The 71,382-nt window shown below is 48.3% G+C and overlaps 3 protein-coding genes and 2 pseudogenes across 3 annotated transcripts; 1 reads left to right on the top strand and 4 right to left on the bottom strand.

Moving 5' to 3' along the window:
* Positions 1–13,826: 13,826 nt before the first annotated feature.
* Positions 13,827–23,872, bottom strand: LOC144274107 (von Willebrand factor A domain-containing protein 5A-like; annotated as a pseudogene).
* A 272-nt stretch (positions 23,873–24,144) lies between these two features.
* On the bottom strand, positions 24,145–35,094 carry LOC144274106 (olfactory receptor 287-like; annotated as a pseudogene).
* A 15,428-nt stretch (positions 35,095–50,522) lies between these two features.
* LOC144274105 (olfactory receptor 6F1-like) lies at positions 50,523–51,095 on the top strand. The gene has a single exon (XM_077832769.1). The coding sequence runs from the start codon at positions 50,523–50,525 to the stop codon at positions 51,093–51,095; it is 573 nt and encodes a 190-aa protein (XP_077688895.1).
* Positions 51,096–54,530: 3,435 nt separating this feature from the next.
* On the bottom strand, positions 54,531–55,460 carry LOC144275069 (olfactory receptor 14A16-like). The gene has a single exon (XM_077834178.1). It carries the CDS (start codon positions 55,458–55,460, stop codon positions 54,531–54,533), a length of 930 nt encoding a protein of 309 aa, XP_077690304.1.
* A 10,021-nt stretch (positions 55,461–65,481) lies between these two features.
* On the bottom strand, positions 65,482–66,444 carry LOC144274233 (olfactory receptor 14I1-like). Its single transcript, XM_077832884.1, has one exon. It carries the CDS (start codon positions 66,442–66,444, stop codon positions 65,482–65,484), a length of 963 nt encoding a protein of 320 aa, XP_077689010.1.
* Between the last annotated feature and the right edge of the window lie 4,938 nt (positions 66,445–71,382).

Here is a 71,382-nt window from a genome sequence, read left to right as displayed (position 1 = left end):
GAGTCTTTCACTGTAAGGTTGCTTTTCCAGATCCCCAAATCGTTCTTGGAGCACAGGTCAGCACTACCATGTTGTGCGACGGACACTTGACAAAATTACTGGACTTAGTGACAGACATTGCAGGAAGGATTATGTCTTTCAGTCATTCAACCCAGATTCCAATTGCTATGGACATCACAACTCTGAACCATTTACCAAGGGATGTGGTGGAGTTGCCATCATCTGGAGACTTTACAGGAAGGCTGGAGTCTCCTTCTAAAAGCTACACTCCAAGTAGGGTCATAATTGATTGACTTTAAATAATGAACACGCCTTTAGAGCAGGGATGTCCTTGGGGAGTGCTGTAACCCCTGAGGCTCAGAGTTATGGGGCAGCTGTGTCTGATTCAAAGAGAGGGGCTGAGAGCCCCAGTCAGAAGGATGCACCTCCCTCCAGCCCAGGATTTAGGTGCTGAACTTTTTGAGGGGGCAGGTTTGGGACACACTCCTCTTAGCATCTCCCAGGGGCTACCTTAGGTGCCTGCCTGCAGAGCACGCTGGCTTTTGTGACTCCCAGTCTTAGTCCTGTTGCTCCCCATTCATTGTCCATGGAGCCTGAGTATCTGTCTCAGGCATTGTGAACCCCAAGGGTGTTTTCCTTGCTGCTGACAAGCTTGGAGTTGCTTCACTCTACGTTCCTGTGTGAATCACAGAAATGCAGGGTGGGAAGGAACCTTGAGAGGTCCTCACTGCCCAGCGCAAGATGACCCCAGTGCCCTGCTATTGACACAACCTAAATCAGTGGTTTTCAACCTGGGATCCGCACACTATGTCTAAGGTTTCCTAAGGGGTTTGCACCTGCATTCAAAATTTTTTAGAGGTCCGCAAATGAAAAAAAGCTTGAAAACTACTGACCTAAATTATTCTGTATTGGAATGGGTACTGACAGCAGTGAGATAGGATGTGAGAGTGGTCTGCGGCTTTAATGACGGGTAGGGAAAGCATAGAGTTAGTTGGTATCATGCATGCAACAGCGAAGGGATTGTTGTGACACAGGGGCCCCTTGGTGCCAACTGGCAAAGAGTTTGCTGTTTACAAGCAACTCCTGTCTCAGAACTGACAAACTCACTACAACTAATACATCTTTTTCAACGTGTTTATCCATAAAGGGTAGCATCCAAGGTGTCTACTGAAAGCTTGTAATGTACTGCTACTCAATTATTGCGAGGTGTACATATAGGGAATAATGTAGCTGTACTAAAAGTTTTGCCCTTATGGTCTTGGAGTAAGAGTTAGTCAGCAAGGAATCGTGTCTTGGTGATGGCCCATTTAACTGGGAGGGAGTTGTCATCCCTCCCTGGCTCATCTATTATGTAACGTTTCGCTCAATTGTCTACCAACCCAGAACAATCAACGGAAAGCCAAAGACACTATAAACATCAAAACCCCGTGGAAGCAAAAAAGACGAAATGACAGGGAGGGGACGGCCCTGTCTGGGAATAAAGACAAAAGACTGATTCCGTACATGACAGGAGAAAGAGACTGCACTCGTTCACTGAGGAGGTACCTGGCTGAGCAGGGGTACTTTATGAAAGACCAGGTCCTAGCTCCGTGGGGCCTGCAATCCCTGTGACAGACTGAACTTTGGGGTGAGAATCTACTTTATTAGATAGGAAAGGTGACCATGAGTAAGCTTAGGCCCTAGTTTGTGCTTTATGATTTTGTTTTGTATGTAGCCATTTGCTTCTGTCACTCACTCTTGTTTCTGTGCGAATCTCTGTTCTTTATTAAATAAATTCCCTTTTGTTTTACTGTGACTGAACTCAAGTGCTGTGTGACAGAGGACCGGGGGCGGGGGCGGTAAGGTGAAACTAAGGAACCCAGTGATCGCGGTGGATGCCAGAAGGGGACACTTTGAAGGACTCAGGAGCTGGGGTGCATCGACTGTGAGGCTGCAGGGCTGCTGGAGACCAAAGGAGAGCGTTTGAGCGGCCAGTTGTGTCCGGAACTCTCACTCAGCCAGCACAGGCAGGACTCCCTCGTGCTGGAGGCAGGGGGTAACAAGGTGACTCCCAGCCCTGGGCACCCCGAGAAGCATCATAGTTGTAAAAGTCTGGTTACATTTTACAGGGCCTGACTCAGCACTGAGGGCCAGGCAGCTGTAGATATACCCGTCCGTTGCCGTGACAAGGCAGAGAGGCAGCGTGTGTATTATGGTCATGGGGGAGGGGCAGCACGCACTGAGGGCAGAGTTAAGGTGACTTGGGCTTTTACCTTACCTGAAGTTTGAGTTTTGCTGAACGCAATGGTATGGAAGGGCACAAACTTTCCCCTTAGCCACACGGTTGCTCTGTGATTCCGCAGTGTTCCTCCCCATACTTTGGTTATAGTGAAGTGGCTTTCAACCTTTATTCATTGCAGACCCCTAAACAATTTCCAAGGAAGGTATGCACCCCTGTGGAAATCTTACGCAGACTACGGACCCCAAAGCGGTCTGTGAACCACAGGCTGAAAACCACTGGTTTAGTGCAATAGCAATGCCTTGCAATGTTTGTAGTTGCTACCAGGACTGCCATGGCAAGTTTTAACACAATCTGCATAAGCATGTGAATTTTAGAGCACTTGGAGTCATCCACTTAACAAGAAGGGCTTCCCAACCTTGGCTAGGGCAGAGCTACCCTGGCACTCCATTACTGTATGAAGCAGGGGGAGAATGAAGGAGAGAGGATCCACCCATCTATCTGCAGCAGATTGGGCTCAGAGAGGTGGGAAGTGGCCCACTCATCTCCCTGAGAGGTTCTCAGCTGAAAGAGAACACCCAGGAGGGCTCAATACAGCCTGAAAGCACAGCTCTGAGGCACGTGAACTGCCCCTGTTCACTTTACTGGGGGTTCCCCTCCCCCACCCCAGGGCTGGAGAGTTTCTGGTGTGTCAAGCACCCCCCTTCTCAGCAGTGTGTCCTTGGTACATGCCCCAAACCTGCCTGTTCTCAGCTCCCCCATCCAGAGGGGCAAGGGCTCCCTGATCCTGGCCCACAGAAAGGCTAGCTCCACCTGAACCTGATTCAGGTAGGAGGAGACTAGAAGAAGGGGTCAGACCCCCATAGGCAGGCAGGCAGGGCCCAAAAAATACTGCAGAGCTGTGTGGGGACCATAAATTGGAGTGACCAGGACATCTCTGTAAATGCGCATGAGCGAGCCCTGACCTTAGTACAGACACACACAGACTTTCACTGCCATTCAGCTGGTTGTGGACATCCAAATCCCCTCAGCACTTTTGAAATCTCAGCCTGATCTCCCTGGGAAGGGAGTGACTCAACACAGGCACACCTCCTCCTAGCTGGTCTGGGAATCAGTTCTCTCCCCATCTGGTGCCCTCTTCCATGAGTTGCTCACATTGTTACCCCTCCCTATAACTCAGGGTGCTCCCTTCTTGTGACTCAGCCCTCCGGCCAGGTCACTATGTGGCATCCCAGGGTAACGCAGTCCCAGCCGACAAGCTATCCATCTGCCTTCTCAGGCAGCTTCTGTCCCAACGCCAGGTCCTGGGCCACTTTGCCGGTGGGGGGACCCAGGCACCCTCTGACTTGCAAGCTAGGCCTGCTCAGTCTCAGAGCGCTGGGCTGCAGCAACCAGGTCTATCTCCTTGCCTTCCCCTGGGTTCACCCCTGGAGCTTCCTCCATGCCCCTTTGCTACTTCACTCCTCTAGATCTCTTGTCAGACTCCCTGGCTCAGGGCACAACTCCAGGGCTTCTTTATCCCCCTGGATCTCCTCCCTGTCCCAGGCCAACTCCCTTTCTCTCCAAGGAACAACTGCAGACATCCTGCCTCCCAGCAGCTCATTCCTGCATGGGCTTCCTGGCTTGATAATGCTCGCCCAGCTCCTCCCACAGCTGGGCTTCACCTGCCATTAGGCCCTATCAAGCCCTGGTTTCCCTCCAGGTGCAGCATCAAAGGTTAATTGCCCCTCCCAGCCCACATTAACCCACTCAGGGCTTGTGTGGGGTGGACACCCCATCACACCCACATACCCAGTGCAATTTTCTTGAGCTCAAAGTCCTTACAAGAAAGAGAAGCATGGCTAACCCCCTTTTGCAGATGGGGAAACTGAGGCACGGAGGAGTCATGTGATTTGCTCAGGGTCACCCAGCTGGTTAGTGGTAGGCATGGAAATAGACAGCAGGCTCCCAGCTCCCCAGCCACTGCCTCCCAGGATATAAACACCAAGTTAGTGAAGAAAATGATAGAGCCCAGGATTGTCAAAGGGCCTCACGGGGGCCAGCTGAAATTCCAGGGGAGCTGGGCCTCTATATCGCTCTCAAAGCCCTTTGAAAATCCAACCCTAAGAGAGGGGATATTATGTCAATGTTTGGTTTTGGTTTTTTTTTTTTTTTGCATGTGTTTATTCTCCTTGACATGAGACAGGAGAGATTCTCTTGCCGTGAGCACCCTGACAGTGCTATGAACTAAGGTGAATGGAGCATTAACTAACAGAGATACATGTGTGATTAATTCAAAAGTTGACATGGGAACATGGAGGTTTTTGGGGGGGTTTCCCCAAGGTCAGACTGGCAGAGAGCCTGGGGGGTTTTCGCCTTCCTCTGCAGTGCAGGGCAGGGGTCACTTGCTGGCTTGAACTAGTGTAAATGGTGGATTGTCTGTCACTTGAGGTCTTTAAATCAAGATTTGAGGACTTCAGTAACTCAGCCAGAGGTTGGGGGTCTATTCCAGGAGTGGGTGGGGTGAGGTTCTGTGGCCTGCGATGTGCAGGAGGGCAGACCAGATGATCATGATGGTCCCTACTAGCCTTAAAGTTAACGTGATCGCCGGGGGGAAGACAGAAGCAGCATCCAGCAGAGCCCCTCTCAGCTGCAAGGGGTGCTGCAGGAGGCGATGGTGACCTGCTGTACAGCCTGGATCCATTTCATTTGAAACACATTAATTTCACTGACGCTCTGCTTAGGACAAAAATATTTAAAAAAACAAACAGAAAAACAAACCAACCCAAAAGGCTGCTTCATTCTGTGCTCATTAAAACCATTCCTGTTAGCAAAGCTCCTTCTAAAAAGAACTCTCTCCAATGAGCCTTGCAGTGTCTGTGAGTGTACCGAGACCGACAGGAGGACACACTGGTCATTACAACTTCGCATGTCTTAATGAGCACTCAGAGAAGGGCTCAGCCCAACACAGGGCTGGGCCCAGCCTGGCAAGCTGACAACTCTCTCGAGGAATTACGGGCCAGCAGCAGAAACAAAGTTACTCGTTGCTTTAATGGGTCCCGCCACGGGCCATTAGAATGGCAACGCTGCTGGGAAATGCCAGTCTCGGTGGCAGTCTCGTGGGGGCTGATTAGAACAGAAAGTCAGAGGCATTGATTAAAGTTAGACAAAGGAAGGGACGGGTCTGTTCCTATGCAGATAGCCCCGATGGGTAAATCCAAAGCAGTCAAGCCGTTCATTCCCAGTGCCTGTGACAGGTGATCCCCCTCTTCGTAAATTCCATCAGACCCTCAGGTAGTTAGGGAATGTGAGGGGCTGGGGGATGGGGTGGGGGTGCAGTGAAACAGACATGTAAACAAACCTCAGTTTCCCACGAGGTTAGCAAAGGCGTCACGGCCCAGGGGCACTGAGCAAATGGCAATTCCGGGTTTCTAGGCCTCAGTGACTGACGGGCATTGCTGTCCTGCCCGCAACCCCTAACTCTGCAGATGTCCTCAGTCCTAACCCACAGCCCCCTTTTCCCCCACCCCGTTCCATCTCTGGGCTCACACACACACAGCTGTGCTGCTGCCCCTCCATCCCGACCCGCAGCCCCCTGCGGTCCCAGCCCTGACTCCCTGACAGCTCTGCTGAGGGATCTCAGCCCTGACTGACAATACCCCTGTTGTGCCCGTCCTAACGCTGCCCACACATCACAGCAAGGAGCTGTCATTGCTGCCCTGCCCCAAACACACAGCACTGACAGTTCCCATCCGTCCTGACCCTCTGCGATCCAAGTCCACCCCCCACCAGAGCTCTGTCAATGCACCACAGTTGTGACCGGCAGCTCTCCTCCTGCCATGCTCCTGCCCTGTCTGCAGCACGCAGGCGAAGGAGCCTGGCCCAGGCCCTGCGTCCTCAGAGCTCTGGTATTTCTGTGGAGTTCTGAGCTCCGGCAGCCCCTGCCAGGCCAGGCCCAGGCCAGAACTGAGCTGTCTCCAGGCATCACAAAGCAGCTTGCACTTCTCCCTCCTCACCCACCCACTCTCAGAGAACAAGTGTCCTTCCTTCCGAGAGGGCGCAGAAGGGAAATACGCATCCCGCCTCCCACACCCGAGCGAGAGAAGAGGACAGCAGGGATGCATGCACCTGCACCCACACACTGAGCAGGCCTCATTCCCTCCAGCAGGGGACAACAACAAAACACACACACACAAATACACAGCAGATCCCACAGCCTCACACACACATACTGTCCCAGATCCACAGGATCTGTGGTGCGCCCCCCAGCTTTGGAACAGTCCCTTGGTGGATCCCCTTCGATGGGCCAGACCCCCAAAGGGTCTCACTCTCCCTTCAGGGGAGGCCACGTGGCCTCACCACCTCCTGGACTGACCCTCTGGGGCTCCAGCCCCCCTGCTTCATCCCGTGAACTCTGTCCAGCGGAGCCAGACTCCTGAGACAGATGTGTCCACTGTGCAGGGTCCCGGGCGCCTCCCCCAGGATTCGCGGTGACATTCGGGCAGCGTGTGCAAAACAGCTGGGTTTATCAGTCACGTGGACACAGCCTAGGAAGCTCTTAGGTTAGCACAGAGAAATGAAGGTGAAAACATCGTCTGTTCTGGTCAGCCCGGGGCCCCGCCCAGCCGCAGTGAACCCAATGTCCAGGCTGTGTCTGTCGAACCTCTGTAGTCAGTTCCCAGGAGAGAGAGCATCTGGAAGCCACCTCTGACCCCCCAGCTCACCCCTTCCCAGTCCTCCGTTCTCCAGCTGGCAAGGTGGGTGTCTTGGCTCAGCTACCCTGCGAGAAGGGGGGAAATCCAGGCAGCGCTGGCATTGTCTCGCTGGCCCCCTTGTTCATCTGGGTCAGTTTCAACCAGTTCCTTAATGACTCTTCATGCCACCCAGACAGGGAGCTGACACACACACTCCTCTGTCTTTTAGCCTTTCCTGAAAACACACTGAGTCCTTTTCCCCGCACTGGGTAACCACGTGCCATAGAGGGGAAACCGAAGCACATAGTGAGGTCGTAAAAATATTACCAAAAATTCCCCCTTCCTCACATATACACATACAATATATCACCAAAAATGTTAAACTTCTGTTACAGTTCTGGGTCTTCAGAGTGTGAATCAGAATTCACCTTCCGTGACTTAAGTGGGGCTAATGCATTGGGGCACCTGAGACCCTGATTTGTCTCCAGAGGTCAGTTTCTAACCTTGGTCTCACTGGTGTAAGTTTGGAGAAGAAGAAGAATTCATAAGAATAGTTTTCAGAGTAACAGCAGTGTTAGAACGCCACTAGCTGTCACCTTCAGCCCCCAACTAAAACCCCTCCAACGCATTATTAAGGATCTACAACCTATCCTGAAGGATGACCCAACACTCTCACAAATCTTGGGAGACAGGCCAGTCCTTGCCTACGGACAGCCCCCCAACCTGAAGCAAATACTCACCAACAACCACATACCACACAACAGAACCACCAACCCAGGAACCTATCCTTGCAACAAAGCCAGTTGCCAACTGTTCCCACATATCTATTCACGGGACACCATCAAAGGGCCTAATAACATCAGCCACACTATCAGAGGCTCGTTCACCTGCACATCCACCAACGTGATATATGCCATCATGTGCCAGCAATGACCCTCTGCCATGTACATTGGTCAAACTGGACAATCTCTACGTAAAAGAATAAATGGACACAAATCAGATGTCAAGAATTATAACATTCATAAACCAGTTGGAGAACACTTCAATCTCTCTGGTCACGCAATCACAGACATGAAGGTCGCTATCTTACAACAAAAAAACTTCAAATCCAGACTCCAGTGAGAAACTGCTGAATTGGAATTCATTTGCAAATTGGATACTATTAATTTAGGCTTAAATAGAGACTGGGAGTGGCTAAGTCATTATGCAAGGTAGCCTATTTCCCCTTGTTTTTTTCTACCTCCCCCCGCCCCCCGACGTTCTGGTTAAACTTGGATTTATGCTGGAAATGGCCCACCTTGATTTTCATACACATTGTAAAGAGAGTGGTCACTTTGGATGGGCTATTACCAGCAGGAGAGTGAGTTGGGGGGGGGGGGGCGGAGGGTGAGAAAACCTGGATTTGTGCTGGAAATGGCCCAACTTGATGATCACTTTAGATAAGCTATAACCAGCAGGAGAGTGGGGTGGGAGGAGGTATTGTTTCATGGTCTCTGTGTATATATAATGTCTTCTGCAGTTTCCACAGTATGCATCCGATGAAGTGAGCTGTAGCTCACGAAAGCTCATGCTCAAATAAATTGGTTAGTCTCTAAGGTGCCACAAGTACTCCTTTTCTTTTTAAGAATAGTTTGAAGCACGTGATGGGGATCCAGAGACCTTAGCTTTAATATAGGAGCTGGCCCTGACTTTCTTTGCGACCTCAGCCAAATCACTTAGGCAAAAGTTTTCAAACTCAGGTGCCTAAAGTTAGCCAGCAAAAATCCCTACTAATCAAGGTGGCCAGACTTGTAGGTGTGTTGGGCACCTGCATTTCTCAGTGACCTGTCTGGGAGCCAGGGCTGCCCAGCAATCCTGAAAAACACACCCAGACTAAAACAGAGACGTAAAGACTAAGATTTTCAAACTGCTGAAGGGATTTGGATGCCCAATTTCTCTTCATTTCTAGGGGAGTTAGGCATCTAACTTCTTTAAGCACTTGTGAAAATTCCACAAAGCACCTAAATACCTTTAAAAACCTGTCCCTCTGGATACTAGGATTAGATGCTTTGGAAAGTGTGACCCATCTCCTCTCTGTGCTTCAGTTTCGCCAGATGGGGCTGAGGTCTACGGTTGTGCAAGATGAGAGCGAAGTTTGGCACTTTGAAAGCAGCTTTATAGAAGCTAGATGTCCAAATCCCATTGAAATTCAGTCGGATTTAGGTGCCTAATTCCAGCCTAATTATTATTATTAATTTTAGGTCCCCCCATTTGAAAATGTTGGCCACAAATCAATCTTTCTAAAGCTGTTCATTTGGGAAAAGTAGAGGTTGCAATTTTCATTGAGGAGCAGGACGCTCAATGCTAAACAATTCTTTTGAACAGCCATGGATCAGTTTCACTAGGAGACTCATAGGTTCCCAGCTGTTCCAAGGCCGGAAGGGACCCCTGGGATATAGTCTGTTCTGGGCATAGCACAGGCCAGAGACCCTCACCCACTGACCCCAGCGTGGTGGTGACGCCTGATCGTGTGTTGGAGGCATTGGACTGGCCCCCGGAACTTCCAGCTCAGTTCCTGGCTTTGCCCCAGACTCCCTGTGTGGCACTGAGCGCGATGCTTAGGTTGATGTTTTCAAACTAAATGTGATGGGAATTGTGTGCCCAAATCACCTGGTCAGGATTGGAAAATATCAACCTTAAACTCTGGCTCCAGCTGAGGATCTGGCCCACAATCAGTCGTCGCTCCATTGGAGTCGCTGGGCAGATCCCCAGGTGGTGTGACCCGGACGTAGCTCCACTGGTCTCATCTCATCCCTGCGTGTCCTCAGACACGACCGTGCTCAGAGGCATTTACCTACCTAGATAGACAGTGGGGGCAAAACCTGTCCCCACTGAGATCAAAGGCCAACCTCCCACTGGCCCTGTCTCACCAGCATTGGGGCCTACGTGTGTTCCCTGCTGGTGACTCAATACAAAGGCAAATCTCAGCGAGTGCCTGGGGCGCTGCGATCCCATCCACAGTCCAAGCGCCCCAACCAGCCCTTGTTGCTCAGGAGTTTTGACTGACAAATGGGAAGCATTTGGAAGCGAACTGGTAAAGAGAAAAGATGGAGAATACAGCAGATCTCCATGAAATTCTGGCTGCTTCATGCGGTCGCCAGAGGGCAGCAAAGGATAAGGAATGAGAGGGAAGCAGCATTATAGGGACTGGACAGGAGGAGATGACTCCCTGGTCTCTTCTGGCCTTGGAAACTATGGGACCATCTCATCTTCCCTCGTGTGTAACACAGGCCCTAGCACTGGTTGCATTCTGGGCTGTACTAACAGGAGGGTCGTGTGTAAGACGCGGGAGGTAACCGTCCTGCTCTACTCGGCCCTGGCGAGGTCACAGCTGGGGTACTGTGTCCGGTTCTTGGCACTACACTTAAGGAAAGATGTGGACACATTGGAGAGAGTCTAGAGGAGAGCAGCAAAAATGACCAAAGACTTAGAAAACCTGACCTGTGAGGAAAGGTTAAAATACTGGGCATGTTTCACCTTGAGACCAGAAGACTGAGGGGGACCTGCCAACAGGCTTCCAATAAGCGAAGGGCTGTTCTGAAGAGGACGGTGATCCATTTTTCTCCATTGCCACTGAAGGGAGGAGAAGCAGCAATGGGCTTAATCTGCAGCAAGGGAGATTCAGGTTAGATATTAGGAAAAACTCTCTTTCAGGGTAATCGAGCTCTGGACCAGGCTTCCAAGGGAGGTTGTGGAATCCCCATCATTGGAGGTTTTTAAAACCAGGTTGGACAAACACCTGTCAGGGATAGTCTAGGTTTACTCTCGCTGACTCAAAGATTAAAGGATTTATTCCAAGAGGAGGTGTGAAATATACATTTGATAAGTGAAGTTTCTTGCTCAAAACTATTTCTGCTGCAGTAACTGACCAAGATGTTACCCATCATGTATCTGCCCGAGGTATTATACCGCACCCAGCACTGTCATGTCTGACTCCCAAGTATTTTTCGAGTTATCCTCATAGCACAACTGGAAGTGGGAATATCATCATCATCCTCATCCCTATTTTTCAAAGGGGAAACTGAGGCACAAAGCAATGAAGAGACTTACCCAAGATCACGCTATGATTCAGTGACAGAGCTGAGAATCGAACTCAGCACCCATGTTCCCCAATCCAGGGCATCACTGGGATGCTCTCTGCAGGCCAGTCTTAGATATCGCACCCCATCAATATTTCGAGGACCACACTGTATTAAGTTTATGTATCATTGTGGGCCAGGAATTTTACATAAATCCATGGGAAAGGGCTATACCAGCTCCTCCAGGAACCAAAAATACCAGGGGAGGGGTGAGTAAAGCAAAGCAGCTCACCATCTATGTCTACGCTGCACCCTACGCCCGGACTCTGACTCGTGTCTGAGCCCAAGGCCCCCTTCTGCGTGCACACAGGTCAGTCTGACTCAGCGCAGGAAGCACTCGGGGTCCCAGGATGCTGCTCGGAGGATGGGTCAGAGCCCAACTCCCACTGAGACTCGGGTCCAAGCCCTGTCATTGTGCAGTGTGGACGCGGGTCAAGCCGCAGACCCGAGTCAGAAGGTCTGCACAGTGCAGTACGGACATGTTAGCACAGCTAACCCAGACCCAGCATTGTAAACCCAGGCTTCCAATGCAGCGTGGACACTCAAGCACGGGCTTGGAAACACCGAGTCCACAAGCCTGGGTTTACAATGCAGCGTAGACACCCCACCGCAGACTGATCTGCTCCCCAGAAGTTCCACGCCCTCATGGGGGTTCGCACACATTGGGTCAAGCTGGCTTTTCCAGAAACGAGGAAACAAAGAAAGGACTTTTGCTCTGAAAGGATGAGCTTGAACTGACTCGGACCCATCGACGGACAGGACCTTCTGGGCTGGCGGAAGCGTTGGAAAGACTCTGACCTGCTGGGGCCCCATAAGACTGACGGGTGACTCCTGCTATGCTCAGCGTGTTTACATCGGTTTCTCTGTGATGCTTTTACCACAGTAGAAGCCAGAAGTCCTGAGTCCCAGTCCCCACTACTCAACCCACCAGGCCACATTTGCCTCCAGGAACCAAAACAGAACCCGGGAACGCCATGGGCCAGTCCCCTGCTCTAGTCGCTAGCATGCCAAGCCCAGCCAGAGCCAAGGAGAGGACCTAGGAGCTAGGACCAGACGGGAACGGATGGGGCATTACAGGCTGGAGGGTTCATACATTAATGGGTGTGCTACAGTACGTGAGGCTGTTTATGGTCACATACGTGTGAGTACAGATGGTTATATGATTTTATTTTGTTATTGTGTGTGTGGATTTTCTATCTATCTATCTATCGGCTCAGAAATACAGACTGGGATTGCTTCAAAGTCCACTGGAGTCAGCTGGAAGCTGGGATATCCAAAGGCGCCGAAGGGAGCTAGGTAATCAGCTTCTACCAACGGAGTTTATCTAAAGACCACTGGAAAGACTCACTCTGGCTGGAGTTTTCAATGGGAGCTGGTTCCCCAGCTCTCTCTGAAAGAGCCTTTCCTCTGACTTCAGTGGGTTTGGAACAGGATAGTAGGTTGGGATTTTCAATTTGCAAAAGCCTCGTAATATGGGCTGAAATACTGTGCCCGTTGAAGTCAAAGACAAAACTGCCTTTGATTTCAATGGACCAGGGTGTCACTGCTGGTATTGAAGTTCCACTATTCATAGCGGGAAGTGAGAATTAAGATCTCTGAATTCCGTCTGGCCTTTGGGGAAATCTCCGTCCCAGGGCAGCATTCCTTCAGGCCTTAAGGCGATTAATCCATTTCCTGGTATCTTAATCCTTCCCTGGAGTCGCTGCGCAATGTGGCTGTAAATTGAATTTGCTGAGTTGCCTTCTCAGACACGGAAAGGCTGAAATAAGGACACCACCCAGCACAGAGTCATATGCTGAAAGCTGTTCAAAGGAGGTCAGTGCTGGCTAACATGAAGTGGGAAAACTGTTTGCTTCTTCTGTATGTTCCTGCAGTTTCTTGATAAAAATAGCACTTTCTTTCCAGGGAATTAACCAGCTGAGGTCTTTCATTGTTTGCTTGAGTCCCAGGATGTCCTGAGAAGGGCCCGGTGCTGCCCAGGATGGACACAGCGCGAGCATTAACCATCAAGATGGACGGTCAGGTTTTGAAGCATTTCTTCCTGTGGTAGAGAATTCAGCAGCTGGTGAATGGGGAGGGATTCACAACACGCAGCACGGGGCAAGCTTCCTCCATCTGCTGCCTGATTCCACCTTTCAGCCTTCACCACAGAATTGCACTTGCCAACACAGCACTGTTCAGCTGGAAAATGACTGACCAGCTCTAGTCTGGACCTAGACAGAGAGGAAATGAAGAATTAAGCCAATCACTGTGCTCATGTTTGCGTTCAGGATTGTCCAGCGAAGAGAAAACTGCCATTACGACAAAGTGAGGTTGTGTTTGGACAAGGAAAGATCCTGTTGGTCTGGCTGGCTGTCCAGTAGCTGAACTCCGTGCAGATGGGACTAGGTTGACATTGGATGGCTCATGCAGGGCGAGGTCAGTGCAGCCACCTCTGGGGTGGGGGCCGGGGGCTGTTTATAGAGGGACCCCTCAATCATTTGTAAAAAGTGAAGAGATGTGCGACATTGATGCAGGCGATCCCGAGGACTCCCCCACAATGCAGAGAGGAGACGGCGGCTGTGAGCAGCGTGGGGGTTACTCAAGAGTGGGTCAGAGTGGGGTGGAGCTGCGGGGCAGCCATCGCTCCTCTTCAGCCAGTGGGAGGCAGATGCATCCGAACTGGTGGCAGAGATGGGATCCCAGCTGGGGGTTTGCTCCGGGCTGGGCACAGGCCGCCCAGGTGGGTCTGCACCCAGTGTCCCCTGCTGGCCCTCGGGCTCCCAGTTGGACGCCCAGGGTAGATTGGGGAGTGGGTGCGGGGATCCTGGAGGGGGCTCAGAGCCCGAAGATGGCAGGGCCAACGCTGCAGCCCAGCAGGGCGTTGGCGGCTTCCAGGCACTCGCTCAGCCAGGCCCCTGAAATGAGAGGGGAGCACTGGAGAGACACCAGCCCGGGGAACGAGGGGAGGGCCTGGGGGCAAAAGGAACAGAGCTCACAGCACGTGGGGGACTGGTGTGGGGGTTGGGAAGCTGGGAAGTAAAGGTGCTGGGGGGCAGGGCATGGAAACCCCGGAAGGGTGCTGGGATTGGGATGGGGAGAGGCTGGGGATGGGGGGTCTCGAGGGCTGGGCTGTGGGGCCCTGGGGGGCAGGAATCTCAGGAATGGGGACCCATGGGGCATAGGCTCTCAGGGCCCTGAAGGGGGCTGGGCTATAGGACATGGGGGGAAGGCTCATGGCTCTGGGCCGTGAGGATGGAGGTTCCTGGGGCCCAGGCTCAGGGGCCCCATGGGGCAGGGACTCTCAGGGTCGAGACCTTGGACACTGTCCCTGCCCCCCACCCACCAGGCCCCCTCTCACCTGCTCAGTCCTGCACCCAGACCACAGCCTTGGCCTCCAGCAGCTCGACTCGTCACGCTACCCCACGGCCCAGTCGTGCAGCCAGACCATGGCCAGCACCGTGGCCCAGATGCTGGGGGTCACGTCCTGTGGGGGGCAGGATAGAGACAGCCTGAGTCAGCACCCAGCCTGGCCCCCTCCCCTGACCTCCATCCCTCACCCAGCCCTCCCCCTTCTCTAGGGACCCCCTACTCCATCCCCCCACCCCGACTCGGAGGGTTCCTATAGCCCCCGCTCCAGCACCATGGACCCTCTACCCAGATGCCCAGTGCCATGTCCAGGGAGTAGAGAGATGGCCTGAGACAGGGCCCAACTTGGGCGTCTCCATCTGGCCCTGGGCCCCCTCGATCCAATGCTCCGACCCCATTAGGGGGTTCCCAGCCCCCCGATCTGGGCCCGTCTCGCCCACTGTGCTCCAGGTTCAGGGGTCCTTTAATCCAATCACCCTCAGACCCCCGCCCCGAATGGGTCGCCCCCAATCTCATCTGGGAGCAGAGAACAGGCCCAATCAATGGCACCTGCCCCAGATCTCTCCCCTCTCCTCTGCACCCCCGTTCACCTCACTGGGTATCCTCCCCCTGGCGTCGGTCTCACTCACCCCCAGCACAGCAGCCAGCCAGGGGTCCAGGTTCCACAAGACGTTGGTATTTTGCAGAGACACCAGCCTCAGCAAGGGAGACTCCTCCGGTGCCCGCTCTGGGGAGAGACACAGGGAGATGGGGCTGGCACAGGGTTGTGGGTACAGAACAGCGACATGGCCTGTCCAGGCTGGGGGACAGCCAACAGCCTTAACGGTCACCCTCTGTGTGGCCTTAACTCTGTCCCTCTATGGGTGTCCTTAACCTGCTCTTCTGCACCCTTAACCCCACCACAGTCATCCTTAACTCCGCCCCTTCTTGCACCCATGGGATGACAATTAACTTTCAATCCGAGATGGGCACCCAACTCCCTGTGACTGTTCCTGCCCAGGCATTAATTCCACAACCCCACGGTGTTTCTCAAACACAGTCTGTCCCCGGGACTATCCCCCACTACAACCTGCGATACAGACCTATGGCCGGAGAGAGACACAAGAGTCTAAAGGGGTAGCGGGGGATGGGATGTTACAGAGTTTATATGATATTATAGCCATGCATGGGCCAGGGTTACGGGGCAGAGTTAAAGTTATCTGGGCTACAGTCACTTTGTATTTCCAGACTCTCCAAATGCAGGTTTTAAGGCAACTTTAAAATTTCTGCCTTTCGTGGTTTCTTCGTTTATAAACCAGAAGGTGCCAATAAAGACTTTTGCCCTGAACTCGCCTGTACAAACCTCCAAGCTCAGACCCAGCTTCACAAGGTTTTTTTGCCTGGGAATTTCCCTCTGCCTTTATTTCAGAGAAAACTGCTCAGAGACATTCCTGTTACGAAAAACTATTGATCCCTGCCCCACACACACACCCTTAGCTCACTGACACAAACTCACACCCCAAATTCCACCTTCACAGAGTTTTTTGCCTGTGGGTTTCCTTATTTTTTTAGTCATTTTCTTTCGAGATAATTTGCTTCACAACACTAAAAAAAACAGCCAAGAATTCCCCCTCCCTCAGCGACACAAAGGTTTTTCACCCAGGAATTTCCTTCGTTTTCTATGTCGTTTTTAAAGACTTGCACAGCTCCGTGACCTTCAGGGCACATGGGTCTCTAACCTGATGAAGCGTCACCCTGGCGTTGGCCCACCCCCGGAGTCCTGACTCCCAGCCCCCTTCACCGTTCTGGGGTGCCGTCTCCGGTGGGGCCCCCTGATTGCAGGACTGTCTGCCCTTGTGTTGGGCCCCCCCGGGCTGAGCTTTGGGAGGCCACGGAGCCAGGACAGGCGCTTGCGAGGGAGGAGATGGCCGGCGCTGGACTTTGGGAGCTGCAGGCATGCGGGGCAGAGGTACTCACGTGCCGCAGCCAAGTCACGGGACTAGCGCCCGAAGACGCTGCGCTGGTTCGGTTCGTCCAGGCGCACTCCGCTCGCCGGCCGCTCGCAGATGGGGTCTATGAGACCCAGTCTATCACCTCCATATAGTCCATGATGAAATCGAAATTTAGCGAGTAGATGGACAGACACAGAGACAGACGGACACGAAAACAGACCCAGAGAAGCAAAGGGAGGGAAGAGAATTCCGTCCCCCCCCAGGCACTTAGAGCCAACGCACCGCTGGGACCCCTCCTCCATACCCCCCAGCCCCTTTCCCCGAGCTGGGACCCCCCCACACCCAGCCCCATCCTCCTCTCCCCGCAGCTCCATCACAGCCAGGATCTCCCAGCTCTTGCCCCTTCCCCCCTGGCTGTGACCCCCAGATCCAGTCCCCACAGCCCCATTCTTCTCCCCCCAGCCAGGACCCCTCCTCCAGCCCCAGGGGATGCAGGGGTGGGTGCTGCACTCCATGGATGAGGGCAGGATGCTGGGGGGCAAGAGGCCCCTACTAGCCAGGTCTGCTCATGACAGCAATGCGCCCGCCCCTCCTGTCCCTGCATCTGCCCGGGTCGGTCTGTCTGTCTGAGTCTGTTTCTCTCTCTGCGTCTCTCCGTCCTGTCCCCGTCTGGGTCTGTCGGCTGATTCTCGGTCTCTGTCCCTGTCTGACTCTGGGTCTCCGCATGCCTGTCTACTTCTGTCCGTCTGTCTGGCACAGACCCCTCTCTTCCGGCTGGGGGGGGGGGGGGGCGGTGCTACTCCCCGTCTCACGATGCTAGTGCCCCTGCTCTCCCCATGCCCCGGAGGTATGGGGATTGGGGTCGCCGTCACCCTGGAGCAGGGAGGGGGCAGCACAGCCCCCGGGAGTCAGGGGGGCAGGGAGAGGGGCAAAGGGACATTACCCCATAAACATGATGCCCTCCTGCATGCCCCTTCTGGGTCCCCCCCTCTTACACTGGGATCCCCCTGTGCTGGGATCCCTCCCTGGCGCCAGGTTCCCCCCACCTCTCCGTACCACCCCCAATGCCAGGTTCCCCCTCCCACCCGAGTTCCCCCCACATGCTGAGTCCCCCCCTGGTGCCAGGAGCCCCAGCCGCTTTGGGGGTTACCTGCCAGCGGGACATCCCACCTCACCAGCTGCCCCCGCTCCACGTCCACCCCCACGTAGGCCGTGAGGGAGCAGACGACCCCGAGCTCAAGCTAGCCTCCAGTGCCCGGCGCCCGTCCCCCTCCGACCCCGCGCCCACGGCCCCCTCCAGCTCCAGCAGCAGTGACTTGGCGGCCAGCCGGTGAACGGGCAGCCTGTGCCAGGGAGAGAGATTCACGGGGTCAGCCCTGGACGCCTGGGTTCCAGCCGCTACGGAGAGGGGAGCAGGGTCTAGCTGGATGGGGGTGGGTGGGTGCCAGGACTCCTGGGTTCTATCCTGGCCCCGGGAAGGGAGTGGGGTCTAGTGGTCACAGAAGGGGGGCTGGTCCCATCCTGTCTCTGTTCTGCTGGGGTGAGGACGTTGGGGAAGGGAGGCAGGACCCAGCTGCCTGGGGTGGGGGATGGGAGCCAGGGGGGCATTGCTGTCACCTGTCTCCATCCTGTGGCTGCAGGGAGAACTGCAGCGTCTCCTTGTAGGTCTGGTCCTGGATGTGATACTGCAGGGTGATGCCCCCCATGGGAATGTCTGGGGGCTGTGGGGAAAGAAAGGTGGTCAGAGGTAGAATGCAAGGGGGGAGAAGATGCCCTGGGACCCCTCAGATCCAGCTAACAGAACAAAGGGGGCAAATACACCCAATGAACACAGTTGGGAGGCTGGCTTAGTAAGCCCAATGGCCGTCATTAGGGTCCAGAGATAACAATCCCCACTGAGCTCAATGGGGCTGGGGCAGCTCAGAGACTTCCAGCCCAGTGGCTATCATTAGAGATCAGAGTTATCGATCCCCACTGAGGTCTCGTCTACACTACATACCTTGGTAGAACTACATCGCTCAGGGGCATGAAAAATCCACACCCATGAGTGGCGTAGTTACACGGACCTTAGCCCCCCGTGCAGACGGTGCTACGTGGGCAAGAAAGCTTCTCCCGTCGGCTTAGAGCGTCTTCACCAGACGTGCTACAGCGGTGCAGCTGCACCGATGAAAACTTATAGTGTAGACCTGCCCTGAGATCAATGCAGCCAGGCTGGTACAGAGACCTGCCGCCCAATGGCCATCATTAGGGGTCAGATTTATCAATTCCAACACAGATCAATGGGGCTGGGGTAACACAGAGATCCCTGGCCCAATGGCCATCATTAGGGGTCAGAGTTAACAATCCCAACTGAAATCAATGAGGCTAGGGTAGCACAGAGACCTGCAGCCCAATGGCCATCATTAGGGGTCGGAGTGAACTCTCCCCATTCAGAACAATGGGGCTGGGGTAGCACAGGGACCTCCAGCCAATGGCTATCGTTAGGGGCCAGAGTTATCGCCCAGGAGGGGACTGTGGGGCTCCTGCCTCAGTCACTGACCCCGAGCCCTGGGGGCACCCCAGTTCGGGGGACCTCGCTCTCCCACCTGGGGCTGCCCGCGGAGCTGGGCATAGACAAGGCACCGCTGCCCAGCAAAGATCACCTCGGGGTCCCAGTGCAGCAGCTCCGCCTGGATCCCAGGGGGCAGATCCCAGCTCAGTGAGATCCCGGTCACCGACAGCTGCAGGGCCCTCTTCAGAGACTGCGGCACCTGGCAGGGGACCGGCACACACATGGTGGGCCAGGACTCCTGGGTCCTGTCACCAGCTCTGGAAGGGAGTGGGGTCTAGTAGGCTAGAGTGGGGGAGCTGGGAGCCAGGATTGCTGGGTTCTCACCTTGGGCTGCACACGGTCCTAGCCGGTGATGAACTCGGCGCTGCCCCCCACTGCCCGGGCAAAGCCTTTGATCAGAGCCGTGGAGGCCCCGTCCACAATGCCGAAGGAGAAGCACCTGTGGCGGGGGGGTGGAAGAAACCGGAGGGGGAGGGGCAGAGCTGGTGGGGCCCATCTAGTGCTGGGTGGGGGCAGGGCAGTTGGAGAGGGGCCAGTAGGGCTGGCTGGACTTGGGGGGCTCCCCATGCTGGCGGGGCTGGGAGGCAGGGTGAGGCAAAGGGTTGGGCAGATGTTGGGCACTATGGTGGTGGGGGTCCACATGATGGCAATGCTAATGGGGGCAGAGCTGGGGGGGGGGTTAGGCACCCCCAGTTACCTGTGGGTCCTCTGCGATTATGTCCTGGGTGTTCTCTACCTCCCCGTCCGTAAACACGAACAGCTGAGGGGGGGAGAGACGCTGTCAGAGCCAGGGACCCCATCCCCCTTGGAGACACCCCCTCCCTGTTGGGAACGGGAGCAGCCCCCTGGAGAGTCTGCCCCACTGACCTTCCCAGAGACCCCCAGCCCCATCCCTCCCCTCCCAGAGATCTCCCCTGAGGGGCTGACAGACGGGGACTGCTGACCTCCCCCATCTCTGTGACCCCCAACCCCGAGGCATGACCCCAAACCATCACCTGTTCACCGGCCCCTGGAGACAAGAACCCACCGACTGCTGTGGGCACTTTTCCAGGAGCTCCCTCCTGACCCCCCACCAGTGACCTCCCTGCCCCTCCCGGCTGCAGGGCACCCCCCAGAGCTGGGCACAGCACAAAGCGCTGCCCCTCCCAGCTCTATACAGAGGTACCTCCCCCCCCGGGTTGCTACGTGCCACGCCCTGCTCACACTCCCAGGGGCAGTGGCCCCCATCTGGCCCAGAGCCCCAGGCCCACTCCGAGCAACCCCTTGGCCCCGCACGGCTGCCCCCCAGGGCCCCCAGCCCCTCTCCAATCCCCTCTCCCAGGATCTCCCCCTTGAACAGCCTCTGAGGGGAGTGTTGCGGGGGGGGGGAAGCTGGGCAAAGAGGGGTCTGTAATGGCGTATGGCCCACAGCGACAGCTGGGAGCAAACACCCCATGGGCGGCAGCGGGGCACTGGGAGTGGGGGGGGGGGCACTCAGAGTTATTGCAGAGAATCCTTCCCAGGGGGCTGGCAGGGGGGGGTCTTGCACCCATCCTCCAGGCAAGCTGACCCCCACGTTTGGGGTGGGGAAGGGTTTTCCCCTGGCTCAGACTGGCAGAGACCCGAGGGGGTTGGTCTCCCTCAGCAGCCTGGGGCACTCAGGAGCAACTGGGGGGAGTCGCTGTGATCTGACGCCTGTAACTCAGGGTTTGGGGGTGCCGGTGACTCAGCCTCAGGGGTGGGGCTGTCCCCGGGGGGAGCGAGGAGCTGGGGCCTGATGAGATGATCAGGACGGTCCCTTCTGTCCTGAAAGTCTGTGAGTCTGTCCCCGCAGGCCCGCATCCCTCTCTGAGACCCCCCACATCACCCCTCGGCCCCACAATCACTCTCCAGGCCCGCCCCAGGATGCCCCTCCGGCTGGCCCCACGGCTCCGGCACCTGGCGTGGGTGCCCGTCCCGGCAGGGGCTGCGGTAAACGGCTCGTAGCGGCTCCAAGATCTCGGTGCCCCCCAGGTTAGCCTGGAGCAGCTGGAGGCGCTGCAGGGACTCGGCCTTGGTCTGCTGGGTATTCTCCACGCTCTGCCTGCGGGGGGCGCCGACAGGTCTGGGGCTGGGACAGCCGGAGCCAGGGACACCCTGCCCCCAGCCAGCCCTGCCCCCTCACCTACCGACACCCCTGTCCCCTAACCAGCCCTGCCCCCTCACCCACCGACACCCCTGTCCCCCAACCAGCCCTGCCCCCAACCCACCGACACCCCTGTCCCCCAACCAGCCCTGCCCCCAACCCACCGACACCCCTGTCCCCCAACCAGCCCTGCCCCCTCACCCACCGACACCCCTGTCCCCTAACCAGCCCTGCCCCCTCACCCACCGACACCCCTGTCCCCCAACCAGCCCTGCCCCCAACAGACATGCCCTGACCCGCAACCCACTGACACCCCCTAACCAGCCCTGCCCCAAGCCCCAGACACCCCCTGCCCCCTAACCAGCCCTTCCCCCAACAGACAGACATGCCCTGCCCCCTAACCAGCCCTGTCCCCAACAGACATGCCCTGACCCCCAACCCACTGACACCCCCTAACCAGCCCTGCCCCAAGCCCCAGACACCCCCTGCCCCCTAACCAGCCCTTCCCCCAACAAACAGACATGTCCTGCCCCCTAACCAGCCCTGTCCCCAACCCACCGACACCCCCTGCCCCCAACAAACAGACATGCCCTGACCCCAACCTACAGACACACCCTGACCCCTGACCAAGAGACACCCTCTGTCAGCTAACCAGCCTTGCCCCCTAACCCAGACAGCCCCCTCCCTGCTCTTCGGACTCACGGGTAGAAGGACTCGAATTCAGACCCAAAGCCATAGATGTTGAAATAACAGCCCAGGGGCAAACTCTTCAACAGGAGGACCAGGGTCTCCTGGGGACAGACAGACGGATGGAGAGTCAGCCCCACGGGCCCAGCCAGCCTGGGCTGCTCCCCCGGCACGGCCCCATCTAGCGCAGCCTCCCGCCTGGCCGTCCCTTGGTGCTGCTGATGCCCTGGCGGGACAGGTCTCTGCGTCCATGGGGCAGGCCGTGCTGCCGGAGCGGCCCAGCAGGAGGACAAACTCCCCGGCTGGCTCTGGGCCGGCACCACCTCGGGCACTCTGGGCAGCAGGGTCATCATCACGGCCAGGTCGCCCATCAGGGAGCCTGCGGGGAGATGGGGGCCAGCCCCCTAATAGGGTGGGCATAGGGTCGAGCCCATGAGCCACCCCCTCAGAGCCCCATGACTGTCCCCAGAGACCCACCCCCACTGCTCTGTCCCTCCCCCACCCCCTCTCCCCTTAAATCCCCCCCACCCCCGTACCCAGCCCCCCAGTGCCTGCTCTCCCATCCCCAGTTCTCCCCCATGCCTCCCAAACCTGCAGTGCTCCCCAGTGCCCGCCTGCTCCCAGACACCTCGCCCTGCCAACACCAGCTCTGCCAAGACCCCCTGTTCCTGTCCCCCCACCCTCGCCTGCCTCCCGATTCCCCCAGCACCCACCCACAGCAGCCCTAGGACTCCCCATTCCCCCATCATCCCCCTCATTGCACCATGCCCCCCCCGATCCTATGTCACCGCTCAGCACCTACCTCACCCTCCCCAGATTCCCACCCTATGGATCCCCCTCTGCGCCCCTGCCCAGGGGTAGTAGGGTTCAGGATCCCCTCCCGCACCTGGCTCGGCTCCGGGCAGCTCGGCCTCCAGCACCGCGCCGGGTTTGGGTGGCTCCGTGTAATACACCAGCAGCTCCAACTCCCTGTCCCACGGGGGGGCCTGGGCCAGTGACACCTGGGGGGCGACAGACACACAGTCACCTCCACACGATTCCGGGGGGGGGGGGGCAGGGTCCCGCTGGATCTCGCGCCCGGCTCGGCACCCCCCAATGGAGACGGGGTGAGGGGCAGACCCTGGGAACGCTGGCTGGGCCCCCCGGGTTAGGTGGAGGGGAAATTTCTGGGAAATTCCCCAGATCCGTTGCTGTCACTCGATCCCCCACCCCCTCAATCACCCAAAGAGTCTGGCCCATGCTCCCCCTTTCGGGACCCACCCCGCGCCCTACACCACATCTCTCACCCCCGGGACCTTCCCCCCACCCACAGCCCCGTTCCCTGGAACCCACCCCTCAGCCCAGAACCCTACCCCACCCCCAGCACCCTCCTCCCAGCAGGGATGGCTGGGACCCAGGTGTCCAGGTGAGCCCTTACCTGGGCAGTGGTTAGGTTCCCGGCTGTATAGCTCAGGGGGGTGAGGGGGCAGTTGGAGAGCACGTGGTCGATGCCGTGGGGCGACTGCAGCATGGCGCTTCGGCTCAGGGTGTAGGGCAGCTCCCCCTGGAGGACCCGTGGGACCTCCTGGGTGATGTTCTCCCCATCCCACCCTGCAGAGAGAGACACAGGGGTGAGGGCCAGGGGGCTGGGAGAGTGGGGGGAAGATGGGGGGTTTGAGTTATTGGGGGGGTATTGGGCTTGGATATCAGGGGATTTCGAGATGGCTAGGGTGGGTCATATACCCTGGGACGGGGACTGCAGACCCTGGGGGGGTGGGGCACACTTACCTCAGGGAAGACAGTAGTGGCCTATGGGGCATTATGGGGGCTATATGGGTCTTTCACTGTGGGGTATGTAGAAGGGGCTATGGAGGTTTCAGGGGGTACAGGCTGCGGGGTCACTCACAGTGGGGTGTGTAGCTGGGGTTCTGGGGGCTATGTGGTACAGGGAGCTATGCGGGATCTAGGGCACCTAAAGGTCTGGTCTCAACATGGGGCATGTAAAAGGGGTGCAGCATGGCTGGAAGCACACAGCTGGGGTACAGGGGAGTATGGGGGGATCTGTGGGTCTCACCATGGGGCATGTGCGGGGGGGGGTGGGGGTCTGTTGGTGTCACTGTGATGGGGGTAGGGGATCTGTGGGTCTCACCGGAGGGCGCGGAGTGGGGACAGGGGGATATGTGGGTCTCACAGTGGGGCATGTAGCAGAGGCGCAGGGGGATCTGTGGGTCTCACTGTGGGGCATGTAGCGAGGGTGTAGCATGGTCGGCAGCACGTAGCGGGTGGCTCCGTCCCCGTACAGCTCCTGTGCCTGCCGGGAGAGACAGGGTCACCCTGAGATCCCTGTCCCCCAAGATCCCCTGCCCCCCCTGACCAGCACATCCCTGTACAGCTCATGCACCTGCTGGGAGAGATGGGGTTACCCCGAGATCCCCCCAGCCCGGTCCCCTCCTCTCTCTCCCCCAGGACCCCCGCCCCCAGCACCTGTCTCTTCTCCTGGAGCTGGGCCTAGATCCAGGCCCCCTGCAGCCGGGCCTAGAAGGCATCGACAGCCGCCTCGGCGTCCACGGGGAATTTGAACACAGACTCCACGGGCCCCGACTCCTCGTTCCTGCAGAGCAACTGGCAGCCCATGTCCGCCACAAAGCCTCGGATCAACACCGACACTGAGCTGTGGTGTAGGGGCACTGGGGGGAGGGGGACATCAGCCACAGGCCCCCCACGGGCACCGGGGGGAGGAGCCACGTCAGCCATGGGGCAACCCTCCCCCTCACGGCACCGTCCCCCGCAGCCCTGACTCACCCGGCTCCTTGGAGCTGGTCAGGAGGCTGCAACTCATCATCTCGGCTCCGGGGTCGGGGATCTGTGTGAGGGGAAGGGCGGGGGGTGAGATACGGGGTTCCCATGGAAACTGATGAGCACAGGGTGCCTTGACACTCCCCCCCACACACACACACTCGGCGATGGCTCTGAGACCCCAGCCCCACCCCTCTGCTCAGCCAGGTCCTGTGGCAGGGAGTCCCACAGGCCCAAGCTCCTGAGATCAGAGTCACGGCTCTGCCCCAACTGCGCCAGCCCCCCGCAGGAAGGGGCAGGCAGGGACTGGGGTACAGCTGGCAGTTGGGGGATGGAGAGAGAAACATAGGGGGGTGTATGGGGATGGATGGACAGATGGAAGGAAGGAGAGGTGCAGGGGTCAGACGGACAGACGGAATGAAGGGGGATGGGGGACTCGTGCGTTAGAATGAGGGAGCTGGGAGCCAGGACTGCTGGGTTTTATCCCCAGCCCCTGGGGGGGCCCCTGGAACAGCGACAGGGGTTGCAGGGGACTCGGCTCGGTCACTGGGGGGTTGTTAACCCGGCTAGGCCCTTCTCCCCACTGTCGCCCTGCAGAGAAGCAGAGGTTTGTGGAGCAGGCTCCAGCTCCTGGCCATTCTTGGCAGGGACACGGCCCTGCTATTTACTCAGCTTTCACCCCAGGCTGGAGCAGTTGCCATAGACCCTCCGCCCCAACGGGGGTGAAATCCAGCCCTTGGCCGTGCCCAGGGGCTCCCGGCGTTCTTGCTCCACGCCCCGGAGCCGTTCGGCCTGGGCCTTGGATTTGCTGCCTTTCGACGGGGTAAAAGGGCGGCAGCCGGTTGATTTCTCCCGCAGCAGAAATCTGGCTCTGAGTTGAGCAGGGAGTCTCTGCGGAGGAGCGGGAGCTGAGGGTGGGATGGGGGCTAGGAACGCCAGAGCTGCCGTGAGCGAGAGGGGCTCCCAACCCCACTCTCCGAGCCTCGTTTCTGCTCGCCACCACTCCAGCCCCCTGGAGAATTCCCAGCTGGAAGGTGGGACGGGGAGACTGGGATCACCTGGGGGGTCGGGGGGGGGGGGGAAGTAGGCAGATTTCTAGACAAACCTCCCGCCCGGCTTCACACATGGCCCAGGATGGAGAATCCACCCAAGCCCCCAGGGGGTTGGGCCAGCAGCTAATTCCCCCCCCTCCCCGCCAGACAGGTGAGCCTCCCTCCTCGCCTGAATTCATCTGCCTGCAACTCCCAGCCACAGGACAGGCCACGTTCCCCCCGCAGGTATTTACCGCCTCTCTGGGCTGCGCTCCCTAGGCTGGGAAAGGGCTGAGGCCAGGGCAGGGCTCCAGCGGGGCGCGGGGGCGGGTCGGTTGGTCCCGGCACTGAACTCTGATGCCTAATTCCCCGCCCGGAGGAAGGGAGTCGGCGTGAAACTTCGGCCGATTCACAGGCGGCGGCTCCTGCTGCAGCAGCTGCTTCTTGGGGTGCGGCGGAGCCGCAGGGCGGGGTGGGCGGGGGTGGGGAGCTCCGACCCCTCATGGGACCCAGCGGACCCCAGGAGCCTGTGGGGAGCAGGTCAGGGCCGGTGCCCCCCGGTGCAAAAGGGGAGGGCTGAGATTTGTGTCGTCACACCGGCCGGGCGCCACGGGGATGGCCCCTGGGAAACCCACGCAGGGAGAAGCGCGGAAAGGGAGGGTGGATGGGGGGGGGGGCGGAGCAGAAACGTTTCGGGGTCACCTCCCTCCAAACACCCCCAAACCCGCCCCGGCACGCAGGGCCCTACACCCCGGGCGGGGAGACTCTGCAGGGGCGAAGCCCTGAGTCGGGGGATGGGCCCAGACCAGGAGGTGGGGGGCCCTGGACACGGAGGGGAAGGGGGGGCTGGGGCCAGGCCCCCCAGGGGAGGGGGCTCGACTGGAGCCCGATCTGCACCCCCAGTACCTTCTCGCTCGGTCCATGAGCAGCGAGGCCCTGAGCCAGGCTGGGAGGGAGAGTGTCCCCGCGAGCCCCGCCCCCCGCCAGGGAGCGTCTGCAAACACCTCACCCCCCACCCAACCCAGCCAGGGAGCGTCTGCAAACGCCTCACCCCCCCACCCAACCCAGCCAGGGAGCGTCTGCAAACGCCTCACCCCCCCACCCAACCCAGCCAGGGAGCGTCTGCCAGCTCCCCGTCCCCAGCTTCTAGAACCCAGGGACCGTCTGCACAGTTCAACGCCCCCCCAGCCGGGAGCCAGGGACTGTCTGCAAACTCTTCGCTCCACACATCCTGCTATGTCCCCGCATTGAACTGGGGCTGGGGAGAGGGGGTCTCCAAACTGCCCCTTGCTCCTTCCTGCCTCTTTATGGTGCAAAAAGCGGGGAGGATTGTGGATGCAAATGTTTCAACTCCAAGATACCCCTTTCCCATCAGGGTATTCACCCCACACTCTCCATCCAGGGGGCAGTGGTGGAAACGGGGGAGAACCCATCAGTCGACCCTCACACCGGTCTCTCAGTAGTGAGAAGGCATCCAAGAGCATGAGGAAGCTCTGCGGCATGTGGGGAAGGGAGTGGGGAGTTTTTCCACCCACTGCGTTTCCTCTGGGGTCTCTGCAGAGCCTTCTTTTAATGTCCCGCTGGATGGTGCTGGATCTGCGCCCCCAGCCCTGAGTCCTCTGTGGGTGGGAGCCCAGAGCTGGGGCAGAGAGAGCCCCCCCCTCCACACACAGCCCCATACCCATGGGTCTCTGGCCTGGGGGGACTCATTGTAATGGGGAGGTAGGAGGTCAGTCTCCATGGCCCCTCCAGACCTCGCTCTCTCTGCTGAGGCTGCCAATGAGGTAGTGCCCAGGGGGATGGGGGCATCTTCTCCCCTACGGCCTGAGCTGGGACCCACCAAATGGACCCCACAAGCAGGCATCAGCTGGGGTCGCTCTTTCACCCCCACGGAAGTGGCTCTGGACCGTAGCTGCTTCTGGGGTAGGTTCATAGGAGGCACCTGTGAACGGGGCAGCCTGACCCACCCAGGGGATGACACAGGGGGCACCCAGGGATCCCCCCTTCCTTGCAGTTCCAAACATCACAGTGTGAGAGGAGGGGGATCCCCACCCCCCACTCCCTGATACCCCCTCACCCTCGCTGCGAGTCTCTCAGCAAGGAGAGAAGAGGTTGTTACCTGCGGGGGACTCCGGCCTGGGGAGAATCTGGAGAGAGAAGGGAAGAGAAGAGAAGGGGTGAGAGCTCCAGGGAGGGGATGGGGGTGCAGAGGGATGGAGGGATGCTGGACGGGGGGATCTCCAGACAGACAGACAGAGGGATGCGGGCCGAGGGAGGTCACTTACCCAGCACAAGCAGAAGGAGAGTTCGTGCCATCCTGAGCTGGTTGCTCTGGGGTGGGAGCTGGGTTCTCAGCTCAGCCACCGCCCCGTCTGGATGCAGGGAGGGGGACGGGCCCTTCCCCTCTGATGGAGGCAGAGGAAGTCACAGCCTTAGGCGCAGTCACCGCTCAGCTCAGAGGGCCATTGCACTGTAACTGCAGTCCTCTTACTTTAAAGTGTAATGTGTATCCCTCTTTTGTATTTACATAGGGCTCATGTTGAAGGAGATTTTTGTCCACCACTCTGTTCCTGTGAGACACTAGGGCAAATTCTCCAAAGTCAAGTGAGTTACACCAGATGTGAATTTGGTCCAATGTCCCTTTGTAACATCAGTACCCAAGCTTGTATCCCAACTTGATAATAACTCCATAGGAAGGATAAATAAGTCTTTAATTTAAATACTCAGATCCTCAAACCATGAGCCTGGGATTTATACTGCATATTAGACAAAAAGCTCACAATAAAAATCATATCGTATGAGGTGATCAGGTCCCTCATTCACATTAATTGCTGTGTTTCTGTGTCTTGCTATCACTGTACACTGAGTTGAGTATGTTGTGAAATCAGTAACTTGAATTATTCTTTTATCCTTGTGAACCATCAAAGGATATTTCCTGAATTGTTTCAGGTGCTCCGATGGTCCAGTGAAGCACAATCTAGAAATTCCATTTGAAACATCCATGTTTGCCAAGAGAAACCAAAGCTACCAGTAAAATTCTATTCAAGTATCAGGGGAAATGAAGGTGTATTAACTGTATGGAGATCACAGTTAACAAAAAATATCTCTCTCTGTGTCCCCAGACACATCTATCTATCTAATCTAATTTATCGTACTACCTAGGTATTCCAACAATAAATATATTCAGACTAATCAAGTGCATAGTGTCTCACAAAAGTAGAATTCACAGAATAAACTAAATTGGTTGAGAATGATTTGGGGACATAATCTTCCTTGTACATATCACTTTCATAACCTTTAACATTTTGAAACAGCCTCCACCAGGCCCAAAGTGATAGCTATCCACAAAAGCACCACATTTCGGTGGCATTTCATGATTCTAACACCTGTGAGTGCATGGAAACGTTAGAATTTACACTCATGAAACTCAATGGGCTCAAGATTCAATGGAAACATGGACACTGCTTATGTGAATCAGTGAGTGACCACTTACAATGATCTTTATGTGAATATTAGGTAAATCAGATGGCACAAAATCTTAACCAGTTCCATGTTATTTTATGAAGCGATATTAATTGTACATAACAGATCCTTATGTTTTAAGTACATTTGGTAGACTGGATGCTAATCTACTGTAAATTGGCAGTTGAAGGTCTGGCCAAGACAGCAGGCAAGCCTCAAAGGGTTTGAATGTTGGGTTAAGATAAAATTCTGGACAATGTAAGGTGAAATCCTGGCCCCACTGAAATTAAGTTCTGTCGTTGACGTCAGTGTGGCTAGGATCTTCTTATGATTTTTAATGTCTGTCTCACAATATTTGTTGTTTTTCTTCAAATCTCAACTGCTTGAATCAACAGATCAGCTTTCATATTTTCTTTTACATAATCATTATCCCTCTCTCTTCGGTAGTTCTTTTCACCCATAGATCACAAAGCACTATGTAAAGGAGGTGAGAATCATTATCCCCATTTTACAGATGTGGAAACTGAGGCACAGAGAGAAGCCATTTGTTAGGGGGCTTATTCCTTCACCCACTTACTTCCCTGGTCCTTCTCACATGAACAGAGAGCAACAATACCCGAAGTCCAAAGGTGCAAACAATTCGATGTTTATTGGGGTGAAGTTCCAGCAAGCATGATTCCAGTTTCCTTCCTTAGTGTCCCTCTTCCCAGCTCTGATACCAAAGAGCCTTAGACCTGTCTCCCTCTTCCATTCCTGCCGTTAGCCAAACATGATTCCAATTTCCCCATCCACAGTTCCCATTTCCCCCTGCCCACACACCCACCCACCCATTCACTTCCTGATTGACTGCAGACTATACAGCCCCCTAACACCATTACTTGTCCAAAGTCATCCACCAAGCCAATGGCAGAGCCAGGAATAGAACTAAGAAAAGGAGGACTTGTGGCACCTTAGAGACTAACCAATTTATTTGAGCATAAGCTTTCGTGAGCTACAGCTCACTTCATTCTCCTAGTCGCAGTCCAGTCCTCTTGCCACCAGGGCACACTCATGGTTACAGAGAAAAGCATAAAAACATGAAGTGCACCCTACAGACTCAAAAACCAGACAGCAAATCAAAAGAACCCAACATTTATTATTTAAAGCCAATCTCATGATTTCTAATGACGTCTCCTCTCCTTGCTGAGATGCTCGCAGCGAGGGTGAGGGGGTATCAGGGAGTGGGGGGTGGGGATCCCCCTCCACTCACACTGTGATTTTAAAGGTGAATCAGGACTAAGATTCTGGATTCAGTTTTGACATCATCAAAATTTTGTAAGCTATTCTCACATATTTTCAGTCCAAACCAGCAGAATCCGTGCGAAATCAATCTTTCCAAAATTTTGGAATGCTCGTGTACTAAAAACAAAGAAAAAAAGAAGCCTACAAAAATACCCATCTGGGTTTTTACCCAGTCTGGAACTGGAACCGGAACTTTATTCTGAATCCCCTTCAAAATCCACTGGGGTCTTGATTTGAGGTTCCTGTGGGTTTATCTTACCTTGGTTTGGAAGGATTAAATTTTTATCAGTAAATGTCGGGAAATAGGAGGTAGGTAGGAGGAAGGGCAGTGTAGATACAAGTCTAATAGGTTATACTGGTAGTAAAATAACCGTGCCTAATAGGGTACAGAATGTGAGTGAGGCTAAACAGCAAAAATTAAGATGTTTGTACACTAATGCAAGGAGCCTAGGTAACAAAATGGAGGAACTAGAGTTACTGGTGCAGGAAGTGAAACCAGATATTATAGGTATAACAGAGACCTGGTGGAATAGTAGTCATGACTGGGCTACAGGTATTGAAGGGTATGTGCTGTTTAGGAAAGACCGAAATAAAGGTAAAGGTGGTGGAGTAGCACTGTATATCAATGATGAGATAGAATGTAAAGAAATAAGAAGCGATGAAATGGATATGACTGAGTCTGTCTGGGCAAAAATTAAATTGGGGAAGAAAACTAATAGAGCCTCCCCTGGGATAGTGCTTGGGGTGTGCTATAGACCGCCGGGATCTAATTTGGATATGGATAGAGCCCTTTTTAATGTTTTTAATAAAGTAAATACTAATGGAAACTGTGTGATCATGGGAGACTTTAACTTCCCAGATATAGACTGGAGGACGAGTGCTAGTAATAATAATAGGGCTCAGATTTTCCTAGATGCGATAGCTGATGGATTCCTTCAGCAAGTAGTTGCCGAACCGACTAGAGGGGATGCTATTTTAGATTTGGTCTTGGTGAGTAATGAGGACCTCATAGAGGAAATGGTTGTAGGGGATAATCTTGGCTCAAGTGATCATGAGCTAATTCAGTTCAAACTGAATGGAAGGATTAACAAAAATAAATCTGCAACTAAGGTTTTTGATTTCAAAAGGGCTGACTTTCAAAAATTAAGGAAATTAGTTAGGGAAGTGGATTGGACTGAAGAATTTATGGGTTTAAAGGTAGAGGAGGCCTGGGATTATTTTAAATTAAAGCTGCAGAAGCTATCGGAAGCCTGCATCCCAAGAAAGGGGAAAAAATTCATAGGCAGGAGTTGTAGACCAAGCTGGATGAGCAAGCATCTTAGAGTGGTAATTAAGAAAAAGCAGAAAGCATATAGGGAGTGGAAGAAGGGAGGGATCAGTAAGGCAAGCTACCTTATTGAGGTCAGAATATGTAGGGATAAAGTGAGACAGGCTAAAAGTCAAGTAGAGTTGGACCTTGCAAAGGGAATTAAAACCAATAGTAAAAGGTTCTATAGTCATATAAATAGGAAGAAAACAAAGAAAGAAGAAGTGGGACCGCTAAAAACTGAGGATGGAGTGGAGGTCAAGGATAATCTAGGCATGGCCCAATATCTAAACAAATACTTTGCCTCAGTCTTTAATAAGACTAAAGAGGATCTTAGGGATAATGGTAGCATGATAAATGGGAATGAGGATATGGAGGTAGACATCACCATATCTGAGGTAGAAGCGAAACTCAAACAGCTTAATGGGACTAAATCGGGGGGCCCAGATAATCTTCATCCAAGAATATTAAAAGAATTGGCACAAGAAATTGCAAGCCCATTAGCAAGAATTTTTAATGAATCTGTAAACTCAGGGGTTGTACCGTATGATTGGAGGATTGCTAACATAGTTCCTATTTTTAAGAAAGGGAAAAAAAGTGATCCAAGTAATTATAGGCCTGTTAGTTTGACATCTGTAGTATGCAAGGTCTTGGAAAAAATTTTGAAGGAGAAGGTAGTTAAGGACATTGAAGTCAATGGTAAATGGGACAAAATACAACATGGTTTTACAAAAGGTAGATCGTGCCAAACCAACCTGATCTCCTTCTTTGAGAAAGTAACAGATTTTTTAGATAAAGGAAACGCAGTGGATCTAATTTACTTAGATTTTAGTAAGGCGTTTGATACGGTGCCACATGGGGAATTATTAGTTAAATTGGATAAGATGGGCATCAATAGGAATATTGAAAGGTGGATAGGGAATTGGTTAAAGGGGAGACTACAACGGGTCCTACTGAAAGGTGAACTGTCAAGTTGGAGGGAGGTTACCAGTGGAGTTCCTCAGGGATCGGTTTTGGGACCAATCTTATTTAATCTTTTTATTACTGACCTGGGCACAAAAAGTGGGAGTGTGCTACTAAAGTTTGCAGATGATACAAAGCTGGGAGGTATTGCTAATTTAGAGAAGGACAGGGATACCCTACAGGAGGATCTGGATGACCTTGTAAACTGGAGTAATAGGAATAGGATGAAATTTAATAGTGAGAAGTGTAAGGTCATGCATTTAGGGATTAATAACAAGAATTTTAGTTATAAGCTAGGGACGCATCAACTAGAAGTAACAGAGGAGGAAAAGGACCTTGGAGTATTGGTTGATCATAGGATGACTATGAGCTGCCAATGTGATATGGCTGTGAAAAAAGCTAATGTCGTCTTGGGATGCATCAGGAGAGGTATTTCCAGTAGGGATAAGGAGGTTTTAGTACCGTTATATAAGGCACTGGTGAGACCTCACCTGGAGTACTGTGTGCAGTTCTGGTCTCCCATGTTTAAGAAGGATGAATTCAAACTGGAACAGGTACAGAGAAGGGCTACTAGGATGATCCGAGGAATGGAAAACTTGTCTTATGAAAGGAGACTCAGGGAGCTTGGCTTGTTTAGCCTAACTAAAAGAAGGCTGAGGGGAGATATGATTGCTCTCTATAAATATATCAGAGGGATAAATACCAGAGAGGGAGAGGAATTATTTAAACTCAGTACCAATGTGGACACAAGAACAAATGGATATAAACTGGCCACTAGGAAATTTAGATTAGAAATTAGACGAAGGTTTCTAACCATCAGAGGAGTGAAGTTTTGGAATAGCCTTCCGAGGGAAGTAGTGGGGGCAAAAGATCTATCTTGCTTTAAGATTAAACTCGATAAGTTTATGGAGGAGATGGTATGATGGGATAACATGGTTTTGGTAATTAAATATTCACGGTAAATAGGCCCAATGGCCTGTGATGGGTTTTAGATGGGGTAAGATCCAAGTTACCTGGGAAAGAATTTTCTGGGAAAGAATTTTCTGTAGTATCTGGCTGATGAATCTTGCCCATATGCTCAGGGTTTAGCTGATCGCCATATTTGGGGTCGGGAAGGAATTTTCCTCCAGGGCAGATTGGAAGAGGCCCTGGAGGTTTTTCGCCTTCCTCTGTAGCATGGGGCACGGGTCACTTGCTGGAGGATTCTCTGCTCCTTGAGGTCTTTAAACTACAATTTGAGGACTTCAATAGCACAGATATAGGTGTGAGGTTTTTTTTGTAGGAGTGGTGGGTGAAATTCTGTGGCCTGCGTTGTGCAGGAGGTCAGACTAGATGATCATAATGGTCCCTTCTGACCTAAATATCTATGAAAAATGCCAGTTTCGCCACGCAGAACGTCAACCGCCCAAAAAAAAAAAAGGTCCAAAAAACCAGTTGTCGTTAAATAATTATTCTTTGACCCACCTTGTTGTCTGACATGCCACAGTAATTTCCCACAAGTGTGAAAATACAAATAGACAATATTTTTTTAAAAAATGCTCACAAATAAACCTTGATATTCTCTGTCAAAATTATAAAAATTAAAAATTGAATTCTGCCAAGCCTGTCGATATCTCTATCCTCTCCACAGGCCAGGCTTTAATAGAAATAAATAATTGGCACATGTGCAATTTGTTTCATTTTAAATTAAATACAAAGTAAGAGGATAACAATGCATAAGGGCTGGATTTTGAAAGGTATTTAGGTGCTTAATGGGGTTTTAAAAAGTATCTAGGCCCTTAAAACTCATAGAAAATCCCATTAGGCACCTAAATACATTTAACAATCTGGCTGTAAATGTTCAAGGATGTGAGACACTAAGGACCAGATTGTTAAAGGTATTTAGTCACCTAACTCACACTGATTTCCATTGGAGTTGGGCAGCTAATTATCTTTAGACTTCTGGCCCTCAGGGATTGTTGTTGTTTTTTCAATACCCTATCAACTTTGGTATATCTTTCATGTGCAGACTCATTTTTCTTTCACCACATTTTCTGTGACAGCCAATGACCTCCAGCACATTTTGAAAAACATCGCTTCCCTGAATACATGTTTCAGGGCTTCTTTTACCTCTGGGTTCCTCAGTGTGTAGATGAAAGGGTTCAACAGGGCTGTGACAATAGTATTCAAGACGGTGACTATTTTGGTCAATTCCAATGAGTTCTGCATGGAAGGGTTGACATGTAGGAAAATGGTCGAACCGTACCAGATAATCACAACTGTGAGATGGGAAAAGCAAGTTAAAAAGGCCCTTCTCCATTCCTTATCTGATGGGATTGTCAGTACAGTGGAGATGATGTAAAGGTAGGAGAGCAGGGTTATGACACAGGAGCCCAGGATGACGATGAAGGAGATGATAAAGGCCACCAGATCAATAAGGTAGGTATCTGTGCAGGAAAGAACTATCCACGGTGCTAGGTCCCCAGAAAAGTGATGGATGACACTAGGGCACAGAAGGACAACCTGGTGATCAGAAATGCTGGGACAGAAATAGCCAGGAAACCACACAACCAAGAGCCCAACAGCCAGCTGAGCAGTCAAGGTGCTGTTCAGGATGGAGCTGTAGAGCAAAGGATAGCATATAGCCAAATAGCAATCGTAGGCCATGACAGCCAAGAGAAAATCTCTGTGCATCCTAGGGAGAAAACAAAATACATCCGTAGGACACAGCTGACGAAGAAGATGGATTTGCTTTGGGACACAAGGTTGGCAAGCGTCTTTGGGATACAAGCTGTGGTCTGCCATACCTGCGGGAAGGAGAAATTGCAGAGAAGGAAGTACATTGGGGTGCGAAGAGGACGGCTGGTTGCCACTAGGACTATGATCGCCACATTTCCTGTGACAAGGAAGAGCACAAAGAGCGAGATCTGCAAATATTGGGTCCCAGGGAATCCCAGGAGAATAAATTCCTTCACACTGGTGTGATAGCCCTTTTCCAGTGCGGTCAGCTTTACCTGCCAAAACAAATGAAGACATGAAATTAAACTGATTAAACACAACCGTGGCTTTGTGGGTTACAGATGATTTTGATGCACAGAAAGAGCAGATAATTAAAAGAGGCAGGAAATAATGGTTTAAGGCTGAAAATATCCTATTGCTATTACATTTCTGGAGCCTTCCTGCTCACAGGGTGAATTTAAGCTTGTCCTAAATTTTCCTGTGGAAACTTTTTTTCCAGTGGAAAGTGGCTTTTGGACCAAAAAGAAACTTTCCGGATAGAAATTCCATTTTCAGGTGTTCCTTGAAAAAGACAATTTTTAGTTTTTGTCAATGAAACATGTTTTTTCCACGGTCAGCATCCAAAGCCCAAGATTGATTTTATTTTAATTGATATTTTTGTTGTTTTAAATTGAAAATGTTCAAATAAAAAGTTGTTTTCTGGATGTGTGTGTGTGGGGGGGCGGGAATGGGAGTTGTCCTTTTGACAAAACTCTGAAAAATGTCAACAGAAGAAACAACATTTTTCCTGTAAATTCTTCAGGATTCAGGAGCCAAATCATTTTCAAATGAGACCTATGGGTGTTAGGCATTCAGCACAATCTGAGATTCCTTTAGAAGTGAACAAAACCCCATCGTCTCTTTTGAAAATCCCTGCTAAATAGGGTGAGCTTTTCAAAAGTTCTCAGTATAGGCCTATTTCTGCTCCTGAGGAAGGAAGTCAATAGGATTATTGTCATTGAGTCAGTGGGAGCAGACTTAGGTCAATACTGAACACATGAGATTTGTACCTGTCAATTTCCTTCCTACAATGCAAGAGGACATTTAATTCTTTTTGTGCAGAAAGTCTCAGGTTCTAAGCCTGCTGAAGTCCCAAGTTGGAGTGGGGATGTTATACAAAGTTGCAGTTAAGAGGACAGCTACTCAATTTTGGAGCATAAATAACCATTTACATATATAAACCTGCATTCATTTTGGGTGGTTGAAAATGAGTCAGTTGCAACCTCCTTTGACCAATTGAGACTGAGGTGTGCAAGGCCATGCAATGCGCCAATTACAGCAAAGCTCAGGGCCAGAGAGGACCAAAGAACAAAGGAAGCAATTTTCCTAAACAAAATCACAAAAAATGCATCCCTTTTTTATCAGAATTTTAAATTCTGATGAAGAATTTCCTCAAAACTGTGAATTTCAAACATTTTTGACCAGCTGTGCCAGGAGTCTGCAATTCTTCTCTCCGTTTAGTCAGTGGAACATACTTCTCAACCAGAACCGTTAATAGAACCCAGGAGCCCTGATTCTCAGCCCCCGCTCTGCTCCAACCACGATCCTAACTCCCCTCAAAGAATGGGAATAGAACCCAAGTGTACTGATTCCTGGTCCTTTGATACAACAGCTATTCTACACATCCCTAAAAGAGCTCGGCACAGAATCCAGGTACCCTCACTCCTAGACACCTGTGCTAAGCAACAGACAGCAAGCCCCACAAATACAGCAAAACTGTAATATGCCGAGTTTCTAAAACACCTTCAGAAAAAAATACCAGGTTCCTAGTGCTGGCCAAAATATGTGGACAAATTGGAGAAAGTCCAGAGAAGAACAACAAAAATGATTAAAGGTCTAGAAAACATGAGCTATGAGGGAAGATTGGGGCGGGGGGGGAGGAGGGAAAGGGCTTGTTTAGTCTGGAGACGAGAAGACTGAGAGGGGACATGATAACAGTTTTCAAGTACATGAAAGGTTGTTACAAGGAGGAGGGAGGTAAATTGTTCTCATTAACCTGTGAAGTAGAACAACAAGTAACGGGCTTAAATTGCAACAAGGGCAGTTTAGGTTGGACATTAGGAAAAACTTCTAAATTGTCAGCGTAGTTAAGCACTAGAATAAATTGTCTAGGGAAGTTATGGAATCCCTATCTTTGGAGATTTTTAAGAGCAGGTTAGACAAACACTGTCAGGTGCCACAAGTACTCCTTTTCTTTTTGTGAATACAGACTAACACGGCTGTTACTCTGAAAACTGTCAGGGATGGTCTAGATAATACCCTTTTAACAAAGTTAAAATAATTTTCTAACCTCAGATCAAGTTTGGTGGTTGCTTCAGATATTGATGGAAAATACAAGGTCTTTGGGAGAGGAAGAGTTATTTTGTATGTTTGCAAACTCCCTTATGATTAGTTCTCCACAGAATGTTTACATCCTTTCTGAGGTCTTATGAAAAAGTCACACATGAGGTACTTTCTGAGGAACAGTTTATGATCCCGTGGGTGGCTGAAATTTCTGTTCAGCTCGCAGTTGCTATCATGCATTACATTTGTTCTTGTTCACTTTTGCTTGTACTAACAGAAGAAACTTCCAGTATGGGCAGGCTGTTCCCATAACTGCTTCTGCATGTGGCCTCTTACAGCTCTTTCTGAAGTATGAGAATTTGGTGAGGATTACCATACACTCGAGACTGAGACAGTCAGGTTTATTCATTCAAACCTTTCTTTGAACCAAAAGCAAGGCCCTGCACGTTACAATTACCATAAAAGCAATAAGAAAAGGAGTACTTGTGGCACCTTAGAGACTAACCAATTTATTTGAGCATGAGCTTTCGTGAGCTACAGCTCACTTCATCAGATGCATACCGTGGAAACTGCAGCAGACTTTATATATACACAGAGAATATGAAACAATACCTCCTCCCACCCCACTGTCCTGCTGGTAATAGCTTATCTAAAGTAATCTTCAGGTTAGGCCATTTCCAGCACAAATCCAGGTTTTCTCACCCTCCACCCCCCCACACAAATTCACTCTCCTGCTGGTGATAGCCCATCCAAAGTGACAACTCTTTACACAATGTGCATGATAATGAAGTTAGGCCATTTCCTGCACAAATCCAGGTTCTCTCACTCCCTCACCCCCCTCCAAAAACCCACCCCCATACACACACAAACTCACTCTCCTGCTGGTAATGCATGGTAAAGCAATGAATGACAGATATACAGAAAAAGATATTGCCCAATTACCTTCTCTTGGGGGCGTAGTCACTGTCGATTTTTCCTATGAGGGTCTGACTATTCCCTTACACTCTAGCATATTTATACCTTTACACGTTATCTGACCATCCAATCAACATTAAGCATTGTGTCTTACTTAACCCATAGTATATACATGTGCAGGCTTCAGTTTACAAAACTTTTTCTGTCCAGGCTACTTTTATGTCATCGTGTCCCTTTTCCAATTGGTTTATTTACTTGGATCGTATCACTCAAATATAGGGACTTTTCTGTTTTTCACAATACAGGGACGTTTTGGCAATACCTTTTATGTATTGTACTGATTAAATTCCTTTTATCTATGTCCTTCAACACAGTACAAAACACCTTTGTCTTACCCAGCCGCTGTAAGCATTCTTTAAAGAAGTCTCTCCACTCGGACGAATTTCGCAAGCAACACTCATGTCGAGCAAAAACTTGGCTGAAGCCAGTGAGCTTAGCATAAGTATTACCTTGGCCTGTCCACATTTCTTCACCAGACTAGACCCATGTGTAGGACTCTTCCAACACCAGGCACTGGTCACTGTTACAGATGCTTTCCTTAGACTCCAACAACAGGGTGCAAACTGGTGACAAATGCAATGTTGATATTTCTCCACCACAATGTGAGCAAAGACTTACTAATTCATATCATACAGGTCATCAACTCACTATATCAGCTGTAGATTTCTGTCAACCTATGTCTTTGGTCCTGTGTCCCATGCTGAGATGAGGAATCGAATTCAGCCGCTGCACTACTGAAGACCTCCTTAAGTGATTCTGTGAGGGTTAGGTGTAAGGTAAGTACTTCTCTGCAAAGGACGATTTTCACCCTAAGGCGTACAGAATCTGCCCACTGGCTCTGAACTGCAATAAGTCACAATTTCTGTATTCTAGCCACAAACACACATGCTCTCATCCTTGCAGCTCATTTACATTAGGAGCTCTGACCTATCACTTAGAATGGGGTGTCCATGTTGCCAAGCCTAACGATGTTATCATGAATCTCTCACTGAGTTGAGGGCCATAAAGTCACAGATCCTGATTCTCTTCGCACATGTATTACACTATTATGGGGAGTAGCTTCTGCTTTAGGGGCCAGTCCTGCCTCAATTAAGTCCATGCCAAAGTGGACTGGTATTTTCAAATGTGCCTAAAGGAATTTAGGTGCCCAAATTTCATTAATTTAAATGGGAGTTGGAAACCTAACTCCCTTAGTCGCCTTTGAAAATCCCAGCCTAAATCTCTGGAAGGGGAAGGGAGATCAGGTGCATAATTTCAGCAATTATTTTACCCCTGACTTAAATTTTATTCAGTCCTTAGCCCAGCAAATTCCCATTGTATTTACCAGGATGATGCCTGATATTGCTCAGTAATTTTCACTGAGTAAATTTCATGTGAATGGCCATATTTTGGCCAGCACTAGGAACCTGGTATTTTTTTCTGAAGGTGTTTTAGAAACTCGGCATATTACACTGTGGATGGCAAATGCTCTGAGCAGTTCAGGATTTCATGAGCACAATGACAACCCGGTGGAACTGGATAGCTAAGCACCAGGGCTGAGATCCTCAAAGGTATAAAGGTGCTAAAGAGACAAACAGGTGCCTAGCAGGATCTTCAAAAGCACCTTGGTGTCTAACTTCCATTGAAGTCCCTAGAATTCAAACTATACTACATTCAAGCACACTAGGGAGCCTTAGGGTAAAATTTCCTAAAGCACCTAGGTGACTTAGGAGCTTAAGTCTCATTGGCTCTTTAGGCAATTAGCTGCACTTGAAAATTTAACTGTCAATCCTATTTTCAAAAGTGATTTGTGGCCAGATTAGTTGAGGTATTTAGGCACCTAGTGGGATTTTGAAAAGCACCTTGGTACCTAAATCATTGATTTCAATGGATGTTAGGCAACTAGAAGGTTTGAAAATTCCACTAGGTGCCTAAATACTTTTAAAAATCTGGCCCTAGGGCTTGTCTATACAGAGAAGACACAGCAACTTAACTTCAATATGTTTATTTAGTCCACTGCAACTTTTGTGCCTTTGTGGACTCTTTAGGTTGAAAACTGGTTATATCAGTTCAGTTTGCACCTGAAAATTGATATACATGAGGTTTAAACCAATATAATATCCCTATACAAAGTTGCACTCTTTTAGCTAAATTGGTATAAAATCACACCTTTCATTATGTCAGTACAACTTTTTGTGTAGACTAGAGGCAAATATTTCAAAAGCACCAAAGTGTCTTAGAACCAGATTTTCAAAGGTTATTAGGTGTCTAGTGGGATTTTCAAAGGCCTAGGCCCCTAAACCCCATTGAATTGAATTGGAGTTATGTGCTTAACCTGCATAGGTACTTCTGAAATTCCCACTAGGTGCCTATCTGCCTTTCTTCAGATGTCTGAATGTCTTTAGCTTCTGGTGCTTTATACTTCTGTATCTTAGACCACCTATTAGGTTGCCTAAATGTGGACGTAGTTGCCTAACTTTGGGCAGCCACTTAGGGCCAGATTTGAAAAAGTATTTAGTCACCTAGTGAGATTATTAAAAGGACAGAGGCACCTAACATCCACAGAAATCAATGAGTTGTAGGTTCCGAGGTGCTTCTGGAAATTTCAATAGGCATCTAAATACCTTGAGAAATCTGTCCTTTTGTCTTTTACAAATGGAGAAACTGAGGAACAAAGAACTTAAACAATTTCACAGTGGTCCATCAGCAAGTCAATGGAGACACAGAACCAAGGTCTCCTAACTTCCAGTGCTCTTCTTTAAACAAGGACACCGTCCTCACTAAGCCAGGGGTTTGGCACATTCTTGAGAAGACAGTGAAATTCTGTTGAGACCAAATCCCAAGAGCACTTCTGAGGAACATAAATTTGTCTTCTTTCTTGGACCTGTTGAGTTGCCATACATAAACGAAACAGTGTAGCCAGACAGCCAGCCCCCCCCCCTCAGACCAGCATTGCTGGAAACACAGGAGGAAGCCGGAACAGGGCACTTAACATATATTCCAGCACAGCCTTTGAAGCTGTGAAAGCACAGGTGTGCTGCTACAATGTGCCTCTGGGAGCAGATACAACGATTAAGCTCACAGCAGGCAGAGGCCCTGTGACAGACATGGCTTTTAGCCCCTACTAACTAGTGTGATGCACACACACCAACATCCTAGTTGGGAAAATATTTACCCTGATAAAAGAAATGTCCAGTAGTCGACACTTATTGTTTCTCTCCCTTGCAAGTGTAAACTACTCTTGCGAAAGCTGGCGTCACCCAGACAGACCAGCCTCAATTTGGCATAAGAAAGGAGAAAGAGAATAAAGGAGTACAGAGGTATAAGTAGGGGACCTACAGCACCATGATTTTTGAGTGCTTTTCACTATCTATCTGCTGGTCAGATAAGTGACAGCCTCCCAAGGCTTGTGCAGCTAAGAGGGTCCCTACGCCTTGTCCCTTATTCGTCTTTCCGCGGACTTGAGTGACCGATCCTGGCTTGGCTCCGCTGGAATCGAGAGATGCAAGGAGGGTAAGAAGCACCCACACCTGATCTCCTATCTTTATGTACACATATTTTGAAATAGAGCTCTATACTTTGTTTTCTTTCTTTGGGATTGTGGCTTCAGTTTTGTAACTTGTTTGTGTGTGTAACATCTCTACATTTAAATAAGTAGGCACTAGCAATTTTGTAACCATATGATTAGAATCTAGCTTAATAAATTTTGGTAACCATTTATGCATAAGCCTGACTTGTTTTCTCTGGTTTACTGTAAAGCAGCCAACACAATTAAAGAACCTCAGCCGTTTTGGCTCTAAAGCCTGGCCATTAGGTGAGAGTACTAAGAGCCTAGCGTTGAGTTGTGCCGCCTCCACGGGGCAAACTCTTGGGGCACCTGTCAGTCAATCCTGGCTGCCCGCTGCGAAGGAGCTCTGAGCTCTAGCAGTTAAAGTCACGGGTGTGGAGAGGCTCTTAGTGCTGCCATTGGGGCACCTGTCAGTCAGTATTGACTGCCCGCTGCGAAGGAGCTCTGAGCTCTAGCAGTTAAAGTCACGGGTGGTTAGGACCTTGGGGCATCCGTCAGCCTAGCCCGGGCTGCCCGCCGCGAAGGGACAGTGCGTCCTAGCGGTTAAAGTCACGGATGGTATAAACGGGCATAGCTGGCACCTCACCAAACATCCTTGGCCGTCGGCTAACAAACTGGTAAGGGAAAAAGACAGCAGGGTGATGACAAAATGGTAATGCAATGAGATTCTAATCAATATAGAAATTTATGCAATAGTAGGAAGATTTTGTGTATGAAACCTTTAAATGTTTGATTTATAGCTGGAGGAAAAAATATGGCTTGCAATGCATTTTTTTCCTCAGAATCCAAGAACGCCTCAGTCTAAGGAGAGAATATAATGTGTGAAGGAGCTCTGTTCTGGCTAGTTCTGTCAGCAAAAGCTAATAAGTTAGGTCCACTAGAGAGAGAGAGAGAGAGGATCCCAGAAATATACTTTAAACCACTTGTATTAAGACCTATTTTTTGTATACTTGGTAAAGTGACCTACTGGGCCATATCTGGTTGGAAGGAATAGGTTTCCCAGTGAGTAATTGGTTCATCTGTAACATACTTCCTTCTCTCTCACTTACTTTCTCACTTTCTAAATTTCACTCATCTTTTTCAACTCTTGAATGCAGAAGAGAAAATAACTATATGATAGATCTGTGGAACTCGCTGCTGCTGTAATTTATTGAGTCCCATAGATAAGAATGTAAAAATGGATTGGATAGTTCTCTAAGAGGTAGACTTAGGTTTTCATAGCCACAAATGCCACATGGACACCCACTCCTCATTCATTTTCACGGGCATTTGTTTGTTTAAGAACCAGATTTTTAAAGGTTTTTAGGCACCTAATGAGATTTTTAGAAGTATCTTGGCATCTAAAAATCCTTGATTGCAATGGGTATTAGACACCTAGCTGCTTTGAAAAATCCCACTACACACCTAAAAGCCTTTAAGAATTTGCCCCATAATCCCTTAGGCAGCTTTTGAAATCTCAGCTGTAGCCTGGTCTGGTAGATGGGAAATAAGGAGTTGGAGTTTGTCCCAGCTCTGTCACTCATTTACTGTGTGAAAGTCAGATTAACTGTCTGTGCCTCAGTTTCCCCATCTGTAAATAAATGAAATAATCCCACTCACCCACCTTGGTAAAATGGTTTGAAATCTACAGGTGAAAAAGCACCATGAATTTCTTCCCAAGTCTACTAGAGTGAATGAATAGAATAACTTTGACATCCTCTGTCATTGGATCAGGCCCTCTGTAACGATGAAGTTTAGGGTATTAGAAGGCAGGAGATGGTCTCTGTTCCGGGCTTTTCCCCTGACTTCCGATGCATCCCTAAGCAAGATCCTTTACCCCTCTGCCCTAATGTCTCCTCATATGGCAGAGGATTGATAATGCTTAATTATTTACTACAGAAGGGCATTGGGCCCATTCCAAACAACACTGAAGTTATGGCTACAAAGGGAGTTCTTTTCAACCTGTTGTAGAATAAAATAGCTTAGGACTGGACAGTGATTTGAAGATGTAAAGATGTTTATAAGTACAAGGTATTATTATCTTTGCCAGACTAGCTCAGATTAGCATAAGGAGGATAATCATTATGGGTACGATTTTTAAAAGAGTCTGTGGGAATCAGGCATTTACATTCCACTGAATCACAAGGAGATTTGAATTTTTAATTGCTTTGAACTCCTTTGAAAATCCCATTGCACAGTGACAATCAATCGTTTATCCTTGAGGGCAAAGTCTTATTTCCGTCTCAGCTGAGCATGGAATGTGCCTCTAAGGTCCGGCACTGCAAAATCAGGTACATTTATTTTGGTTTATAATTTCTTCTTTTGTAAAATGGGGACAATGACCCTGACTCCAGTTGTAAAATGTGTTGAGATCTACTGATGAAAACCATTGCACAAAAGCTAGGGATTATACTTAATGAGCATTGACAATTAAGCACTGTCTGGTACATAATTCTGTATGAAATTCTTGTTCTGTTCTCACTTGTACGTTAATATGTCATGGATAGGCTTGGCAGCATTTTATTTTTATTATTTATAATTTTGATGGGTACTGTCACTGTTTGTTTTTAAGCATTTTCTCCACTTTTTATTTATTTCAGTGTTCATAGTTGTACAAAATTATGGGGGTGGGGCGTGGGAGACTGTCAGACAAATGATAGTTAACACTGAGATTCAAAAAGTGAAAGCTCTATAAACCATTAAAACACAAATTGTCAACATCATGTGTTAAACTATAGAAAGTAAATATCCTTAATTCAACAGATCATACCTGTTTTTACTGTTCATTCACTAATCTATTTGTAAGCCTAATTCAAAAGTCTAAATCACTGGATTTTGACTCTAATAAGTTCTCCCGCAGTATTTTTCTTACTTTGCCTATCTGTAAATTTTGAGTATTATCGATGGAAATACATTTTCATCAGTTTGTGTGTGTGTGTGTGTGTGTGTGGTGAAATCGACATTTACCAACATTCACCAATACAAATCTAATCCTTCCAAGCCTAGTCATGACGTCTGTTCCTCGGTTGTTAGAATTTGATCCTGGGCAAACTGTAAAATCAGTTTTCATGTTCGATACAAAGGGGGAGATTGTCAAAGGATTTTCAATGGGAGTTGGGCCACAGAATTGCCCTCTTTGCCTCTGAAAATTTTCACCAAAGACAAAAATCATGGTCCTGGACTCAGAAGAAGACACATAAATAACCCCAGTGTTCCAAAGGTGTGTATTGGGAAGGGTAGCTGAGTTCTGAAATGAGCTGGAGAATGGAAAATGAGGGAGGATCTAGGAGAAAAGATTAGGAGTTCAAGTTTGGCAATGTTGTGCTGGAACTAGAGATTAGGATTCTCTGCCTTGGAATATAGCAATGTAAAATGTTCATCGTAGAGCCTTTGAGGAACAAAGACAAGTCGTGCCTGCCGCAGAGCACAGCAGAGATTCATGAAGGAGAAAATAGCAGAGGACAAGACTGACCCATTTACCTTAATATTAGAAGAAAGGAAATTTTCAGGGAAACTGGGATATTTTTCTTCCTATTCTTCTTCATGCTAAATTCCGTAATCTGTTAAAATGGGATTTGCATATCAGTGATTCTCCAGACTGCAAGTCAAGATCATCCCTTAAATATGGACATCCAGAATCAAGGGAAATTCTACATACTGTGTGTCCATAACCTAATGGAGTTCAATGGGTATTGGGTACCAAACTCTCTTAAGCCCCTTTGAAAATCCCAGCTAAGAGCATGGAGGGACTTTTGACAAGGAATAGCACTGGCTGAAGATTGAATGAACAATTAGTAGGTCAAAAGTGCCATCAACATTTCCAATGTCAATGGGAAAAATGATGAAATGATCAGGATCCCCTTCCCTTCCCTTGCCCTGTTTCTTGACAAACTCTAGTTGTAAGTTGTAGCTGATTGAGGCTTCGGGAGATAGGGGAGGTGATAATAATTATTCAGGCACTAGGATTCTGACTTGAACATTCAAGGAACATCAAATAATGCATTTTAACTGTTTAACTCCATGAGCATCTCTTGTGACCTACAGAAATCAAGACTGGGGTAGAGATGAAAAACTGATTTGATGTGCTGGTTTTCACCCTCTGAGTCCTGGATTTCCCAATTGCTGCTATTTGCATACGGAAGGAAGTGTCCACTCCCATGGATGATGAGATTGTTTCTCATCAGGAGGACTGAGAAGAACAGAATTCAATACAAAGTATCATTTGTTTCTCCAGATGTTAGGAAATCTGTGGACCAAATGAATTTGGTCACTGTGTGGGGTGGGGTAAAATTTTCTACAGCAGCTAAGGGTCAGATTTTTAAAGGTTTTTAGGCACCTAGTGGGATTTTCAATAGCATCGAGGTGGCTAAAACCCACTCAAACCCACTAGTACCTCAGGAGCTCACTAATTAAACAGAAGCTACTAAAGTTAGACATTTTTAAATCAGCAGATCCAGATAACCCGCATCCAGGAGTTTAAAAAATGCTAGCTGAGGAGCTCACTGGGCCTTTACTGTTGAAACGCTGGAAGAAAACTAATGTTGTGCCAATATTGAAAAAGGGTAAATGGGAGGACCAAGGTAATTATAGGCCTGTCAGGCAAGATAAGGGAGTGGCTGATTGTGAGGTGATTGACATGAGCTGGGACCGTATAGATCATTGTTGCAACCAAAGTCCTGTAGTGGCACCAAATCTTGTATAAAGGGAGTCAAATAAGGTGTCAAAGACAAGGTTATGGTTTGCTGGTTCTGATTATGCTGTCTATTTGTGTGTATTATTTTTGTAGTTAAAATTATGAATATTGGCTCTATACTGTCTGTATTGCAAACTTATGCTACGCTTCTCCGTGACACCCCAGACAAGTTGGTGTCAGCTCTGCCTAGCCTGCTTGATGGCCCATTAAGGACCACCAGATATACAATTGACCCATTGAGAGAAGGCAGACACGCCTTGGGACTCAGCAAGGTATTCAGGGACCTACCTATGGACAGAACTCTCAGGTGTTTCTAGGCCAGGTGATGGACAGCTTGTCTTTGGCACAAAGAAAGAAAGACCACATGGCAAGAGACTGTAAAAAGCTGCTGCAGCTCCTCCATCTTGTCTTCAGTCCTGCTTCTTACCTCTGGAGGGACTTTGCTCCACTGAAGCTCTGAACCAAGGACTGAAAGACCCATCCCAGCTGTGGATGTTCTCCAGAGACTTGATTTGAACTTGCAGTTTATTCTCTCACTGCTGCAAGCCTGAACCAAGAGCTTTGCCATCACTGTATGTCATTGATTCCATTGAATCAATTCTAGCTCTCATCTATATCGTTTTCCTTTTATGAATAAACCTTTAGGTTTTAGATTCTAAAGGATTGGCAACAGCGTGATTTGTGGGTCAGATCTGATTTGTATATTGACCTGGGTCTGGGGCTTGGTCCTTTGGGATGGAGAGAAGCTTTTTCCCTTTACTGGGGTCTTGGTTTTCATCACCATTTGTCCTCATAACTTGTGGCACTGGTGGTGATACTGGGAAACTGGGGTGTCTAAGGGAATTGCTTGTGTGACTTGTGGTTAGCCAGTGGGGCAAAAGCAAAGTCTTCTCTGTCTGGCTGGTTTGCTTTGCCTTGGTGTGCACAGAAACCCCAGCCTTGGGCTGTAACTGCCCTGCTTGAAGCAATTTGTCCTGAATGGGCACTCTCCGTTGGGTCCCGCCAGAACCAGCATCGTTACACTGATAAGGGACTCAATTAATAAAGAAATAAAGTAATATAATTAATGTCATTTAACATGGGTTTATGGTATCCTGTCAAACTAACTAGGTATCATTTTTGATGACATTACAATTGTGATTGATAAAGGCAATAGTGCTGATATAATAGACTTCTCTATGGCATTTGAGTTGGTACTGCCTGACATTTTGACTAAACAACTAGAAGGATACAAAAATAACATGGCACACAATACATGGACTAAAAGCTGGCTCACGGTTAGGTCTCAAAATGTAATTGTTAAAGGGAATTGTCTTGGAACAGGTATGTTTCCAGTGGGGTCCAAGAGGGTTCTGTTCATATCCTAACTCTATTTAACATTTTTTAATGATATGGAAGATGACATAAACTCATCACTGATAAAGTTAGCAAATGACACAAAATTGAGGAAGTAGTTAATAATGAAGAGGACAGGGTTACAGAGCAATCTGGATCGCTTGGTAAGCTGGGCGCAAGCAAACAATATGATTTTACTATGGCTAAATGTGAATGTCTACATCTAGGAACAAAGCATGTAAGACATACTTGCAGGACGTGGAACTCTATTGTGGGAAACAGTGATTCTGAAAAAGATTTGGTGGTCATGGTGGATAATCAGCTGAACATGAGCTCCCAGGGTGATGCTGTGCCAAAAGGACTAATACAATTCTTGGATGCATAAAGAGGAAAAAGACTACGTCCAGTTCTCGTGTCAACAATTCAAAAAGAATGTTGATCAATTGGAGAGGGTTCAGAGAAGAGCCATGAGAATGATTAAAAGTTTAGGAAGCACGCCTTATAGTGACAGACTCAAGGAGCTCAATCTATTTAGCTTAACAAAAAGAAGGTAAATGGGTGAATTAACCACAGTCTATAAATTCCTTCATGGTCTCTTCAGTCTAGCATAGAAAGGGATAACACCATACAATGGCTGGAAGTTTAAGCTAGGCAAAATCAGACTGGAAATAAGGCGTACAGTGAGAGTAATTAAGTTTTGGAGCAATTTACTAACGGTTATGGTGGATTCTCCATCACTGAGAATTTTTCAATCAAGATTGGATGTTTTTCTAAAAGATCTGCTCTACAAATTATTTTGGAGAAGATCTATGTCCTGTGTTATACAGAAGGTCAGACTAGATGATCACAATGGTCCCTTCTGGCTTTGCAATCTATGAATCAATGAAACCAATGAGTTTAGGTGCCTTGGTGTTTTTGAAAATCCCACTACATGCCTAAATACCATTTAAAATCTGGCCCTGGGTGACTTGAGAGCCTACATCCAATTTTCAAAAGAGCTTTAATCTTTCAGAGCCAGATTTTCAAAAGTATGAAGATGTCTAAAGCTTCAGATAGATGCTCAGCGGGATTTTCAAAAACACCTAACCACTTTAGGTGCCTAACCTGCTTAAGCATTTTTGTCAGTCTGCACCGTTGACATCTAAACACTTTTGAAACTCTAGCTCTTAGGCTCCTAAGCAACTTACATGATTTTGTAATGGGATTTAGGCTTCTATATCGTTTAAGCACTGCCATAAATATAAAGGGAAGGGTAACCACCTTTCTGCATACAGTGCTATAAATCCCTCTTGGACAGAGGCAAAACCCTTTCACCTGTAAAGGGTTAAGAAGTTAAGATAACCTCGCTGGCACCTGACCAAAATGACCAATGAGGAGACAAGATACTTTCAAAGCTGGAGGGGGAGGAACAAAGGGTCTGTCTGTCTGTCTGTGTGATGCCTTTGCTGGGAACAGATCAGGAATGCAGCTCAGAACTCCTGTAAAAAGTTAGTCAGTACTCTAGCTAGGAATGCGTTAGATTTCCTTTTGTTTAATGGCTGGTAAAATAGGCTGTGCTGAATGGAATGTATATTCCTGGTTTTGTGTCTTTTTGTAACTTAAGGTTTTGCCTAGAGGGATGCTCTATGTTTTGAATCTGATTACCCTGTAAGGTATTTACCATCCTGATTTTACAGAGGTGATTCTTTTACCTTTTCTTTCATTAAAATTCTTCTTTTAAGAACCTGATTGCTTTTTCATTGTTCTTAAGTTCCAAGGGTTTGGGTCTGTGTTCACATGTACAAATTGGTGAGGATTTGATCAAGCCTTTCCTAGGAAAGGGGGTGTAGGGCTTGGGGGGATACCTTGGGGGAAGACGTCTCCAAGTGGGCTCTTTCCCTGTAGTTTGTGTAACATGCTTGGTGGTGGCAGCATAGGGTTCAAGGACAAGGCAATGTTTGTACCTTGGGGAATTTTTTTAACCTAAGCTGGTAAGAATAAGCTTAGGGGGTCTTTCATGCAGGTCCGCACATCTGTACCCTGGAGTTCAGAGTGGGGAAGGAATCTTGACAGGCACCCTTGAAAATTGTACCTGTGATGTCTAACAATCCATGTAACAAAGCTTCTCCTTAATTATGATCTCTTGTATCTTGACAGATGGAGCCTGTGACTGGAATAGAGAAGGAAATCTACTCCAGGATATAGGAATTTATCCTTCTGGGCTTCCCCCGTAGTTAATATTTGCAGATCTCTCTTTTTGTGGTGTTTACCATGATGTATGTCCTGACAGTTGCAGGAAATGTTGCCGTCCTAGTCCTAGTGAGGGCCAGCCATCAACTCCGCACCCCCATGTACTTCTTCCTTTGCAGCCTCTCCTTGCTGGAGATATGATACACCACAACTTGTGTTCCCAAGACCATTGAGATTTTCCTGGGGAAAAGTAGAACCATCCCCTTTAGTAGCTGCATCCTGCAGATGGACTTCATTTTCTTCCTGGGGGGCACAGAATATTTCCTCTTCTCTGCCATGGCCTATGACTGCTATCTGGCTATTTGCTACCCATTGCACTATAGCACCATCATGAACAGCACCTTGTCTGCTCAGCTGGCCCTTGGCTCCTGGGTGTGTAGTTTCCTGGCTATTTCTATCCCAGAATCTCTGAGAGTTAGATTGTCCTTCTGTGGCACTGTCATTACTCGTTTCTTCTGCAGCATAGATTCCTTCATCATTCTCTCCTGCCCAGACACCTATGTGATTGAGATGGCAGCTTTTATCATCTCGATCATCGTCATCCTAGGATTATGTTCAATAACTCTGGTCTCCTACATTTACACCCTCTCCACCATACTGAGAATCCCATCAGCCCAAGGCCAGCAAAAGGCCTTTTCCACTTGCTCTGCCCATCTCACTCTTGTGATTATATGGTACAGCTCCACCATCTTCCTGTATGTCAGGCCTTCCAGACAGAATGCCTTGGACATGAACAAGACTGTCAACACTTTGAATACTATTGTAACTCCGCTGTTCAACCTCTTCATTGACAGTCTGAGAAACAAAGAGATGAAGGAGCCTTTATGGAAGGTATTCAGTGGGCGATGAAGTTGTTTTTGAATGGCTTAGATGTTACTGGGTCTGATTCTCAGCCTGTGCTCATGTTCCCTTTGGTAGTAACCGTCCTTGTTGTTGTTCTTTTAATCCTGGTTCCAGTTTTACATTTACAACTTTTGTATTTGGGTAAAATGTTCAGAAGTGCCTAAGGGCCAGATTTGCAAAGGAATTTAGGCACCTAAAGATTCAGATTGGCCCCTAAACACCATGAAAGATGTGGTTTCTAGGAGCCTAATTTTTATTGAAAATCTACTGGCATATTTTCGAAGATATTTAGATGTCTAAAGATGCAGATAGTTGTTTAGTGGGCTTTTCCAAAGCACTTCAGCAGATGAGGCACCAAAATCCCATTGATTTCAGTGGTAGCTACAAATACTTTTGAAAATCTGTCCCTTAAAATCTCTCGAGAGGTCCCATTGGCATGAATGAACATCTTTCAACTGAATTAAATGGCCTTTCGATCAGGCCCTATGTAGACATTACTTTTAGCAATTCACATTTAGGCCCCCATCCTGAGATCCTCACTCAAGTGCTAAATTATATTATTTTGAGTCGTCCACTTGACTCTAATGGGACTATTCACACTAGGAAAGAAAGCTTGTGCATAAAGCGTGTGCAGGATCAAGACCTTAGTGACACTGAATCTGCACTCAGAAGTTTGTCCTAAGTTTAAATTTGTAGCAACTCCAGAATTTTCATTATCTGTGATGTATGACTGGTTGGCCAACTCACACGACATTGTGTCTGTTCCTTGGTTCAATAGCTGAAAAATTATTAAACAGCAGACTAAAGAACAACATGCAGGAAATAAAGAATGATGAACAACGATGGTGGATTTTTTTTTTTAATTAGTGAAGAATTTCAAAAAATCAAATTTATTTCCCTTTTTAAGGGTTCTAAGTTTGGGGGTCCTACATATTGGTAAATGGAAACAATTCAATCATGTTTTTTTATAAAGTTTTCCGTTGAAATGTGGTCAAAAATTGAAATGAAAAATTGAATTAAAAAAAGAAAAAAAATCACTAAATCAACAGTTCTTTACAAAAATTTTTATTTTTGAAAATGGTCATTTTTCAACAAAAAGGAATTACAAGGGCGAAAGAATTTCAATTAATGGTGATCAATATGTTTTCACAGAACGTTTTTTATCAAATGAACTTGATTTGACTGTGACATTTCTGATTGTTAAAGGCAATGGTATTGACGTGATAGACTTGCATTTTTCTAAAGGTTTGATTCAGGGTAACATCACACTATTTAAAAATAACACTACACAAAAACAATAGTAAATTGATTAAAAACTGGCTAACTGATAGTTCTCAAAACATAACTGTTGATAGGAACTGTTCATTTTAATGGGTGATAGATGCCTAGATGCTTTTGAGAATCCCACTAGGTTCCTGAATACCTTTACATATCTTGCCCTTGATGCCTGACTTATTTGTATTTTTGTTTATTTGTATCTAGACCAGTCTTATCATCAAAGTGTAAATAAACTTTAACTTTTACCTTTGTATCCCCCTACCTTTTGGAAAGTGTTTTACTTATTAAGGCTGGGGATTTCAAAGGAGGTAAAGACGTAGGCTGGGTTTAACAAAGGAACCTGAGAGAGTTTTAATAGAATTTTTGCACCTATGTCCCTTTGGCATCTTTGGAAGTCCCAGGCCTAATTAGAGCTGGTTGGAATTTTCATTGTAGAGGAAATTCCAATATTTTGAAATTGGTTTTTATCCCAAATCTGGATGAAAATTTAAAACGTGCTGATACAGACTAATACGGCTACCACTCTGAAACTTGTATTTAGCTGTGACATTCTGAACATCTGTCCCAAACCCGAAGAAGAGCTCTGTGTAAGCTTGGAAATTTGTCTTTCCCAACAACAGAAATTGGGCCAATACAGGATGTTACTTCACCCACTGCTCGGAAAACCCCATCAAGGAGATGACATACGGGCACGCCCAATAAAGAAGAAAACACTGACAACACTGTCTACCCAAACACTCAGCCTCTCCCCAGGCAGAGGAACCAGACTGGAGATGGGGGTGGGGGGGCAGGGGGCCATGGCCCCATCACTTTTAAAAGTGGGAAGGGTATGTTCTCCCACTTTTTACTGGCCTTAAGGGAGACCGATGGTGGGGAAGGGGCAGAGAGGAGCAAGCGTGGGGAAGGGCCTTGGGGGGGAGAGGCGGCACGAGGGTGGGGACTTGGGGGAAGAGGACGTGTGGGGGTGGGACCTTGGTTCAGGTGTCGGTGCCCCCCCCCCACACTTCTAGGGAGCTTCCAGCGCTCCTGTCCCCAGGCACTCCCACCTCATAAAGAAACAAATCAATTCACCAGTAAAAGAAAAACAAAAAAAACCAGCTAAAATAAAATTTAAAAAATCTGAGAAAGAAGCAAGAACCAAACAACTGCACTGATACCACAATCATATCTTTTACCCTGAGAAGGAAGAACAAAAAAAGGAATGGAGTCTCTGGCTCCTCAGGGTCTACTAGGGGCTTTGCTATGGCTCCCGATTTTATGTGGAAGGTGCTCAGATAGCATGGTGATGGGTGACAGTGTGGAATCCTACGATAGATAGATTAGATTAGATAGAACAAACTCCTGCAAGTCTTTCTTACGTGGGATTATGGTTGGCACCTGACACAGGGTAGGACTCTGCACTTAAACAGGTCCCCTGTCTCTTTGTCATGTGCTAAAATTAAGACTTCCAGACACACCAGCCATGCCCCCGCCCTCCCCCCCTCACTTCCAGACTCCCTATATAGCAAAAGACTTGTTCCATGCAGCAGGGCCTGTAGGTGAAAGGCAACAAAAATCAAAGGCCCCAGACTTCAGTCTTGATTTCTCTGAGTGATTTCTCTTCTTTCTTCAGCAAAGTAACATGCACCTTTCTCAGGTAGGAGGAGAGCTGCCATGAACAAAGAGCGATAGACGGCTATTGAGCAAGCCAAGGCTTCTGAAGTCACCATGTCAATATTTTACCCAGACAGCAAAACACAGAGTTCATGATCTGATGCTGCCATATCCCACTCTGTCACATCAGCAAACAGAAACCCAAAAGCCATCATACCCCAAGCAAAGTTTTGACCCCAGAAAAGGAGAAGAACCAGAGACTCCATGAAGTCCACTGGGTACTTTCTAATGGCTACTGATTTTATGTGGAAGGTACTCAGATAACATGGTGAGGGGTGGCAGTATAAAAGCAGGAGATCGATAGATTTTCATCTTACTTATACTAGTATAAACCTGGAAGAACTCCACTGACTTAGTGGAGTTAGTGTGGATTTACCACTATACAGACAGCATTTTGCATAAAAAAATCACACACCATATTCTTATGGGGACAATAATGTCATCAGTTGATTGTATTTGTAAAAAAAAGAGATAAAACCATGTTCATCAGAGAAACGCAGACATTTTATTCTAGTTGAATAACCTCCACCCAGTTAGTTTCCTCAGGGAAGCTTTGATTTCCTTGTTCCTTATGCTGTAGATGATCGGATTCATCACTGGCGGCAGCACGGAATAGAGAACAGCCACCACGAGATCCAGAGCTGACGGAGAGCTGGAGATGGGTTTCATGTAGGCAAAGACACCAGTGGAAAGAAACATGAAAATTACAAGGAGGTGAGGAAGGCATGTGGAGAAGGTTTTATGTCGGCCCTGCTCAGAGGGGATTCTCAATACCGTGGTCAAGATCTGAACATATGTCACAATTATAAAAACAAAGCAACTTAGGGTTAAACACACACCAAATGCAATAACTCCAACTTCATTGAAGTACGAGTTAGAGCAGGCGAGCTTGAATAGCTGGGGGATTTCACAAAAGAACTGATCCACCATGTTGCCTCCACAGAAGGTTAACGAAAACGTGTTCCCGGTATGCAATGAAGAATAGAGAACTACACTGATCCAGGCACTGGCTGCCATTTGGACACAAGCTCTCCTGTTCATTATAGTCTCATAGTGCAGTGGTTTGCAGATGGCGACGTATCGATCGTACGCCATGATGGTGAGTAAGGCGAAGTCGGCTACAACAAAGAAGATGAAGAAAAAGACTTGAGCGACACATCCAGAATAGGAAATGGACTTGGTGTTCATAAGGGAATTGGCCATAGATTTGGGGATGGTGACAGAGATGGCACCGAGGTCTAGGATGGACAGACTCATCAGGAAGAAGTACATGGGGGTGTGAAGGTGGTGGTCAAGAGCTATGGCTATGATGATGAGAAGATTCCCTGTCAGGGCTGCCAGGTAAAGCACCAGAAACACCATGAAGTGCAAAATCTGCAGCTCTCGAACATCAGAGAATCCCAGGAGAAGGAACTCGGTCACGGTGGTTTGGTTGGACATTTTCTTTCTTAGTTCATCGTGTGATGGCTGTGGAGGGAAGGAGAAGAGCAATGGTCAGGGTTATAGCGAGAGAGGGAATGACTCTGATTCCCCTCTCCATGATATTTCATGGTGTGAATGTCAAAGGTGCACAGCACTTGTCACTTCCATTGACTGGAGTAGTGAGGGCTCCTTACCGCTCACAACCAGGGCACTGCTCTGGTGTGTTATAACAGGAGTGTAAATTGGCATTGCTCCCTTAAAGTCACTGGAGCTGGGTCAGTTTACACCATCTGAGGATCTGGCCCAAGATGTGGCTTGATCAAATGCAGGATGAAAGATGGAACAAAGTACAATCCAAATCCAACAATTTGAGCCAAAATTATGCCCCTATTGCTACAGACAGCAGGCTCACAACTTGGCCAACTCATCTCAACTACTAAAATGCCAGCACAGTCTGATTCCCACTTAACTGAGAAACACAGCACAGAATCACCCAGCTTCCCGCATGGCAGCTTTTCTGTGATGATTCCACCCCAACATCCCACATACCTCCTGATGCCTACTTACACGTTGATTTATGGCACCAGATCCCAGCTGCACTCCCATTGCTGGGTGATTATGGGCTGGTCGCATCGCTCAGTTGCTGCTGGGTTGTGTGGTTCCCCTCTGTGACTTTATTTCTGTGCTGTGTGAGTCAGGAGACTTCGGTTCTAGTCTTGCCTCTGTCACTTTGTGACCATGGAGCAGTCACTGCTGCCTCTCTTTTCTCCCCTTCCCTTTCTCTGTCTTGTGTACTTTGAATGTGAACTCTTTTGGGGATGGATTGTGTCTTCCTATGTGCATGTTCTGTGTACATGTTGACAGTATTTTTGTTTAGCAGGCAGCAGTGTGGGACAGAGGCTATGATGGTAGAAGTGGAGATCTGGGTTCTAGTTCCATCAACCTGCTGCCTGTCCTTGGGTAGGAGAAAGAGAGACAGCCTTTGTCTGGGAGCTTCGACTCTCAGGGCTTTAGTTTAGAGAGGTTAGTATGTTTAAAACACATTCTCTGGGCGACCAACTTTGCTACTTACTCAGTTTTACCATCCTGCAGCTACCCCTTTGAAACAGACAAACACGGTTGCAATAGAGGGAATGGGGTTGGAAATTATGGTGTTATTGGACAATATTCATGTTCCCCACCCTGGCAAAAAGCTAAGTTTCCAGGTAGGAGTAGTCAGACAATTTCTACTTTATTTCAAAGGAAAATTCAGTTTTCAGTTGAATATATTTTCATGGAAAGTCTCTGATATCCATAAAAATGAAAACTTTTTTTGATTATGCCTAAAAATTTTCAGGTTCAAACAGTTTTCGGCTGAAACTGTTTGGTTCTCACAACCTCAATGAAAAGTCAATTTTTTCTGGTGGAAAAAAAAATCTGATCATCTCTAGATATCTGCATAATTTGATAGTAAAAGTCTTCAAGAGTTCTAATTGCAATTCATATTTCTGATATTAAATTTGCCCCATATATTAATACTCTAACATATTTAATTGAAATAGAAAACTTACTTTGTTGGTCTTTATTCCAATTTGCGATGCATTTGATCCGACTGTGTTAGGAATCATTGGTCATTATCTATCTATCTATCTATCTATCTATCTATCTATTCACCCACTGCCAGGATTGTTTGGTTCTCTCTCTCTCTCTCCTTCCCGCAACACTGTCGTATTCACCAGCTGTTGTCAGATCCCTTCGCTGGATGTCCTGAGTTGCAGGGGTCTCTCTGCAGTTCCTAGCACAGATGGGCGCTCCCTGCTTCCCTCCTAGGGCAGGCTTGGGTGAAAGGTGATGGACTAAATGGGATCAGGGACTGAAAGACACTCCCAGCTGTCGAGCTGATCCTGGTTTGTGCCAGCTTCAAATAAGGTCACAGCCCAAGATATCCCTGCTCTGGGGCTAAATAGCTGAATCTGGTCTCCAGAGCTGTGAGCCCAGCTCTGCTCTCACCTCAGGAGCAAAGCATCCTGACAACCTGCCCTAGTTGACCCTAACTCCCCAGAGGGGGAACAGCACCTGCCCTGCATCTCACATGATGACAGCATCTCTTGAAGGACCTTTAGCTAAAAACAAGGCAGGGCTGGATCACAAAGGGGGTCCCCACAGGATGGCAAAATAAAACATATATTTGTAGCACAGACATGGGATCTACAATAGCTAAGAGCCTCTTGGCACCAGAGTCTCAGTTGGCCTGGAATAGCCTGTTCCTTCATTAACTCCACATAGTCACCTCTAGGGGAGCAGAGATGTTTTTCTCCTGCATTGCACCAGCAGCTCTTGGGATGCAGCCACCAGAGGAACCCACAGCTCAGGCTGCCCTGGCTGCGTCAAGTTCCTCACTAAGAGACAAACACTAAAAACTAAGGACCAGGTCCTGGGCTGGTGTAAGTTGATACACTTCCACTGACTTCAGAGTAGTGAGGGCTATTTACACCACTTGGGGATCTGACTCATTGACTTCCAGGGAGCTACATCCATTTACACCAACTGGGGATCTGGCCCATGACGCAGTTTCCAACCTATATCCTTTGCCTGTGAAACTCAACCAAAGAAGAGTCAAACATTCGTAACCAGGCTCCTCTTTCCTAGCTCTTTGTCCACTCAGATGAATTACAAGTATAACTTATAAGTGTGACAGAGCGATTCATTCCCACTTGGGACAGAACTGGGGACAGTGTTGTGGAGATTTTCTGCATCTGATCTTCAACTTTTATTGGGATGAATAGCCCAGGTCTTTTACTTTCTTTCTTTCTTTCTTTCGAAGTAGTAACATTGTTTTCCTTCCGGCAGACGACATTAAAATAAAAGGCTCCTTTGGCTACAGATGCACTGTTTAAAAATGTGTAATTTACACGAGACATTCATGTCAGAGAAACTGATGAAATACAAAGAGCCAGAGAGTAGAAATCAGCCCGAGACCGATTGGAATCAGTGGTTCTGATCCTCAGCAAGTTCAAATCAGGGTAGCTCCACTGGAGTGAATGGGTCAGTGCCCCAGTTTCTGTAAATCACCTCTAGCTGCCTTGGACTCAAAGGGTCCAGATCCCCAAACAGCTGTTGTGTAAGTCAGCCCCAGCCCCACTGAAGTCAATTAGACCAGTTCCTCAGTGAATGTAAGTTGGCAGAGTGCTATGGAACTAGGCCAGGTTACATGAGCTAAATATCAGTGCTGTGATGTTGAGTCTTTTGTTTGTTCCTGTCTCTGAGATTCTCATTGCTGAACATCACAATCCCATCTCAATGCTCCTGGAATATTCCAATAGCAGGGTTCATAGAAACCTGCAAGATGGGTACCCAACCAGTAAATGAACTGATGAATATTATTACCATCACAGCAACGCCCTTCTAGTTGAGGTTGCACCATGACTTCTGTTTAAAGGTCCTCCTTTCTTAAAAAAAAAAGAAAAGGAAAAAACAGAAGACATGCTTAGTCAGATTCTTTTGAAATTTAATGTGCCTTAGGAGGGTGCAGGGTAGGATTAGTGAACTAAATGTGGGGTCATTTGAGTGAAGGGTTGTGGAGATATGAGCCCCGTTACAAGTTTCTAGGTTTTGTTTATTTTGCTCAAAGCTAGAGATCAAACTATTGATGTGAGGCAGGTCAAACTGGTCTCAATCTGTCTCATTTTACCCAAGGTAGTGCACGGCCCCCACGAAATCTTGGGGGACCCGAAATGAGAATGGAGTTTAAGAAAGTCTGCGTGTTGGATTGTGCGCTTGTGCCAATGCAGAAGGAGGGCTAGAGGATTTCCATTCCCACCATTTTGTATGGTTTAAAGCTCAGTTTCTGGAAGTGCACTAGAAGCTGAATGGTTACTCGGATAGCTTTGAAATTTGGGTGCCTCCTGGTTTCCCCGGGGGGAGCGTATCAGCACCAATGACCAGTGGGGGAACACACAGGGATGCCATTAACATCTCTCTGTTTGAACTGGGGTAAGACAGCTTGGAAGCCCCAGCCCATGTTTGTAGCTCTCTCCGTTCCTAACTGTGCAACACTGGACTTCATTTCCTTCCCCACCTACATTTCCATCCATACAAATGTCCTTTGCTTGATGTGGCCACCTCTCCATGGAATGGGGAAAAAATGAAACAAAAACCTGTGAAGTGAAGAAATTTCCTTGGAGAAATTTGCTCTAATGAACACACAGCGTGCACCTCTATGATCAACCCCTGGAACTGCTGCAGTCAGCGGGATTATTGCTAGTGACGGCAGTGGGATCAGGACTGGGCCTTCCCTGCTATGTAAGAGCTGAGGGTTGTGTGGCTGACAGAAGAAGACTATTTCTATCAGGAAATTGCAAATTAATTTGAGATGGGCCCAGCTCACCCTTCGCCCCGCCCCCCCAACCTCACTCTCCTGCTGGTAATAGCCCATCCAAAGTGACCACTCTCTTTAAAATGTGTATGAGAGCAGGAGAGTGAGTTTGTGTGTGTGGTTTTTGGAGGGGGGTGGGGGAGGGTGAGAAAACCTGGATTTGTGCTGGAAATGGCCCACCTTGATTATCATACACATTTTAAAGAGAGTGGTCACTTTGGATGGGCTATTACCAGCATGAGAGTGAGGTTGGGGGGGGGGGGGGGCGGAGGGTGAGAAAACCTGGATTTGTGCTGGAAATGGCCCAACTTGATGATCACTTTAGATAAGCTATTACCAGCAGGAGAGTGGGGTGGGAGGAGGTATTGTTTCATGGTCTCTGTGTGTATATAATGTCTTCTGCAGTTTCCACGGTATGCATCCGATGAAGTGAGCTGTAGCTCACGAAAGCTCATGCTCAAATAAATTGGTTAGTCTCTAAGGTGCCACAAGTACTCCTTTTCTTTTTAGTAATAGGATGAAATTTCACAGTGAGAAGTGTAAGGTTATGTATTTAGGGATTAATAACAAGAATTTTAGTTATAAGCTGGGGACGCATCAATTAGAAGTAACGGAGGAGGAGAAGGACCTTGGAGTATTGGTTGATCATAGGATGACTATGAGCCGCCAATGTGATATGGCCATGAAAAAAGCTAATGCGGTCTTGGGATGCATCAGGCGAGGTATTTCCAGTAGAGATAAGGAGGTTTTAGTACCATTATACAAGGCACTGGTGAGACCTCACCTGGAATACTGTGTGCAGTTCTGGTCTCCCATGTTTAAGAAGGATGAATTCAAACTGGAACAGGTACAGAGAAGGGCTACTAGGGTGATCTGAGGAATGGAAAACCTGTCTTATGAATGGAGACTCAAGGAGCTTGGCATGTTTAGCCTAACTAAAAGAAGGTTGAGGGGAGATATGATTGCTCTCTATAAATATATCAGAGGGATAAATACCGGAGAGAGAGAGGAATTATTTAAGCTCAGTACCAATGTGGACACAAGAACAAATGGATATAAACTGGTCATCGGGGAGTTTAGACTTGAAATTAGACGAAGGTTTCTAACCATCAGAGGAGTGAAGTTTTGGAATAGCCTTCCAAGGGAAGCAGTGGGGGCAAAAGACCTATCTGGCTTTAAGATTAAACTCGATAAGTTTATGGAGGAGATGGTATGATGGGATAACATGATTTTGGTAATTAATTGATCTTTACCTATTCATGGTAAATAGGCTCAATGGCCTGTAATGGGATGTTAGATGGGGTGGGATCTGAGTTACTACAGAAAATCTTTCTTGGGTATCTGGCTGGTGAATCTTGCCCAAATGCTCAGGGTTTAGCTGATCACCATATTTGGAGTTGGAAAGGAATTTTCCTCCAGGGCAGATTGGAAGAGGCCCTGGAGGTTTTTCGTCTTCCTCTGTAGCATGGGGCACGGGTCACTTGCTGGGGGATTCTCTGCTCCTTGAAGTCTTTAAACCACAATCTGAGGACTTCAATAGCTCAGACACAGGGGAGAGGTTTTTCGCAGGAGTGGGTGGGTGAGATTCTGTGGCCTGCGTTGTGCAGGAGGTCGGACTGGATGAACATAATGGTCCCTTCTGACCTTAGTATCTATGAATCTGTGAATCTATAAGAATGGATTCTCCTGTCACCCACAAAAGGGGTTCCTGCAGGGCAGGACTGGTGCACATTGGCAAGGGGCAGGATGTGGAGGAAGTGTATCTAGCCACAATCTCTGCTTCTACATGTTCTTTTGAAAAATAGACTTCAGGCTGAGGTTTTCAAAGGAGCCTAAGGGATTTAGGTACCCAAGTCCCACAGTGTTTCAGCTGGAGTTGTGCACTCCTGACTCCTTTAGGCACCTTTGAAAATTACAGCTTTCTGCCTCTTCAATGGGCTGCTGATCTGGCTGTTTGATGAAGAAGGAAAACAGAACAGGCAGGGGAGGGGACAAGGAAGAAAGCCCTTTGTCCAAAAAGCAGGTCATTCAGTGTTATCAGTGTATAGTCTTCAGCCAATAAAACATCTTGTTTCAGCCCTGAGTGTACAACATGCTGCATACAATTTCCTCCATAAGCCCACAGAGCAAAATCCATTCCTGGTGTAACTCCCTGGAATCCAGTGGGCTCTCACCAGATGAATTTGACCCAATCTCAAGTGTTTTACTACTGAATCCTCTGCAATGCCCACTGAGGATAATCACAGCTCTGCACTCCCAGTCGGCGTTGTGCCCAGGGAATTCTCCACATGGCCTGCGTCCTCTATTCTATTGACATCTGAATCCCTGAGCCTTTACACACTCTGCAGAATTTAAACACGGAGACATGAATGGGAAGAGATTGTGCCTGATAAAGTGTCCTGAGGAATGATGACACGTCCTGATATAAACCTCCACTGGGTCAATGGAGGCGATGAGGAGTCAGATGTGGAAAACTATCTAAAGTTTTAGGTATTTAGAAACCTAAACACTCAGCTGGGTTCCTACTGGGGTCCTCAGATGTGCCTAACTCCCATTGATTTCATGATTTCCACTCATCTGAGCTGTCACTAATTATCTCCAACTGGGCAGTCTTCTGAAGGACCAGTAAGCCAGCTCGGACCTTTGAAGCCCATCTGGACAGTGCAAAGGGGAGTTCAGTCTCCAGAACACACTCATGACCTGCATCTTCAAAGAGATTGTGCCAACCTGCAATGGGGACATTGTCTGTCCATCCAGCTAGTGGTGGGTTTTGTAGTGACACGGCAGATCCGTGACCTCAGATCCAAAAGCTCCTCTCTTGAATGTTGAGGAATTTGGGATCCCAGCATGAATTAGAGTCTTGATTTGGACCCATCTCTGCTTTTCTGTCATGTGAATGCATTCTTGCTTAGGGGCCAGGGCACAGGCCACGTTGGCCCGTGAGGTAATCTGCCACTGATTGCTTTCACAATATATTTAAATTGCATCCAAAACCCTTTTATTATACATATATATATATGGTGAAAGTTGGAATATGCCCGATTTGTGGTTGCTTACACAACCCCCCATGCATCAATGTTGTGTCCTGCATGAGGGAGGGGTCCTGGCAAATCGTGCTTTAATGGAAATGGCACAATACAAACTACCCGCATTGCTCAAGTGTAATTGAAGATGCAATTTACAACTGGCATTAGATCATAGTTGACAGCACTGCAGTTTTCAGAGTAACAGCCTTGTTAGTCTGTATTCGCAAAAAGAAAAGGAGGACTTGTGGCACCTTAGAGACTCACGAAAGCTCATGCTCAAATAAATTGGTTAGTCTCTAAGGTGCCACAAGTCCTCCTTTTCTTTTTGAGAACTGCAGTTGACTCTCCAGGGTGGTGTTGTCTCTGCAGGAGTAAGGGAAATTAAATTCAATAGGTATGAATGACACTGAGTATACACTTTGGGACAGATTTTACCACCTTTCTTCATGTTGAGTAGCTCTATGGATTTTAATGGGACTGCCCATGGAAAAGGGAATTCTCAGTGTGAATAATGGTGTCAGACTCTTGGTTAGTAGATAAAAAGAGATACATATTCACAGCATCACAGCACTGTACGCTGTACACCATTCACACTCAGTGCTCAGTAAAGAGAACAGTCAGTACCTGAAAACCAGTAGCAGCTATGGCTGGTTAAACATTTTCCATCAAAAGATTTATGGTGGAAAATTGGACTTTTTACTAAATGATTTTTTTTTTCAGAAAGTGTCTAATTTTCTCTTGAGAACTGATTTTTCACTGGAAAACTGAAATTCTAAAAACCAAAAATTTTGCGCAAAAAAAGAGAGAGTTTTTCTAAAGTTTTTGGCAGACTTTGACCCCAAAAAATTGGGTTTGGGATTTCAAACAAGCAAACAAACAAAACTGTTATGAGGTTTTCTTTGAAAAGTCTAAATTTTTCACGAGAAAATTGTACACACACACACACACTCAGAGATGACAATTTGTGACTAGCGCTGGTATCAGAGAAAGGAGACAAAACTGGTATGTGCCAACACAAGGAGAGGAATATGAGTTTTGATACATCCTGAAACTACCAATCGGTCCCCATTCACATCTAGCTATTTATATCTACTAACCACTAGGCTGAAGAGTTATTCTTTCCTCTCTCGCTTGCTCTCTCACCCACTTGCTCTCTCACCCATAATACCTCCTTATGTATTTATCCAAAGTGTAACAGGTTCAGTGGAAGAGACTGGGGAAGCTCCACATCAGAATACCCCACAGCTCAGGGGTTAGACACACAGTGGTTAGGACACAACCCACATTTTGAATGGGAATAGATCCAATGGGTGGTCTCTGAGTACACGTACCAATTGGGCCCCACACATGAGTTAGCAGACAAAACCCTGTCTTCCCTCCAGATGGTGAATTGCTCCGGGACTGAGGTGGGAGACAGGTGTCTGGACACCTGGAGTGTGGCTGTAGTTTTATTTTAGCTTTAATATAATTAAAAGATACCTATCCGAGGCCCTAGGTGCCCTAACATGTCATTACTAAAACAATACAATCCCAGCTGCCTTAAAATAATAATTTCAGCAGAAACTCAGTCATCCAGAGAGCTACAGAACTCTTTCTCACCCCTTCATCATTGTGGGAAGCAAATTGTCAGATCTGTCAGAAAACCCAGTCAAAGAGAGAACACATTGGCCTCCCAAATACATGACAAACTGCTGAAACAGCCATGTAACCAATCATTTCCCTTCCCCCAAAGAAGGGGGAAAAAACAACCCAAAGCCAAACTGACCAACTGATAAAACCAAACAAAAGCCAGACGAGATAGCTTTTACAACCTGGCCCGGTACCCACTTATACAGTCACCCATCTCGTGAAAGCGGACCCAATCTCTGGGTGCCACATACTTCCAAGGTAATTGCGTCTGGGTAGAGTCTCTTCGTCACTAGCTCTGGGGCTCTAGGAAACACTGCCAAACTCAGACCTCTGGTCTGACGCCCTTCCCTTAGCCATTGGAGCCCACTGTCCAGCTGCCTTACAACTCAAAACCAGTGTCTGAGTTCTCCCAAGCCCCCAGACACCTACACACACTCTGCCAGAGCTTCACCTAGGCTGTGCTCATGCTAGGCTTCTAGTTGAACCCCTTTAAGAAGAATATGATAGGAAGGTGAGGAACATGTGTTGAGCCAAGGGATTTCTTAACCACAGAAACTTTATGCATTAAGCCCTCAAGAGTTACAGATCTTCAAAAACAAGATGGTCCTGAGACATGCCCTCCCCTCATTTGATCTCATCCATTCTCTAAGTCCGAGGTTGCAGGCTGAATCCAAGCAGAGTTTATGCCCCCCAAAAGGAGAAGACACAGAGACCTCATGAAGTCCACTAGGGACTTGATTATGGCTATTCATTTGAGGTGGAAGGTGCTCAGAGAGTGTGGTGATGGGTGGCTGTACAAAAAACTTGATAGATAGATAGATAGATAGATAGATAGATTAGATAGATAGATAGAGTCTGATCTTATCTACACTGGTGTAAATCTACAGTAACTCCCCTGACTTGAGTTGTGTTTGTCTGCATTTTTACCAGTCCAAATACAGCTTTCTGCATAAGCAAATGGCAAAGCATGTTCTCATGGAGATAATAATGTCATCAGAGGATTACATGTATAAAGAAACATGGAATGAAATCACAACCAAAGGGAAAAAATGGACAGATTATTTCTGGTGAATAACCTCCACCCTATCAGTTTCCTCAATGCAGCTTTGATCTCCTTGTTCCTCATGCTGTAGATGATCGGATTCATCACTGCTGGCAGCACGGAATAGAGAACAGCCACCACGAGATCCAGAGCTGAGGCTGAGCTGGAGGTGGGATGACTGTAGGCAAAGGTGGCAGTGCAAAAGAACAAGGACACCACAGTGAGGTGAGGGAGGCAGGTGAGGAAGGCTTTATGCCGGCGCTGCTCAGCGGGGATTCTCAGCACTGTTTTGAAGATCTGAACATACGACACAATTATAAAAACAAAGCAACTTAAGCCTAAACACACACTAAAGGCAATAGTACCAGTTTCACTGAGGTACAAGTCAGAGCCAGCGAGCTGGAGGAGCTGGGGGATTTCACAGAAGAACTGACCCACCACATTGCCTCCACAGAAGGAGACTGCAAACGTGATCCCAGTGTGCAGTGCAGCGTAGAGAAAAACACTGATCCAGACACCAGCTGCCATTTGGACACAAGCTCTCCTGTTCATCACTCTCTCATAGTGCAGTGGTTGGCAGATGGCAATGTATCGGTCATACGCCATGATGGTCAATAAAACAAGATCTGCTGAAACAAAAAAGACAAAGAGAAAAACTTGGGCAACACATCCAGGATAAGAAATTGACCTGGTGTTCATCAGGGAATTGGCCATGGATTTGGGGACAATGATAGAGATGGAGCCGAGGTCTAGGATGGACAAATTCATCAGGAAGAAGTACATGGGGGTGTGAAGATGGTGGTCGAGGACAACAACTGTGATGATGAGAAGATTCCCTATCAGGGCTGCCAGGTAAATCACTAGAAACACGATGAAATGTAAAATCTGCAGCTCCCGAACATCAGAGAATCCCAGGAGAAGGAACTCGGTCACGGTGGTTCGGTTGGACATTTTCTTCCTCAGTGTGATGTCTGGGGAGGGAAGGAGAAGGGCAATGGTCAGGATTAGAGTGCCAGAGGCATTGATCCTGATTCTCTCTCTGCAATATCTCATGATGTGAATACCAAGGGTGCACTGCACCATCACTTCCATCAGCCAGAGCACTAATCAGGTGCATTACCACATTAGTGAAAACTGGATTATTTCACTTAAAGTCAATGGAGCTGGGTCAGTTTATGCCTTCTGAGGCTCTGGCCTTATATAAAATACAGTATGAAGGATGGGACAAAGTACAATCCAAATCCAACAATTCTAGCCCAGATGGTTTCCTAGTGTGACAAACAGCAAGCCCACAACTTGGGCATGAAACTAACATACTAAAATGACATCAGCCTGATTCCCACTTTCCAGAGAAATACAACATTGACTCACTCAGCTTCCTATGTGGCAGCTCGTCTGTGATGATTCCTCCACACAGACGGCCTGCTACCTCTTTCCAGATTGATTCCTGGTACCAATTCTAGCTGCACTTCCATCTCAGTGTGATGATGCGCTAGGAGCAGCGCTCAGTTACTGCTAGGTTGTATTGTTTCCCTCTGTGACTTTGTGTCTGTGCTGTGCAGGTCAGTAGCAGTCAGGAGACTTGGGTTCTGTTCTTGGTTCTGCCACTGACCTGCTGGGTGACCTTGGGCCGGTTACTTCCCCTCCCTGTGCCTCTGTTTCTCCTCCCTCCCTTTCTCTGCCCTGTCCATTAGGACTGGAAGCTCTTAGAGGGGTGGACCGTGCCATACTATGTGTATGTTCTGTGCACCGCTCAACAGCACTGCCATTTAGGTGGCAGCAATATCGGACAGCAGATATGGTGCTAGAGCAGGAGATCTAGGTTCTAATCCCATTGACCTTCTGTCTCTGCTTGGGCAGTGTCAAGATAGAATGATTTTGTCTGCGGGCTTCAACTCCGTCTTTTAGCTTCACAGTGCTTAAAATATATTCTGTGGGCTATCGACTTTGCTTTATTCAGTTTAACCATCCTGGAGCTATCCCTTTGAAACAGTTGCAATAGAGCGAATGGGTTTGAAATTGTGGTTATTAGTGGAAAATCTTAATGTTTCCCACCTTGGTGCAAAACTAAGTTTCCAGTTCTGGGTAGACAGACATTTTCTGCTTTAATTATTTCAAAGGCAAATTGGGTTTTCAATTGAACACATTTTCATGGAAAGTCTCTGCTATCCTCAATATATATTTTGTTTTTCCAAGGATAGCAGAGGTTAATTTTTTTCAGTTTTCAGTTAAAATTGTTTTCTTCTCAGTTGCCACGATGAAACAAACGTTTGAGTTTTCACAATTTCTATGGACAATCCATTTTTGCTGCTGAAAAATAAGCAAATAAAAAAGTCTGACTGGTGCTCGGTATTTGACTAAATTGATAGTAAAACTCTTCAAGAGTTCCCATTGTCATTCATATTTATGTTCTCACATGTGCCTTGTATATTAATACCCTCACATATTTAATTGAAATAGGAAACTTACTGTGCTGGTCTTTGTGGATTTTTTCCCAACTTGTGATGCATTTGATCCTCCTCTGTCAGAGAGATAATGTTCAGATAATCCCATCTGTCTATCATGCCCCCATCACTATATTATCCAGAAGCTGTTTCCTGAGTTGCCGGGTCTCTCTGCAGTTCCTAGCAGACAGCAGACTCCACAGATGTGTGCTCCCTGCTTCCCTCCTTGGACAGGCTTGGCTGAGAGGTGATGGACTAAATGGGATCAGAGACTGAAAGCCCCTCTCAGCTCTCGAGCTGATCCTGGTTTGTGCAGGCACCAGGCATGGTCACAACCTGGGATGTCCCTGTTCTGGGGCTAAATAGCTGAATCTGGTCTCCAGGGCTGTGAGCCCAGCTATCATCTCACCTCTGGAGCAAACCACCCTAACAACCTTCCCTAGATGAACCTTAACTCAGGGAACAGCACCCTCCCTCGATCTCACACAATGGCAGCATCCCTGGAAGGACCCTTGACTAAAATTAAGGCAGGGCTGAGCCTCAAAGGGTGTCCCAAAGGGACTGCAGAATAAAAGATATATTTATAGTACAGACATGTGACCTACAATCACTAAGCCTAGTGGCACCAGAACCTCAGCTGGCCTGAAATAGCCTGTTCCTTCATTAATTCCACATAATTACCTCTGGGTGAGCAGAGATTGTTGTTGGTGTTTTTGTTCCCCCCCATCCCCTTTCTCCTGCATTGCATCAGCAGCTCTTGGAGTACAGCCACCAGAGGAACCCACAGCTCAGGCTGGCTGGGCTGATTGAAGTAGGTCATGAAGAGCAAACACTAAACACGAAGGACCAGATCCTCAGCTTGTGTAGCTAGGGCTATTTTTGCCAACTGGGGATCTGGCCCATTGATTTCAATGGAGCAATGGCTGATTTACACCATCTGGGGATCTAGCCTGTTATACAGTTTCAAATCCATATTCTTTGCCTGTGAGTTTTTAAACCAAAGGCGAGACAAAAGTTCTGAACCCGTCTGCACTTTCTTAGTTCTTTGTTCCATGGGATAAATTACAAATGTGTAACTTTTAATGTTAAGGAGCGATTCATTCCCACTAGGGACAGAACTTTGGAGGAACTTAGGGTTGCTAAGATTTTCTGTATCTGAACTTTCACTTCTATTAGGATGAATGGCCGAACTTTTCCTTTCTTTCTTTCTTTCTTTCTTTCTTTCTTTCTTTCTTTCTTTCTTTCTTTCTTTCTTTCTTTCTTTCTTTTTCAGCAGTTACATTTTTTTTTTCTTACTGCATTCAACACTATAATGAAAGGCTCATTCGGCTGCAGGTGCAAAGCTGCATGGCATTTTAACAATGTTTAATTCACACTGGTTGTGGGTATATCAGGGAGATTGAACAAATATGAAGGGCCAGGTCCCCAGCTGGTGTAAATTGGCATAGTGCTGTGGAGCTGTTCCAGTTTACATGAGGTGAATGTCTGTACTGTGGTGCCTAGTTTGATGCGTATTCCTCTATCAGTGTTCTCATTGTGTAACAGCACAGCCCCGTTTTAATGCTCATGGAACATTCCAAGGTCATGGTTTGTAGACAGAAATCTGAAGGGCGGGTACACAGCCAGTAAACGACCTGACCAATATCAGAGTGATGCAGCAGAGCTAGTATTGTATAGTACAGTATTGTATAGGGTTGTGACTACCATTTAAAAGTCAGCTTTCTAAGGCCTCTAACATTGACATGCTTAGTCAGATTCCTTTGAAAATCGGTGTGCTTCCGGAGGGTGCAGGGTAGGGTTAGTAAATTGAATGGTCGGTCATTTGAGCAAGGGGTTATGGAGATATAAGCCATGAAAAAATAGATTTTTTTTCTCGAAAAGTCATTTGAGCTAGGGGTTGCAGAGATAAAATGTGCTTTTCTAGGTGGGTTTTTTTGTGCAATGCTAGAGCTCAAACTTTTGATGGGTTGAGGGTCAAAAGCGTCTCAGTCTGTCAAGTTTATTCACTCTATCTTCAGGGGACGCAAGCTGAATTTAAGAAAATGTTCACTTTTTACAGTGTGCACGCCCCAATATGGAAAAACAGCCAGAGGGTTTCCATTGCAGCCATTTTATATGCTTTAAAGCTTAAACTTTGTAAGTGCTCTAAAATCCGAACAGTCACTCGGATTGCTTTGAAGTTCGGTGTGCCTCAAGGGGTCTCAGGGTAGTGTTAGTGATCCAAAACTGGGGTCATTTGACCAAGGGGTTTCCTGGTTTATAGCCAGTGGTGTAAGCAGAAATCATTCCTTGACGGTACTGCACTCATGGGAAGGACAGAAGGGGAGGGGGGGCATGTGACCTCCTCATGTGACCCCTCCCCACCCTCAGCCCAGGGCCCCCATGCTCTTCCCGTCTCCTGCAACACCCCCCCTTTGTATATACAAACATCAACATGCTTAACTTCTCACTTTCCACCTACATATGTAGTATTCAGTCTGTTTATATGGAATATGGGAGTTGGGTGAGGAGCCATTTCAGCATATGTAGGACTTATTAAAAGACAAATTTTAAGCAGAACTATATCTTAAACTGCTTTATGGTATTGTACCCAAAAATTGCATTTCAATAGGGATTCAACTTTCTTTATAGGAACAGAACAGACTCCTGAAACTCTTAGCAGTCCACAGAAGTGGTCCATAGTCATGCAAATAGTCCCATTGTCTTCAATGGAATTGATCAAATGATTAAGGGTTTACAGGATTAGGTTCCAAATTTGTAAATTGTTCTGGATGAAAACTGACAATGCCTGAGCTGTCAGATCAGAAGGAGCTTCATCCGAATAAAGGTGGTCAGATGTGTGATAAGTCTTAGCTCCGTTGCAAAGATGAGAAACATCTTTTCAGCAAAGTTCTTGGCAGATTCCTGAGGCAGCTGGCTTAAGGCTGTCAGTGTTCAGCATTATAATCTTCACTTATAGTTCTCTCACCCACAAAGCTGGTAATGAGTCATTTGTTTTCTTTGTTTGCTGCTCCAGTTCCAGTTAACAAAATCCATGTTAGACTAGTTTGGCTGCAAAGAAGAATTCTAGGTACACTGGGGGCAACACATGTTTCCCATCAGGTGGCAGAACTGGGCTGACATCAGAATCCAAACATCCTCTGGTCAGTGCAAGCAGAGGCATTCCTCTGATGATTTGGACTCAATGTGATGCAGTATGGATGTCATGGATAATTCAGACCAATGGGGAGAAACAGAATAAAAAACACTGTTTAAACACCTTCCATCCCTCCCCTCTTGAGGACTCCTGACCAATGTTACCACATAAAACTTATGATAACAAGCTTAAGCAAAGCCTTTGTTTGTTAGCATATGTATTGTGCTGTTGAAGCCATTTAAATAATGAATGTCCTCCCTAGCTGCATTCTGCCCCTTTCAGGAGCAGAGTGCAGCCCCACCCCCGCTC

Source organism: Eretmochelys imbricata, chromosome 14 (assembly GCF_965152235.1).
Source record: "Eretmochelys imbricata isolate rEreImb1 chromosome 14, rEreImb1.hap1, whole genome shotgun sequence".
NCBI lineage: Eukaryota > Metazoa > Chordata > Testudines > Cheloniidae > Eretmochelys > Eretmochelys imbricata.
Note: the sequence above shows the minus strand (reverse complement) of the source record. Positions and strands in the feature narration are given on the sequence as shown.

What these genes read in the sequence shown, in the direction of transcription:
- LOC144274105 (XM_077832769.1), top strand. Translation starts at nt 50,523, where the DNA reads ATGGCCTATGACTGCTATCTGGCTATTTGCTACCCATTGCACTATAGC.
- LOC144275069 (XM_077834178.1), bottom strand. Translation starts at nt 55,460, where the DNA reads ATGTCCAACCAAACCACCGTGACCGAGTTCCTTCTCCTGGGATTCTCT.
- LOC144274233 (XM_077832884.1), bottom strand. Translation starts at nt 66,444, where the DNA reads ATGTCCAACCGAACCACCGTGACCGAGTTCCTTCTCCTGGGATTCTCT.